Below are 71509 nucleotides of genomic sequence, written 5' to 3'. Positions count from 1 at the left end.
GTAATTGAAAGACATTAAAGGAATAAAGAGAAATTAAATAAGAGCTGCCAGCTCCAAGGGCCATCCCAGGGTTGCTCAAACCCCTTATCAGTGATTTGCTTTAATTAACCAACTCAGAGTAATTAACACCACATTGATATAGCATGATTCTTTTTAAATTGAGTTATAGATAACTACTGCAGAATGTAAAAACCTTTTTAAGCCCGGAAACTCTTTTAAGACATATACAGGCCACAGCTGCAGACAATGTCTAGGGATTCAGGGGGAAAAAGCCAAAGTTTTCAATCTTTAGCATCTTCCACTATGTCATCGTTGCCAATAAACATGGCTTCAGCCTCAGGAAGACACGGAGAGTCAGAGATTTTGCAGATCCTGGTCCCACCTCAGCCTTTCAGCAGGTACAGTCTGCAAGGAGAGAAAAGAAAATGGGTCAGAATGAACCGCCTACTTGCACAAAATCATCATCATTCATAAAGCATTAGGTAGAGCTGGAAGAACTTCCCCAAAGGCCCGTTTCCCTGTGGACTGAGGGCGCCAAGTTCAAGCACAGGCTGGACCTGCCATGGGCAGACTATGGAAACCCCAGAATAAAAGCTACTTCGCCAAATCCATAAAGCATTCCAAAATCAGGCTCCTGGGATGTGACCATCTCCTCTCTCACCTTGAAACATCCAGAATGAGGTCTGTTGCTGTTGAGCAGCATTCAAAAACTTGTTAGAGCAGAAACTGCCTCACAAATTACACTCAAGTAATGTAAGCTCCTCTGGCTTGCAGGTAAGTCAATAACAAAATGTTTTAGTTACCTGACCAAAAAAGGATCTGAGACCATCACTATGGACTGAATTGGAGCACTACATCAAAACAGAAAAGCTTCTCACCTCCATCTTCACTGGCCTAAGAGATACAGTGCCTACCAGTGAGGCAGAATGGGCAAATTCATTCCAAGTTTTTGGAGAAGACTTTAAAACTCACAGTAGTAAAGCTAAGTAGTGTTGGGTAACAAAACAAAAACAAAACAAAACAAAAAAACCAAACAACCCAGAAACCTTTTTGAGATTATTCTTGCTTAATACAACTGCTTGCTTTTATTGAAAAACACTAGGTGGAACACTCGATCGGTAGGAGAAACACTGACAATTAGTTGGATGCACAGAAAAGCAAACTCACCCAAAATAGCTGCATTCACATCAAAAAACCTGCTGAAATAATTGCTCAAATATATACCAAGCCTTGCTTAAAGGAGTGTGGCCATCAGCCTGGTTTGGTTTGCCTCCCTTTGAAGTTGTCAAACAACTGATCTTCAACACCTCATGCAAAAGCATTTATCTAATGCTGCAAAAAAGCCTTTTCTTAGATCATATTTTAGCCCAAAAAGACCCCACCAAACTAACAAGTCACCACATACAGTTCTTGAGTCATTCCTGTCTTTGAACACAAATCAAGCTAAAGCTATGGAGACAAGAAAAAGCAACTTAATGCTGCTCCTTTGCAAATTACAGAATCACAGGGAGGTTTCTCATTAGCTTAGGAAAATGCACGCCCAGTTCAGTAGATACTGAATAGCAGGGAAGTCAGGAGATAAACGCTTTGCTTTCAGAGACAAAAATTTCAATAAATACTTCCATTAAACCAGAAGTCTACAGATCTACTCCTCAGAAGTCTTTATTAAGAACAAAACCCCTGGGGTACCCTCTCAAGGGACACAAGGGGATCTCCTTGGCTGGGACACAGCCTTGGTCAGCGCTGCTCCCGTGCAGCACAGACCACCCATGGCTTTCGGCTCTTTCATGACCTCTGCAACATTCCCACAGATGCCAGAGGATTACGGGGCCAAGTTTCACATTCGCCGTTCTCCTGCCGTTCAACACGTATTTCCTCTCAGACCTGCCCATGCAGACCAACCACAAATGACTCAATAGTCGTCAGTCTTGTCTCCAGAGCTTGGAGTATTGTATCTACCTGCAAAATAACCAGGGAAACTACTGTACTTGGTTACACACAGAATTTGACAAAACCAAGAGCACGTGTGGTCGTCGGAAGGGGCTCAAATACAATCTCACGTCACCAATGCTTTTCATTTGATCCTTTCCTTGCTACATTCATACCTTGAAAGCTCAGCTGACTCTAACATTCACTGTCCACACAGGAACTCTTTCCAGCCTTGCTAAGTGTCACAGCCGCACACTCAGCTTTTGCTGGACAATCTGCAGCTTCTACAGTCAACTTCCTTACACTGTTTGGTCCCAACTCTTCCTACCTGCAAGGTAGTCACAAGATTTTAGTAGACCAAAAAATCAACTTGATTTATCATGATTAGTTTATGATTAATATTTCAATACAAAGTTACAGGAAAAGCATTAAGTCTATTTGCAAAACAGGCAGAAGAAACGTGACTCAAAGTTAAGTCAAGATCTGGTGAAGTGAATCAGAACTAACTAGGAATAACATATCAAATTACTGACACGTAAATAGGAACCTAATGCTGTGCTTGATAAACACAAAATGCTAATTACCAAGCAAATTGAAGGAAAAGTTGCTGAAGATCTTGCATAACACAAGAGACCGATTACATGAAGCGGACCAGTGCATGTTACAATGCACTGAATTGCTCTAGCTGAAATCAGCTGTTCTGCAAAACTGTTGAAGCCTATTAAAGTTTCACAGAGCTGATTTTAACAAAGAATAATATGAGGTTAAATCTCACCCTTTGCAGCACCTCTTGCAAGACAGCTCGACTTTCAAGAGTTAGTGGTTCCTCATGAATAAGAGCTTGCTTTTCTAGGGTTCCTAGAATAGAGCCGAGATGCCACTGTTCAGATCCTGCACGTCCCACTCTGAAGCCAAAAATCCAAATACAGCACTCCTTCAGAACCCTGAGAGACAGCCATGGATTCTGGGGCAAAGAGATACACTGAAAAACTGCACCAAGACACCAAGAACAGTGCAGCGCTGGCTGGGAGAAGCAGCATTACTCTCTCCCAGAAAATGCCACTCTGCAGCCAGCTTAGTGCTTTAGAGAATTTTACTGCCATGGGGAAAAAAAAAAAAAATTATAGCTGTGGAATGAAGAAAAAAATCCCCAAACCTCTGTCCAGAGTACGAGGGTGAACATCCACAGCAATATAGCAAAATAAATGGGAACTTCAGAAAAAAACAGAGATAATAAAACCAGTCCAGATGAACAACCACCGTCTATAAGAACAATGCTTGCACAAAACAACTCTGGCGTGGAGCCCTTCTTCCGGATACAGTTATTGAAGAATACTTTGGACCACTTTTAAGTGCTGTACACCAAACTAAACCTAAGCTTGCTTCCATTTTTTAGACAGATTCTCAGACAGCTGAGTGAGAGTCTCAAGCACACACTCAGTTGTCAGATTTGCCTTTGCCCACCTTAGCAAGGAAAAAGCACATGTGGCCACTACAGGTCAGACCCAGCCCAAGCCCTGCCTGAGCCCCTCTGGCCACCCTTCCCGCTGCTAATGCTGACCCCTAACAGGCTCCAGCCAGGCCCGTTTGGTGCTTGGTTTGTGCACTCTTCCCATCAAATGGGAAGGAACCCTCCTGTGCCCTGGGCCCGGTGATATTTTCTTGGCTGGAATGCAATTTCTCACACAAAAGGCAGACTCGGTTGTTTTGTTTGGGGTTTTTTCCTAGGATTTGGCTTACACAGGTGATGTTCCTCACAATTGAGCACTACGATGCCAACAGCAGCAATACAGAAAACCCCTCTGGGATGGAGCAGCAGAAAAAGACACCTCCAGCCTTGCCAGAGGTATCACTGTTCTTTGTCTTTCAGAAAACAAAACAGGATATCAGCAGACAATGTGAAGTGGGCAAAAGGAGCAGTAATTGGTGCACAAGCAGTTGCGATTGCTGAAGCCTCGTTTGCTGTTGCAACACCAAGCGTCGCTTATGGTGTGTTTTATGTGGTCAACTGTAGTCACGACAAGCACAGACTAAAAAACTCCACCATACTACAAGCTACCAGCAAACAAGCCACACTAACTCTTTTCACTAATAGTTCTTATCACATCATGAAAATGGATCAAAAATAAAAAACAACTATATAAAATCCCACTCAACAAATCACAAAAACTAGTAAAAAAGATAAATCAAACCAACTTACTAAACTCAAAATTGTATAACTGTCCCTAAACCTGACTAAAAGGAATAACCTACACTATCTCATAAATAATAGCCAAAACTCTATAAATTTAACTAAAAAACCAAACTAATTAATATGAAAAAATCTTAACTACTAAAAAATAAAAGAATATCACTACCCCAAATAACTACCTGAAAAATGCACTGTATCAATACCCACGTTCCCAAAAATGCAACTTTTATATAAAACACTAGAACAACAAACAAACTGCAAAAATAATAATATCACAAATAAACTTAAATTAACAACACCAGAAAATTATTCCTAAATCAATAAACCCATAATAACTCAAACCATCAAAACAAAAATACCACCTATATATACTCAAAAACCCAAAAGATCAGTTTAACCATAAACAATAGCTCCCAAATTGTCCAGAACTATAAAACATACACTGAAATCAAACAAGGCAAATAAATAAACCCCTATACTACAATAAAAAATAATCCAATTTTAAATATTAAAATATCCTAACAGATTAATTACATCACACTACCTCAAACTCACCAAAACAAACATTACAGAGCATAATAAAAACCACCACTAAATAATTAAAAGCCTACCCTATACCTCGCATTACGGCCCATTACACTATTGTAAACTTTAGAAAACATAGGCTTTAAAAATATAATAGCCCACCAAAACAAAAATTCAACTAAACTCAGTTCAGAACCAACCTGATCAACACTTGTACTAAGAAAAATAACATTTAATAAATAGACCATATCCCTTATCATACACCATCTACAAACAAACAAAAAAAAACCCCCTACACAGTAAGTTATTAAGAACCACTTTAAAACCACTTAACAGAAAAAAAATTTCAAAAATTAAAAAACTGCATCTAACAAAACACCCAAACCTCCACCAGCCAAGCTAGCCCTATGTCTTGGTTTGGGAAGACAGGTATTTGCTAGGTAAAATTACAATCAGAGGCTCTTTGGCAAAGATTTGGGAAATAGGAATAGCAGTTCTTTACTAGTATGTAATACAAAGCAAACAAACACAAAAAAAAAAAAACCAAACCTCCCCCCCCCCTACCAAACAACTACAGCATTAATGACAAACGACAACAGTACTAAGAACTTTGAGGGCTTTGTTTCACAAGACCCAGGGCAGTTTGGTTTCGGTGTCTCTGCAGGATCTTTAGAGCACCAAGCTGAAACAGTGGAAAAGTTCCGGGCTGGTAGCTGGGATGGCAGAGTGTCCCGGCAGGCAGGGGCAGGATGTCCCGGCAGCGCAGGGAGTGCAGGGTCACGCTGTAGCAAGACGAGCAGCGCCGAAGAAAACCGAAGGAGAGGCAGGGCCTGGACCAGCTCCCCGCGGGTGGCCGGGAAAACTCAGGATTCAGGCCGAACTGGTGATAGTAGATTTCCCAGGACTGGATTTTTTTGGCCACAGTCAAACTCCTCCAGCCAGCAACAGCCGTGCTCCGCTCGGCATGCCTTGCGGCCGCTGAGATCTTCTAGGAGCGGCAGACACACGTCTCCCCGAAGGCCGGAAAAAGAAAAGCCCACAGTTGCCTCAAGCTTTGTCTTTTACTTGCGTTATCTCCCCCTTCTACCTTTGTCCACCTCTTTGTTTCGGTTAAGTACTCTCAAGTATCTAACACTTGGTCTCCTTGGTAACTTGTGGGGAAAAAATTCTTTAGAGAAAGAAGGAACAAACCTAACCCCCAACATTATCCACCCCGAATTTTTTTCCTATATCAACATATTACATTGAGTTTTAACTGTTAAAAATACATATATATATGCAAATATGGATACAGCCACATTGTCATGGGTAGTTCACCTTAAAACAAGGTCTCCTTGAGGTATGCATCGGGTCTCTCCATTCTTTTGCATTACCTAGCAGGTGCAGCCTGGTCTCTGAGCGAAGACAACCCCACGGATGGGATTGTCTTTGCTGGAGGCAGGATTAATCCAAACAGTTTTTTTTAGCATACTTCTCATGTGTACTACTGGAACTTTATCTCCGTCTGTTTTTTGCAAGGGCTCACATTGGGCAGGACTTGCTCGGTTGGTGGAACCTCGAGTGTTCACCAACCAGGTGGCTTTTGCTAAATTAATATCTTAATTTTTGAAGGTTCCCCCACCCAGTGCCTTCAAGGTAGTTTTAAGCAGGCCATTGCACCGTTCAACTTTCCCGGCTGCTGGTGCATGATAAGGAATATGGTACACCTATTCAATGCCATGTTCTTTAGCCCAGGTGCTTATAAGACTATTCTCGAAATGAGTCTCATTGTCCGACTCGATTTTCTCAGGGGTGCCATGTCTCCACAGGACTTGTTTTTCTAGGCCTAGGATGGTGTTCCGGGCAGTAGCATGAGGCACAGGGTAGGTCTCTAGCTATCCAGTGGTGGCTTCCACTATGGTTAGCACATAACGCTTGCCCTGGCGGGTTTGGGGAAGGGTGATGTAGTCAATTTGCCGGGCTTCTCCATATTTATATTTGGACTACTGCTCACTATACCATAAGGGCTTCACTCGCTTGGCTTGCTTGATTGCAGCACATGTCTCACAGTCATGGATAACTTGAGAAATACTGTCTATGGTTAAATCCACTCCTCGGTCTCGGGCCTACTTCTAGGTGGCATTTCTGCCCTGATGACCCGAGGCATCATGGGCCCATTGGGCTAGGAACAACTTTTTCGTGTGTTGCCAATCTAAATCTATTTTTGACACTTCTATCTTGGCAGCCTGATCTACCTGCTTGTTGTTTTGGTGTTCTTCATTAGCCCGATTCTTGGGAACATGGGCATTTACATGGCGGACTTTCACAGGCAGCTTCTCTACACGAGTGGCAACGTCTTTTCATTCATCAGCAGCCCAGATCGGTTTTTCTTTACGCTGCCAGTTGGCTTTTTTCCACCTTTCCAGCCAGCCCCACAGAGCATTGGCTACCATCCACGAATCAGTGTAGAGGTAGAGTTTTGGCCACTTCTTTCTTTTAGCAATGTCAAGGGCTAATTGAACAGCTTTGAGTTCAGCAAGCTGACTTGATCCCCCTTCTCTTTCAGTGGCTTCTGCAACCTGTCGTGTGGGGCTCCATACGGCTGCTTTCTACTTACGGTTCATTCTCACGATGCGACAGGAACCGTCAGTGAAAAGAGCGTAGTGTGTTTCTTCTGCTGGCAGTTGGTTGTACGGAGGAGCTTCTTTAGCTCGTGTCACTTGTTCTTGCTCTTCTTTGTTCGTGAGATCGAAGTTTTCTTTTTCTGGCTAGTTTGTAATTATTTCCAAAATCTCAGGGTGATTTGGGTTTCCAATACGGGCACGCTGTGTGATGAGGGCAGTCCATTTGCTCTATGTGGCATCGGTGGCATGGTGCGTGGAGGGAGCCTTTCCTTTAAACATCCACCCCAGCACTGGTAGTTGGGGTGCCAAGAGGAGTTGTGCTTCTGTGCCAATCACTTCTGAGGCGACTTGAACTCTTTTATAGGCGGCCAAGATCTCCTTCTCTGTGGGAGTGTAGTTGGCTTCAGATCCTTTGTAACTTTGACTCCAGAATCCCAGTGGTCGGCCTCGGGTCTCCCCTGGCATTTTCTGCCAAAGGCTTCAGGACAAACTATTGTCCCCGGCTGCAGAATAAAGCACATTCTTCACATTTGGTCCCGTCCTGACTGGGCTAAGGGCTACTGCATGAGCAATTTCTTGCTTGATCTGGGCAAAGGCTTGTTGCTGTTCTGGGCCTCAGTGGAAATCGTTCTTCTTGCGGGTAACTAGGTAGAGAGGGCTCATGATTTGACTGTACTCAGGAATGTGCATTCTCCAAAAACTTATGGCTCCTAGGAAAGCTTGTGTTTCCTTTTTGCTGGTCGGTGGAGACATTGCTGTGATCTTATCAATGACCTCAGTGGGGATCTGCTGCCGTCTATCTCGCTACTTTACTCTCAGGAACTGGATCTCTCTGGCAGGTCTCTTGACTTTGCTCTTCTTGATGGCAAACTCGGCTTTCAGCAAAATTTGGATGATCTTTTCTCTTTTCTCGAACACTTCAGCTGCAGTCTTTCTTTACACAATGATGTCATCGATGTACTGTAGATGTTTTGGAGCCTCACCCTTCTCCAGTGCAGCCTGGATCAGCCTATGGCAGATGGTGGGGCTGTGTTTTCACCCCTGGGGCAGCCGGTTCCAGGTGTACTGCACGCCCCTCCAGGTGAAAGCAAACTGAGGCCTGCATTCTGCAGCCAGAGGAATGGAGAAAAATGCATTTGCAATGTCAATAGTGGCATATCACCTCGCTGCCTTGGACTCCAGCTCGTACTGAAGTTCTAGCATGTCCGGCACAGCAGCGCTCAGCGGTGGAGTTACTTCATTCAATGCACGATAGTCCACAGTCAGTCTCTATTTTTCATCAGACTTGCGCACAGGCCAGATGGGGCTGTTGAAGGGTGAGTGGGTTTTGCTGACCACCCCTTGGCTCTCTAGCTCACGGATCATCTTGTGGATGGGGATTACGGCGTCTTGATTTGTCTGATACTGCCGACGGTGCACTGTCGAGGTGGCAACAGGTACTTGTTGTTCTTCTACCTTCAGGAGTCTTACTTCAGATGGGTTCTCTGATAGTTTCGGCAAGGTGTTCAACTGCTAATGTTGTCTGTCTCTACAGCAGCTATTCCAAAAGCTCATCTGAGTCCTTTAGGGTCTTTATAATATTTATTCTTGAGGAAGTCTATGCCTAGAATACATGGAGCCTCTGGGCCGGTCACAATCGGAAGTTTTTGCTACTCCTTCTCGGTCAGGCTCACTTCGGCTTCAACTAGAGTCAATTCCTGTGATTCCTTTGTCACCCCGGCAATGGAAATTGGTTCTGCCTCCACATGTCCCGATGGCATTAGAGTACACTGCGACCCAGTATCTATCAAAGCTTCATATTTTTGTGGCTCTGATGTGCCAGGCCATCAAATCTACACAGTCCAAAAAACTTGATTTTTCCGTGCCTTTTCCTGGCTAGAGGCAGGGCCCCTCTAGCACTGGTTATTATTCTTTTCTTGGACATACATGGTAGAGGTTTTTTCGAGGGAATCTGACACAGCATTCCCACCTTCGTAATACCTGGCAGCTTGCTCATAGGAGGCTGAGGCTACCTTCATTCTAGTGGAACTCTTTCTGTTAGTGTTTCTCTCCTTGAGCTCACGTACTCATGCTGCCAGGACAGAAGTAGGTTTCCCATGCCACGCTCTCATGTCTTCCTCATGGTTCCGCAGATAAAACCACAGGTCAGCTCGAGGGGTGTACTCTCTCTCTCTCGCTGGGGGATGTTGGACTCTGATTCTGGGGCCTGTGACTCGCACCGGTGCTACATGGGAACTGTTCCTTCTTATCTCCTCTCTCATTTCTCTCATCTCCTCTTTGAGTTCTTTCACCACCGCAGAGACATGAGCTTGCATTGGGCCACTGATCATACTTTCATAATTTCTGAGCTTGTTGGCAACAGAACCCACTGTCTCTTGGTTATCTTCGGCATTAATTGTTGCGATGAATGTGGCGTATTGAGATGGTCTATGAGTTGCCAGATTCCATAACATGTGCCCTGTGCATTTAACTTTGTCGGGGTCATTATCATGCTGTCTGGTCCTTCCAAAAAGTACTTCCAATACTGCCACTTCTCTCAACTGTTGGATTCTTTCCTCAAGGGTCTTCCATCGCATTCTATTGTTGTGCTCTTGCATTCTGTCTCTGTGGACAAATTTCTTTCTCACACTTATTAGAAGTCGTTCCCAAAGGGGAAGGGGCCTTTGCTCTCTTACAAATACTTGATTTATACTTGAGTCCTGGGTCAAGGGTCTCAAATTTTTTGCTTCAGCACTATCCAGTTGCACACTTGTACCCATAAGGTCGTAGACCCGAAGTAGCCAGGCTGTATAAGCCTCATGTCCTCGTCGTGCAATATCTTTTTGCAGATTACGTAGACTTTCATATGTTAGGGACTCAGTGATGATCTCAGCCTGTGGCTCTTCTGTGGACTGTGAGGACCCTCCTTTTTTATCTTTAATACCAGGATTTGACGATTTCACTTTACACTTCCTTGTTTCTACAGGGGCGACTGCTGCTGGCTGTGGCTGCTCTTGTGGTTCAGCTGGAACTTGGACAGTTGTGACGTCTGTGGGTTCCACTGCTGCACCATCAGTCTCTGCCTTCTCGGGGCAGGGGGAGGGTTTTTCATGAGCTGGGGAAATGTACTCCTTCAGTATCTGGCCCATCTCATGCATTTCTTTTACCAGAACCTCAACCCAATCCGGGTGGGTCCTTTCTGAGGCAGGCTGTGGGGCAGAGTCAGGCTCTGGGGTATTATCCCTATTCTGTGGGGTAGGTATCAGGGTGGTTATCTAGGTCAATCTTCCCTTATCTCTGAATGCTAAATAGAATATGCATATTAGCAGCACCAGCCATTGTATGATATCATTAGCATTCAGAGAGGATTTAAACCTTTCAAAAACTGGTGGGGCAGACCTAAAGAGATGGGTAAAGGGTTGGGAAAAAAAAACCTCCCCCGGTGTCATTTCTTTACAGTGGGTACTATTGTTAAAGTAACTCCAAAAACACACAGTTAGTGTACAATAGCCCTGAATCCATGTGCCTGCCTTCCAGAGGAAATTAAAAATCCATGAGTTTTTCACCTTATTAAGCCATAAAATAAACTGGATGACAGTCACAGTAGCCTTAGTTATAGGGCTCATGTTTAGATAAGGGCCTCTAAATGGAAGGAATACAGCCACAACCACATGCCACCCAAACCAGGCTAAGTTAGACCACATGATGCAGCCTAATGAGGTTTTTATATTTAACGCACACAAAAGAAAGAACTAGGTTAGTTAAGAACTGTTATTTCTCTTCCCTTTTCTTTTCTCAGTGCCCTCAAGCCGCACGTTGGGCGCCAAAATCTGTCTTGGTTTGGGAAGACAAGTATCTGCTAGGTAAAATTACAATCAGAGGCTCTTTGGCAAAGATTTGGGAAATAGGAATAGCAGTTCTTTACTAGTATGTAATACAAAGCAAACAAACACAAAAAAAAAAAAACACTTCCCCCCCCCCCACCAAACAACTACAGCATTAATGACAAACGACAACAGTACTAAGAACTTTGAGGGCTTTGTTTCACAAGACCCAGGGCAGTTTGGTTTCGGTGTCTCTGCAGGATCTTTAGAGCACCAAGCTGAAACAGTGGAAAAGTCCCGGGCTGGTAGCTGGGATGGCAGAGTGTCCCGGCAGGCAGGGGCAGGATGTCCCGGCAGCGCAGGGGGTGCAGGGTCACGCCGTAGCAAGACAAGCAGCGCCGAAGAAAACCGAAGGAGAGGCAGGGCCTGGACCAGCTCCCCGCGGGTGGCCGGCAAAACTCAGGATTCAGGCCGAACTGGTGATAGTAGATTTTCCAGGACTGGATTTTTTTTGGCCACAGTTAAACTCCTCCAGCCAGAAACAGCCGTTCTCCGCTCGGCGTGCCTTGTGGCCGCTGAGATCCTCAAGGAGCGGCAGACACGCGTCTCCCCGAACGCCGGAAAAAGAAAAGCCCGCAGTTGCCTCAAGCTTTGTCTTTTACCTGCGTTGTCTCCCCCTTCCACCTTTGTCCACCTCTTTGTTTCGGTTAAGTACTCTCAAGTATCCAACACTTGGTCTCCTTGGTAACTTGTGGGGAAAAAATTCTTTAGAGAAAGAAGGAACCAACCTAATCCCCAACACCCTACCCAATCTCAACCCCTACATACAATATACAAAACCCCAATAACACATAACAGAAGTCTGTTAAAAAGCTACTTAAATTAATTCTACCTCAAATATAAACAGACCCATCTACAAAGTTATCTTCACTCAAAAACCAAATTACACATAAAAATTAATACCAAAAAAGCTCCCAACAAAACACTATATATCACCAAAGAATGCAATATTGAATAAAAACCACATATAAATACCACTATTTAATAAAATCCCAAGTGGAGGGGGATTCATCCCAATTTAAACCTCTTTTTTCCTCACAACCCCCATGTTTTTTTCTAGGGGCACCAGGGAGGGGGCTGGCAAGATAAAATTGAAAAGGGAAAGGAGACACCCCCCCCCCAACCTACACTGGCTCACCTACTGCTGTTGCCTGGCACAAATATTTGTCCCTTGCACCTCCTTTAAGCAATGCCCCACATCCAAGTGCATCCAGAGCCAATAATCCCACCATCATTCCATGAGACACCCCCAGTAGCCAACCCTAAGCCCCTCTCCTCCAGCAGCTCCATGCCAAAGTAAACTGAGGGAGACCCCCTCGCAAGAAGCCCTCGGCAGGAGCTGCCCCCTCATCACCCTCACAGCTCGCACCTGGGGTTTCTGCCACTCAGAGTGTGAGGGCAGGGGCAGAAGCGGTTTGCCAGTCATCCCCTGGACACTTCAATGTCTGCACCTCACACACTGGGGCACTGGGCTTTCCTTGCTATAGATAAGGACCCCCCACTTTTCCTGCAGGTGCCCAAGGCTGAGACTGGGATTCCAGTTCCAAAATTCCATATGTGTGAGGTTCATAATTCCTAAGGAAATTCCCCAGCAATCATTACCCTTTATTTACAATTTTTGGAGGGGTGGTAGGTGGGACAGGATGGGAGGGTTCAGTTGTTTGGCTGACACTTTGTCTGTTCACACTGCAGAAGTGACATGATCCCTTCTGCTTTCCCCTGCTCCCACCCCCGGACCGGATAAGGGGGTCCTGAGGAGGAGGCCGGGGCGAACCCCGATCGGAGGAGAGGGCCCAGGGGAAGGGGCTGGGACTGAAGGGGATAAAAAGTCATCCCTCTGTCCCACCCCCCTCCCCCCAAGGGGGCTCACCCAGGGACCCCCTCCTCCGGAGGGAGCCCTTCCTAACCCCCTAGCCCAGGACCCCCTCCTAAGGAGGGGCCCTCCCTAACACTCAGCCCCCCCACCGCGGGACCCCCCTTCTCTAAGGAAGGGGCCCCCCTAACCCCTGCCCCAACTCCCCCAGGGGCACCCCAGTGTGATGTGGGGAAAGTCAGATCCCCGGGTGTGTCAGGCCGTGTTTTTAACTGCATGGGGGGACAGCCGCAGAGCAGGCCGGCCCCGTGTGGGGGCTCCAGCGAGGGCGGGGGGTGCCAGGCTCCAGCCCTCTGGGCTTTAGTCTCCCGTGCCCCGAGACCCACGGATGCGGGAGGAAGCAAGAAAGGGGATGACGGGAAGAGAGGAGGGCTAGCAGGGATGAGAAGGGTTGAGCGGGGGTGTTGTCAGGGTGTGTTGGGAAGCAGGAGGGGAAGGGAAAAGAAGGGTGGGGGGGAAGAAGGCGGGTGGATGGGGGAGAGGGGGAATAGAAGTGGGTAGCGGGGTAGGGACAGGAGAGGAAGAAGTGGGGGGGTCAGGTTTGGGGGGGAGAGGAGGGGAGTGCTTTGGGGACAAAGAACAGGAATACAGGGAGAAGAAAGGAAGGTTAGAAGGGGGGACAGGAGGGCAGGCCAGAATGGGAGGGAAAGGCTTTGGGGAGGAGAGGGAAAGGGGGAAAAGGGAGAGAAAGGAGGGGAATACGGGGAAGAGGAATGAGGGGTAGAGGGGGGGGACAGGAGGGGAAGCCGAATCCCGTCCTGTCCCAGGCTGTGAGCCCGGACAGTGGGCTCCTGTCTCCAACGAGCTCAGAGTGAGCAAAGGGCTGGCAAAGCGATTTCCATAGATTAAATCACTTCGTCCCGGCCCCGTGCACCTGATCCGAGCCCGAGACCCGCCCCTGAAGCTGCGTCCCTGGTACCCCCCTGCCCTGCCCCCGGCCGCCTCCAGGGTGTGCCTCACAGAGCCCCGGCCCTGTCCCAAGCCCGGCCCGGACCCCGCCCTGTCCGGGATGCTGCATTCTGCGGAGCTTGGCTCGGTTCGGCTGCACTCGGTGCCGCTCTATGTGTTCGGCGTGGCTCGGCTCGGTCGGCTGAACTCGGTGCCGCTTGCTGCATTCGGCCAATCTCGGCTCGGCTGCCTGGGGGTGGCGTGGGCCGGGCCGAGGCGCCGCACGGGGAAGCGGAGCTGCCTCACGTTAAACACGCAGAGCTCGGTGTTTTCCGGCTGCCGAGTCCCGCAAGCCGGCGCACGGACACGAACAGGGGCACAGGGTCCAGCAGCACCTCACCATGCAGTGACTGCACTCGCGCTAATTAATGGGCATGAGAGCAGGCAGCTGGGCTCGGCTGAGCTCGGTGCCGCTCAGCTCAGTTCGGCTGCACGCTGCCCAGTTCACTTAAACTTGGCTCGGTTCGGCTGAACTTGGCTAGATTTGGTTAAACTTAGCTAAGCTCAGCTAGATTCGGCTCACAGATTTCCTCATGTCAGCTGCTAGTAATTCTACATGACACAAACTGTAGCTTTTAAAGGGCTTGGGGGTTTTTAAAGAAATGAAAATTTAAACTCAAGTCTTGGTACAGAGCCAATGGCTCCTTTAGGACAAGAATATTTAAATGTAGAAGCAATTCCCTTATTTGCATCTCATTTTTATTTACCCCTTCCCTGGAAATTCAATGCATATCACAAGGAACTTGCAGTTCTGGTTTTCCCCTGTACAGTATTTGTGCAAAGGACCCGGGACAGGACGCAGTCATGAGTCAATTGAATAAATCCTGGTTTACCTTTCACAGGTGCTTGTTCTGGCACTGCATATTTGCAGATGTGGGGTGGCATGTTCAACTACCCTCATGGCCACATTCGAGAACAGCTTATCAGATTTTGCACGTATACTCAATAAGCAGAAAATCCTTTGGGGTTTAGTTCCATCTCTCACCTGTTCCAAGTGGAGGGAAGATGGGCTTTTGTTGCACATCACAGCAGCAGTGATGGATGAGGGCTTTTTTTAATTAAAAAAAAAGGGTAATAAAAAAACCCAGGTCTGATATCAATGTCTTTCCAAGCCAATAAAGTTTTTTTAAACCCAAGAAGACCATCATGATTCCCGAGTTCAGTCTTTTATTCATACTGGTTTTGGTATCATGAAATCAGCCAGATTCTTCGAAATAGTAAATTGTCATGACTAAACCTCTGGCTCCTTGTCATTTGCACTTACAGCCCATTGTGGGAAGCTCTGCAGCCTTTTTTTCCCCATCTTATATTGGAGAGAAGATGGATATTAATAACACACACGTCCACAAACAGTCTCTCTGGTTCTACAAAAAGTTAAAAATGTCAGTAATAAAAATGATATAAGTAATATTCTGTCTCAGACTGTTCAAGAAAAGAGAAATTGAAGCTTTAATGTTCCACTGAGAGATACTGAATAAAATCTTTCCCCTAAGTTTGCACACAGTAATAAAATACTGAGGTTTTTTTACCAAACAAGTCAGGTCTGTATGAGAGCAGCTCAGGAGGCTTCCATGGCACACAGTGATGATGGCAGAGCAGAGAACGTTAAAGATGAAGTGTTAGTTCCCTGAATTAATGCCCTGATGTAGCCAAATTTTTTTTGCAGAGAGACATAATAGCTTCTTTTCCTTGTTTCTGAGTTTCCGAGTCATCCTGTAATTCATAACCTGCACGAGTGCAGACCCATCTGACATGAGTAAGTAACATATCCGGCTCCTGGGCTCCAAGCCACGTGTCTCCGTTGTAAACGGAAGTCAGGAATACAAAAACAGCTGTGGAAGAAAGATGAGAGAAAAATCAGAACAGATATTCTTCTCTTTCCACACAGTAATAAAAAACGGCCAAGCTGTTTACCTCCAGGACTACATTTTAAAATAGTTCCCTAACTAGTTTTCCTAGATGGAAAATCTGGAGTGGCTTTGCCCATGCCAAGCCAATGATCGTGCTCACAAGTGGGAACAAACCAGTTTCCTGTTAAATAAAATAGTTTGAAATCTGACCCGTCAGCTGCTATCATTGACCAGCAACAGGAATCAGCATCCATGCCCACACGGACCTGTTTTTTGCAGACTGTTTTCCCTCTTGGAATTACATTTCTTTTATACCTTTTGTTCCAGTTTAGTCCTTGAAAGGGAAGTTTCTTAGAAGGAGTGTGAGTGTTGTAGTGTCAGAAAACCTCATAGAGTAACCATGCTCCGTGCTACCCACCCCTGCCCCCATCCCAAGAAAGACACTGCTTCTGCTGTGGGAAGCCATGAGCCTGGGTGGATATGGGTAAACTGGTTTAAAACTGGATTTAAAAAGCCATGGAATTTCCTAGTTCCTCCCACCACTGCCTCGTAACGAGTGATAAGAACAAGACAAGGCACCTGTCTGGTCCGCATCCTCTTCCGTCGCTGGTGACAGGCACAGGGATTTCACAGGCTTGTGGAAGGTGCTGGACAGGGCCTGCTCCTCCAGTAGCTGCAACATGATGGAACTGAGCACTCCGAGCTCCCTGGAGAGCCCAGCTGAGGCGCTGCTGGCCTGGCTGAGCCGGGTGTAAAGCCTGAAGAGGTCGTTCCTCAGTGTCTCATCCCTGAGCATCACGTGCGCAGCCGGCAGGCATGGTGGGACGTGGTTCCGCAGCCACCTCAGGGCTGGGGACACGTCCTGCTCCCTGAGGAGGCTCTGCCTGGCCAGGGACCTCAGCAGCCCCTCGGTGACCACGTGAGTGGACGCACAGGTGACGGCCACTGCCTCGCCCCCAGGTTCACCAGCTCTGAGGGTCTCCCCTCCCTGTGTGGAGGGTGGTGCTGGGAAAACAGGGGCCCAATGGGCTGCATTTCTTCAGCTCAGACACTTCCACGTCTGCAGCAGTGTCACCTTCTTCCTCGTTTTTTTTCTGAGAGTGATGATTTTTCTGATGAGATGAGGCTTGAGATTTGTTCTTGTCTTTAGTATTTTCTGTAAGAAGAAAACCCCACCAAAACAAACATCAGATACTCCAAAGGATTTTCCTGATACAAACTTGTGCAAGTAAGGTGCTCTCCTGTGTTGATTCAGTTTTTACCATGGTAGGCACCAGCCTCGTTAAGCAGCCAGATGGAGTCTGCGCTGTTCCAATGGGCTCCGGGAGCTCCCAGGGACTCCAGTGTGGAGAGTGTGATTGATAACTGGCTAGCTGCAAAAGGTCACGCAGACATGAGAGAGCTTTGCTGAGCACACAGGCACTCTCATGAAAACCAGCAAGGCAGTAAGCTTCGTATGTCCTTGAGCACAGCTGCTATACGATAACAAGACCTTGTAGCTGAAAGATATGAGGGAGAAGCACGGTAAAACTAAAACTTACTCAAACTATGTAACCACAAAGAAATGTAGAAAGAGGCGTAGCTGACTTTTAGTCTGAGCACCAATCCTGAGCTTAACTTTTGCAATATGTATGAGCTGATTATAGAAGATATAAATGTGTGTATGCTACCTGAAATAAACGAGATTTGCTGACCATGATAGCATGAGGCTCTTCTCCTGCGGCTCCGGTTAACCCAACATCTGGCGCCCGAACAGGCTTCTCCCCTACCCTCTCTAGAGCTGCATTGGGGTCGGGTCCCTTTGGACGGCGGATTTACGCCCGGGGTGGTCACATCGATGCGCCCTGCCGCTACGCGCTGCCGACGCCTGGGGGTTTGCAACGGTACCGGTGAGTATGGAAAGGCAAGCAGCGTATGATCTCTTTACTGCTTTTCTTAGAAAGCGGGGATTTAAGGGGCTTGACTTAGATAAGGAGCTCCCCCCTCTTTTGAGCCATGCTACCTCTTATGGCTCTTTTGCTAACCCCCATACTGTTCATGAATTAGCCGAATGGCGCAGGTATGGGGATAAGCTTTGGGAATTAGTGCTAGATGATGATAAGCCAGCAAAAAAGATGAGCAAGTTGTGGAGAACTGTGCATAATGAATTGCTTATGTGTCAGGCGGAGAAGAAAGCTGTCGATAATGCTCGTGAAATGCACACTAGGAATAGGGCTTATGGGGATGACCCTTCCGCTCCAAACCCTCCGGTCTTTGCAACCGTTGACCTCCCGTCATCTGACTCTGTAGAGCCGGCCAGTACACCCACCGTTCAGCCCTCGCCACAGCCCTCTGCTCCACTAATGCCTTCACCCCCTACCCCCATGAATGCAGAGGCTAGGAATGCCCCTCCCTGTCCTGTTGCCACGGAGCCGTTCCCCGGAGCCTTATCGGACCTCGCGGAGGCTATGGCACGAGAAAGACGGGAGGTATGGGCGGCACTGGCAAATCAGGGCTGGCGGGAGGGAGATACGGATCTGGCCGCGGCAGCTCAGGAGCAGATGTCGTCCCCCCTCGCCCTCCCAGTTATCTTTCACAACAACCCACAGGGAGGGCAACGGGCGGAGGTTACTAATTTAGACTGGAAACTTTTGTCACAACTACGATCTACCGTAGCGAGCTATGGGGTCACAAGCGAACCCGCTAAACAAATGTTAGAATTCCTTTTTAATATGAATCTCCTGTTGCCCGCAGATGTTAGAGGTCTTTCTCGTTTAATTTATACCCCACATCAAAGGTTACTGTTTGAAGCCCGATGGAGGGAAGAGGCGGCTGCAAGTGCCGCACTCCCTCGACCCCAAGGAGACCCCTTACTCGGCATTACCGTTGACGAGCTTATGGGTCAAGGACCGCTTCATAGAGTAGAGGCTCAAGCTACCCTAGGTCCTGATAAATTGAGAGAGGCCATGGCAGTAGCTAAAAGAGCTATGGAGAAAATTAGAGCTCCAGGAGGTGTTCCTCTTTATATGGGGATAAAACAGGGGAGGGAGGAGCCTCTTGGCCCCTTTGTGGACAAGATCATTGATGCTTTAAGTAAAGCAGGCATTGCTGAGCACATGCAAGATGCCCTAGTTAAACAATGTATCTTGCAGAATGGGAATGCTAACACTCGTTCCCTCATAGCTTCAGCCCCTGGGAATTGGAATGTTCAAGATTTGTTAGATAAAGCGGCAGCCATGCCTTCCGGCACTCAGGTATTTGTGGTAGAAGCGCTGCAAAAGATAGGTGAGGGGTTACAACAGCAGGCTCAGGCTTTTAGAGAACAAGCAGTATCAGCTCAGACTCAGGTTTTAGCTGCCCTCGCACCCCTCCAAGCGGCGACAGTGCGTCAAAGCCCCAATACCGGTGGGAGGATGAAGTGTTTCCGCTGCGGAAAGCCGGGACACATCCGCCGCGAATGTGGCGCCACGGGCGTATGGTGCGGCAAGTGCCGATCCAATACCCACAACAGCACCGCTTGCCGATCTGGATCGGGAAACTCCAAGACCAGCGCGAAACTGGGCCGCGCCGGGACACAAATAGTTCCAGCCACACCATCGATGGGCAACTCTTGCCAGCAACCTCCGGCAGCCTCGGATTGGACCTAGCAGCAGCAGTAAAAGTTACCCTATATAACAGCAGTCCACATGTGATTTCTACCGGAATTTTTGGACCTATTCTCATTAATGGACAACCCACAGGAGGACTCATTTTAGGTCGATCGTCTGGGTCTGTTTTGGGCCTAATGGTAGAACCTGGAGTTATCGACGCTGATGCTGAAGGAGAGATTTTTGTTATAGCTCATACACTTTTCCCGCCGGTGAACATTCCAAAAGGCCAACGGATCACCCAGTTCATACCTCTACCGCAATTAACTATGAGCATACCACCACGATCTGATGAGCCGCGCGGAAAAAAATGCCTTGGCTCCTCAGGAGGTATCACTCTTCCTGTCATAGACTTATCTACAAGACCCAAAAGGATTTGCTGTTTATGTTACCAAGGACAAACGATCATTTTGCATAAGGCATTGTTGGACACAGGGGCGGATACATGTATTATTGATACGGCCAAATACCCAAAGACGTGGCCGCTTTTACCAGCTAATACCACAGTTTCTGGCATTGGTAGCATTAAGCTTGCACAACGATCCCCCATTCTTGCTGTAGAGATCGACGGCAAACAAGCTAAAGCAGTGTTTTCGCTGACACCCCTGCCATCGGAGGTCGATTGCATCCTGGGAAGGGATGTTCTGACACAATTGGGATACGTACTTACCGATCGCCCTTTATTGTGATGGCCATTGCTTGGACATTCCCTCTACCATTGACCTGGACCTCTGATGACCCCGTGGTAGTTAAGCAGTGGCCGTTAAAAAGGGAAAATCTTGAGCAGGCACACCGCTTAGTTGCGGAACAACTACAGCTTAAACACCTTCGCCCATCAACTAGCCCATGGAATACGCCTATTTTTGTTATAAAGAAAAAATCAGGAAGTTATCGTCTGCTACAGGACTTGCGAGCAGTCAATCAGCAGATGGAGCCAATGGGAGCTCTACAACCAGGGCTCCCTAATCCAGCTATGCTACCACAGGATTGGCCTATTCTTGTTATAGATTTGAAGGATTGCTTTTTTACGATACCCCTACATCCAAAGGATACTAAGAGGTTTGCATTTACCTTGCCTTCCCTTAATAGGGGTGAACCTGATAAGCGCTTTGAATGGACAGTTTTGCCACAAGAAATGCGCAACTCGCCTACCTTGTGTCAGCTATATGTTGACACAGCTCTGCAACCTGTTAGACAAGCGATGCCTAAAACAATTATTTACCATTACATGGATGATATTTTGTTTGCCCAAAGCTCGCCTTTTACAGTCATACAGGTACAATCCATCATTGCCATGTTGAGAAATTATGGCCTTATGGTTTCTGATGAAAAAATTCAAACCCATGCACCATGGAAGTATTTGGGATGGACAATTACACAGAGACAAATACGCCCGCAAAAACTTACCATCCAGGCTCCACCGTCCACTTTGCATGAAGCACAAAAACTATTGGGAGACCTCCAATGGCTTAAGCCTGTAGTTGGCATTCCTAACACCCTTCTAGAAGCGTTGCGCCCCCTCTTAAAAGGCACGGACCCCTGTGCTCCGGTTATACTTTCTGCAGACCAAATCAGTGCCCTTCAAAGTATTTTGTGGTGTGTTGCCAATGGCTTTGTCACCAGGTACGATCCATCCCTTTCTGTTTCACTGACTATTTGGAATAACAAAGATCACCTTCTAGGAGCTATTACGCAGAAAAAGAAAACGGGGGAGAGGCCAGGAAATATGGAGGACTTGGGGGTCCTGGAATGGATTAGCCCTCCCTTACAGCAAAGAAAAACAATTACACAAAAAATTGAAAAACTTGCCTTGTTAATTATGAAAGGCCGATTACGCACAATAGAGCTAAGTGGCAAGGAACCTAGTGTGATACATCTACCTATGGAAAAAGTGTCTCTGGACTGGTTTCTGCTCAACTCCGCAGAATTGGCAGAGGCATTACTACAAGCACCGAGTTTTGTTACAACAGGCCCTCTTAAACCGAAATTATTGCACTGGCTAGGAGAATGGCAATTAATTACTAAACCTTTGAGAGAAGACCAACCTATTCCACACGCAATTACAGCTTTTACTGATGCAGGAAAGCGCTCCCGCCGAGCAGCAGCTACTTGGAACAAGGCAGGCCAGTGGCATCATCATGTGATTCCAGCAAGCCCACAGGACAATCTCCAGACGTTAGAACTATTGGCAGTTATATGGGCTTTTCAAACCTTCCGAGAACCTGTTAATGTAGTTTCTGACTCACTTTATGTAGTGGGAGTTGTCTCCAGAATTATAACGCAAGTCTCAAAGAAGTTAACAACCCCCGACTGAGTGAACTTTTCATGCAACTTCAGCGCACATTACAGGCTGGTTAAAACATTTGATACAAGTAGTGCTTGTGATTTTGCTTGTAATTGTTGTTTTGCTTTTAGTTTTGCCTTGTGTGTTGCAATGTTTGCAGCGTATGGTATTGTCAATGTTTGATAATTTTAAGATAACAATGATAGCAGTAAAAGAAAACGGGGGAAGTGTGGAGAGTGTGATTGATAACTGGCTAGCTGCAAAAGGTCACGCAGACATGAGAGAGCTTTGCTGAGCACACAGGCACTCTCATGAAAACCAGCAAGGCAGTAAGCTTCGTATGTCCTTGAGCACAGCTGCTATACGATAACAAGACCTTGTAGCTGAAAGATATGAGGGAGAAGCACGGTAAAACTAAAACTTACTCAAACTATGTAACCACAAAGAAATGTAGAAAGAGGCGTAGCTGACTTTTAGTCTGAGCACCAATCCTGAGCTTAACTTTTGCAATATGTATGAGCTGATTATAGAAGATATAAATGTGTGTATGCTACCTGAAATAAACGAGATTTGCTGACCATGATAGCATGAGGCTCTTCTCCTGCGGCTCCGGTTAACCCAACACTCCAGGCTGGAACTCTATTCCAAACTGGATCCCCCGGCCTGGAGGTGAGAGAAGCTCCCGAAGGCTTACTTTATTCCCCATGGATTCAAATAGCTAAATCCTCCTTTCAAAGAAATAACACCCAAATTCACTACTCAAGACACAAATTGAGGGTGAAAAAAGCCATTCATCTACCAGAGATAAAGAAATCCTCCTGGCCTTAATAGAATTCAAACTAAACAGAGGATGAAATGCAAACCGACTAAAACAAAGTACTTATCAAATACGTTTGATTAATGTGGCCAAAACATACAGAAATTCATTTACAAGCTGAATAGGAAGAAATTTCCTCTTCACCTGGGATTGATTCTTGTTTTCTCTCATCTAAATTTGTTAGCCCCAGAGTATGGAGTAAGGAAATCATTTTATTTATCACTTTGTTTTCCAGAAACCTGAAAAAAACCCCAAAACTAACCAAACAACAACAAAACAAAAGAGAAAACCACGTTTGGAAGGCAGATGCTCACCAGCAGCTGGTCCATCACCTACAGGCGACCATATCCTAGTGCACTTGCCTGAAACTGTCAGGGCGCTCTGTGCAGAAGAGATTTTTGGTGGATGTAAATGTATGTGAGGGAGAGGCAAGGGGAGGAGGAATGTTCTAGACAGCTCAAAGCCATTACTGTGCCACTTCCTGTGCAGCAGGTCCTGTGACAGGATGTGAATTGAGGGTGTTCGTATTAGTGTCTTTACCTTTTAAATTCCAAAGTGCCATTTTGCTTTCTCAGTTTTTCAAGGAAGTGGTTTTCAATTCATGAAGCCCCTCCACCATCATCCCTCCTACCACAACCTGAAAGCATCTTGATTCTGTTTTCAAAACCACAAGGGACACTTCAGAGTTCAGCAAGTTGTGCCAGTCCAGCCCTTGGTGCGTCTGGCTCCCTGCCTGTCACTTTTCATACTCAGTCATGCAATTACTCTACCGTGGACAGCCAAATTGTTCCCACTTCTCCTGTATTTCTCTGCTTACCTTTTCTCTAAGCTGTGCAGGACCCATGTGAGGTGGCTGTGATCCTGGATCAGCTCATAGGCAGCTCTGCTGGCATGGGCAGCACTTTGGAATATCTCCAGCATACAACTCTGAAACAGAAAATATAACTTGTTCTTTTACCATCAAGATCTAATTATCTAACTTGGAATTAGCAACTGGATCAACTTCAAGGTGAAATGAACACCACCTGCTCTCAGCAACTCCAGGGAAGGAAAGACATTCTCTGTTCAAAGCTACTCTTACAAGAAGTCTCCAGGTAGCGAGAGGATTTTGTCCTTTTGTCCAAGATTTTGATACCTGAAATACTCAGGGTGGATGCTCCCAAACCTGAGAGCTACTGGCACATGAGTTTCCCTCCTGCTGAAGCGCAGTTCAGGTAACAAATGTGCTGCCTGGGGAATGGAGAGCCCCAAAAAAGAAAAGGCCCTGACTGTAGGCACAAAGGCACGGTGCCCACGTGAGGCTCTGTGATGGCAGCAACCTGTTCCAGTTGATAAGGGTTTTACTGGTTTAGACATAAGCAATATGTCTTAGATATATTGCATAGTTTAGACATAAGCAATTTTTTTCCCCCTCCACACATCCAGAAAATCAACAAGGAACAGGTTTTCAAGAAGACGGAGGCAGAGTCAGCTGCTCCTTTTTACTTTGTGCTTGAGATCTCAAAGCCATGCAAACTTCTGTGCTTTGGGGTGTTTCGGTGCTTTCCTTTTAAATTCTTACCTGGGAGCCCTCATCACACAAAGGACTGTTGAAAAAGCAGAGAATGACCTGGAAAATCCTCTGGCAGTCATGAAGCTCACCGCAATGTTTGTCACGCAGCCCTTCCCCAAGACATCCAAGGATCTGCTCACGCTGTGCTTTGTACTGGAAGCCGCAAAGAAAAATACCACCATCAGACATTTAGGCATTTCCAAAAAATAACTGCCCCTAAGAGCATAAAACCTGGTTCCCTGCCAGTGCCAGCTCAGGGCTTACCACAGCTTGTTCTGAACTTCTACAATTCCATTTCCACTGCATGTTTGGGCTGCAGACTGATTGTTCCTGATGGATGTTAGGGATTAAATTTGGAAGGAGTGGAAATTGGGAAGTTGCTATTCCTAAAACACTTCAGTGGAACTCAACATTACTAATCTAAACTCAGAGATGAATGGAAGCTAGCTGGGGCAGAATATGCTGTTTATTGCGCTCACAGAGCATACACAGCACAACTCACTGTGTGTTAGTATGAAGAAAACAACAAAGCCACCACAGGAATAGCAGTTTAAATTCCAATATGAAACAAAAGAAAGATGCTTCTAAATAACCACCGAGGGGAGAATAAGATTTCAATGTATTTTTATGGCCTTTTTCCATAAATTTCTGAAGAATTACTGGATACCTAAAACGGTACACTTACCTCAGAATCAAAACTGTAGAAAAGCTGGAAAAAACTGGTACTTTCCTCAGGTCCGAGTACTGATGTGACAGAAGAAATCTGTTTACCTTTATGTACATGTGCTCCTCTGTGAAGAGAAGAAGGTGGCATCATTTCTGCCACTCCAACAAACGGACTTGACTCACTGCCTCAGGTCAATGATAAGCTATTCAAACATTGTTTCAAGAATCCCAGGCTTGGAATTCTCAGCAACTGCTCAGCCTGGCTACTTCAAGGTATTTCCCACCCAGGGAACCCAGCGCACCCAGCCTGAAACACCACATTTGCTACAAAGCCGATCAAAAACTTGCACACACAGAGGACACGAGGCTCTAGCGAGCCCTCTTCGGGCAGCGGCAGCTCCCGGGGGGATGTGAACAGCAGACCCCGCTCCCAGCTGGCTCAGCCCGGACTCCCTGCAGCCCTCAGCCAGAGCTGCGGGAAGCTGAAACTGTCCCCGGGAAGCCCTGCCCGGACAACCGGAGCGTCCCCCCCACAACCCCTCTGCTTACCTCGGCCTCGCTCAGCTTTGCAGCAGAGAGCAGCTGCCTCCTGCTGCTGGCTACAGGACGGGGACGGCTCGGGGCAGCTCCGCCGACGGTTCTGCCAGAATGATTTTGTGTTTTCCTCCATTTCTCCGGGGCTGGAGGGCTGCAGGAAGGGGCGTGTGGGGACGGCGGGGAGCGGCGGGAACGTGGGGAACGGGACGGGCGCCCGGCACAAGGGCCACGCCCAGGCCACAGGCAGTGGCAGGACCTCGGCAGAGAGAGGCGTCCCCGCCGCTGCCTGTCAGCGCCGGCCCGGCTCCCGCCCACCCGTGGCGCCGGTGAGCCCACAGCCCGTGGCCGCGCACCTGGAAATGACGCCGAAAATCGCGACCGGGCGGCGCCGTGGTCGGGGCAGGGCACAAGCAAGTCAGGTAGACGCCCCCGGGGTCCTTGCCTTTTTCCCGCCGTCTTTGGAAGGTCAAGCGCGTCGTGCCGAGCCGCCATCTTGGAAGTGACATCACATGATCTCTGCCCTTCTTTGCTGCTGTCTTGGTTGTGGGTGAAGCCATTTACGGTCGTCCCACCATCTTTTTTATGGCATACCTAAGGCCCCCCGGCGCCTTAAAGAGGCACCTGACTAATTCGACTGCCTGAACACAGCCACAGCACTGCCGAGCCCACATCCTGTGTCCGCACACCTGGAAATGCTGTGTAAAGTTGTGCCCAGGCGGCGCCGTGGTCGGGGTCGCGCACAGGCAGTTGCCTGCCATGCACCCGGGGTTTCTGCATTTTTCCCGCCTATTTTCCCGCAAACTTTGGACGGTCGGGCGGCAGCACTGTCCCCAAGCTCACAGCCCGGGGCTGCCACGGACCTCGGGGACGGGCGACAGCTGCAGTGCCCCTCCCTATCCACAGGACGGCAGCACTGCCGCACAGCTCGGCCCGGGGATGCCGGGGGGGATCGCTGCAGTACCACTCTCTGTCCACACGGTGACAGCCCTGCCGCACAGTTCGGCCGGGGACACGCATAGGGGACAGGCAGAGAACAGAGGCAAAAAAGCACGTGGCCAAAAATCCTCTCAAATAAATGCCCCAAAAGACCCTCAACCACAACTTCAAACATCCTGCCTCTAACAAAATTCAACCCAAAAAAGCCTTTAGTTTAAGCTTTGTTCCACAAAAAATAAAATTTTTGTATTTATTTTTTTTATATTTTATCATTACCATTTAACTTTTATATTCATATCTACACCTACTATATATATTATAATATATCTCACATGCAATATTGTAATTAGTTATATAATGGATATTTTTTGTATTTTCTATTTCTATTTTTGTTCCTTATATTTTTCTATTTTTGTATTTATTTTTTAAATTTGTGTTTATTTGTTTATATTTTAAATGATATGAATTCATTTACCTAACACATCAGAACCACCATTATTTATAATAAATGAGCCTGGTTTTCTAAAGGGGTAAAGATTTGATTTTTATTTAAATAATATTGGCATACTTTCTCTTTCTGTGCTCTTTCTTGGGGGGGGTGGTTGTAGGGGCTTTTGTTTCAGATTTTTTTTTCTCTTTGTTTTGTTCTGGATTTCTTTATTAGTAAACAAGGAGGTGCAGAGAGTTACAAAAGATAATGTCAACTTTGTTTTATTGCTACCTCTGAAATACACCTTGACACCAAGTTACGGCTCGTAATACTGTGCATGGGTAGAATTAGCCGTGTTAGGGGGTTGAAAGGAAAAAAATGGCACCATGGTGGTGAATAGTGTGAAATAGCTTCTGATTTACCAACATGCATCTGGTAGATTTCCTTGGAAATGTGCTCTAAGACGTTCAAAAATTCTAATCAGGATGGAAATTTGGAAAAAATAAATATTCCCTTACTAGAAGCAGAGAGAAAAAACATCAAATAAAAGGAAGGAATAATCTCTAAATCCCAGCTTGCCTGGAAAACAAGCTCAGGAATTTCTAACACTGAAAACTTTTGGAACAGTCATCAAGTTGGTGGAAGTTCATGGAACAATGGTTTAAAATCTGCCTCCTCTGCTCTGAGTTTAAAGGGAAGGGGGAATTGAACAGGTCTAGTTACTCCTATCCAAAAATTATCTGTGTTTTGTGGGAGTAACAACCCAAAGAAACTCCAGTCTTACTTGTATTTGATATCTGAAACTCTGAGCAGAGTTGGGAAGTTTCAGTGGAACAAAAGAGCCACAATTCCTGCAATAAAAAAATTTGACTCAACAAAAGCCAGAAATTTTATTTACAAATCCATGGAAGAGGAGGAGGATGATACCATGAACACACTCCAGCTGAAAGCAAGGATTTATTGGAAAAGGCAGGAAATCAAACTGAGAGTCTCTGGTTATGGTCAGGCAATTATCCAGGAGTCAGAGAGACCAGTGGGAACCTTGGACTGGGATAAGGCCTTCCAATGGCTTCACTTCCTACTGGCTCTCTCCTTCTTGCCAACAACCTGGAAAAGGAAAAACAGCAGGAATAAAGTTACAAACATAGGCAGGCCATCCTTGGTTCAGGCAAACTGAAGTGCAGCTCCCAGGGAGCAAGTCCATGCTGTGCCTCGGGGAGCTCCGGGAATCTGGGATTGCCTGTGGGATTAAAGGGCTGGAAAAGCACACCCACCTGCCAGGTTTAGTGCTGAGACAGAGCAAGGCCTGGGCTCAGGGGCAGCAGTTAGAGCTGGGACTGCAGGAGAACACCCCAAACCCGGGTTAAATATCTGGCATGACACACAGCACGCTCCAGGAGAAACTCAGGTGGGAGAAGCCCCTGGATCATCCATGTTCTTCGCCCTTGGCAGCTTTGCCAGGGCCTCCCTCAGAATTCTGACCTCACCGTGCAGCTCCTACAAAATAGGAGAACTTACGGAAATCATCCAGCAATCCATCGACTTACACTTATTAAGAACCAAAGCTGCAGCAAAATGTGCTCAAACTCTACTGCAAACCAGCAGGTCTGAAGAGACGCAGAAATTTCTTCCAGAGGGGGCATGTTGGTGTTACTGCTTTAATCTCCTGACACTAGAGCATATTTGTACAAAAAATTCATTGAAGCAACTAAATTTAAATGAGATTCTTTTACAGTAAAGCTGGCCAAAAAGGAGTCTCAAAATTAACATATAAGCCACCGAGTTATTTTTTAAAAAAAGGGTGTCTTTGGTGTGTATAATTTTCCAGCGCCTCATGTGTTCAGTCCTTGCCATTTATGTTTACAAAGTTGATGCTTAAGACCTTGTAGAAAGCTCAAAAAAATATCCAGGACAATCCAGGTGTTTTCACAAGTACCCTCACTATGGAGCAGTGCCAGCCCCAAGTGTTTGCTCCCTCAGCCCAGCCCGGAGCAGGGTCGAGCTGCTGCCCAGGACGGTTGCCAAGGGACCCACTTGTTTGAAACTGTAAATGCAAGGGGCCTGCACTGGAGTGCCAATAAATTTGACATAAGCGACTCTCATCTTTAACGGTGACTGATATTCTCAGGGAATCCACATCACCTTAGATGGGGCATTCCGCCATGGATTTCATCCCTCTGCATCTGAAACAAAGCTAGGACAAAAGTCAAAGGGCTGCAGGATAACTGGACAGCTCCAGACACCTGGTGGCAATCTAGGAATACCCTCTACAGCCCTACTACACCCCACATCACAAATTTCAAGTCCCCAGGACTTGTACTATTACCCATACACCCAGACTGAGCAGCAAGGCAGAGCAGCTCCGGGCCAAACACACACCAACACCCGTGAGACAGGACAGGACAAACAAGGGGACACAACAGGGACACAAATCCTCTGGCAAGAAGAATGACCCTGAAGGAGCAGTGAACTAAGAACGAGATGACCGAGGTAAGACTGAAGGCGAGCTGACCAGGCTCAGAGAACCCTGCAGGAAGAAGATGCCAACGGGATGACTTATCCCAGAAGACACAGAGACAGATGCCCAAGAATCCTACGGTCAGAATCCTCTACCTATCTTGGCATTCTTACAAGACCTAATCCACCGGACCGGATAAGGGCGGTGCACAGCTGGTGATACAGCTCAGAACAAGACTTGAAGAGGCATCAGCCTGCATGCTTGCGAAGAGAGACGGATTCCAACGCGTGTGTCCGAGAACACGAAACAAAGACGCCTGGCCGAGGAAGGCAGAGACCAGATATGCTAAGACGGATGCCAGGATTTTTAATAGGCCCCTCGAAGGGCTAAGGGACAAGACATGAAGCACAAGACACCCAAAAGACACAGAGTGCACAACAGACAAGTGACACAACACACACCAGGACTGCTCTGCCCTGCACACCTCAGCACTTTGATCCAAAATGAGACTTTCTCTTCATGTAGCCTAAGGGGTCACATCTGGGACATCCCTGTCTCTAAACCTGACTCAAAAAATCCCTCCCACTGACCCCTGCCCTGGCACCCCGCTTTCATCCCCTCTGTGGGGCTCCAAGCCCTCCACTTCTCTCTCAGATGTCCAGGGAGGCAAATCCACGCCAGGTGCCAAAGAAGGCTGCCTCTCCCTCAGGGAAATTCCTGCTGTTGCCGGGCGGTTGTCTCCTAAGTCAGCTACAATCAAGAAAACCAAATATCAAAGCATAATCTTAGCAGCACGTCAGCCAAAAACCAGCAATTCTGCTACTCACCATCTCCTAAGAAGGCCCGGGTCCTCGGGCAGCACGCCTCAGCTGCGTCCAGAGGCTGACACTCACAGTGCCAAAGCCTTAGAGGCATTACTGGCACTGAGCCCACCCACCACAGCCTCCATTAGGGGTGTGAGCATCCCCGGTTGGGGCAGGACAGGAACGCACGGTGGACATCCCCAGTGAACCTCAACCCTGTGGACTCTGCCCCACCATGGGAACTTCCTGTCTGGCCCTAGCTTAGGGGTACTGCCTGCACCTCTCAGGACTTCTGGCATTGCCTTGCCATTAGGATTGCTGCCTGCACCTCTCTCAGGGAAACAGTGTTGGCAGCAGTGCTGTGAGGGCTGGTATACCTGTACTCTGACTTGTATCCTAGGCTGTACCCCTGATTTTCACTGTGTGTTCTCTAGTTCTTGACTCCTTTACCTCTCAAGCCCTGCCTCAGCCTCTGTATGTGTCACTATAAGCTCCCCCCTTCTGAACCCTACTTCTTTAGAGCCCTACACCTTCAAGGCGGGGACGCTCTACACCGTTAGTGTCCCAAGAGCTGTCCTGCAAGCAGGGCAGGTACATCCACAGTTGTTCCCTGCCTACCCTAAAAAACGTGGCCCTGAGACAGGGCAGAGGCTGACAGAGCCAAACTCTTTGCACAGGCAAAGGCACGAAGCCTTACCAACCGCCGCCCCGAGAGGGAAATCAGGAGCACTTCCACCGGCTGCAGAGAGACGGGGAATCCCAGGGTGGGTGGGGCGGGAAAACCCCCGTTATCCCCAGCCCTGCTGGATCCTGCTCCCCACTATCGCTTCCTGCCTGGCCGTGTCTGCACATGTCAGAGCGTCTGGTACGTTCCCGCACTAGGGCTGCTGCCTGCACCTGCTCTCAGGGAAAGCGTGCTGGTAGCAGCGCTGTGAGGGCCAGTATACCTGTACTCTGACTTGTATCCTAGCCTGTACCCCTGATTTTCACTGTGTGCTCTCTAGCCCTCGAGTCCTTTACCTCTCAAGCCCTCCTTCAGCCTCTGTGTGTCACTGTAAACCCCCCCCTGCTGAACCCTACTACCGTACACCTCGCAATCAGCATTGCCCTATAACAGGATGCTCCTGGGAAAGGGATCCCAGGGTGTGCTGGGCCAGGAATCCCCCGCTGCACCCTAACCCTTTGGACTCTAAAAGGAGACCAACAATGTCAAACTCCCTAGAACATGGAGATGGGTCAGAACTGCCCTGCCAAGGCTCTGGTGCTGCTGAGGAGAAACCCTCACCCTTTAATCCTGAGGGGACCATCCCACTAGGGCCCTCTCCTGTAAGGTAACTTTAAATCACCACCCAAGACTGAAAAGGTTTTCTCCCTTCTCCCGACCGCCAGCCCCAACACTTAGCTTTTGGAACACCAGCAGGCGAAATGCATCCTCGACAGAAACGAACATCTCAGCACCGTGGACGTCCAGAGGTTCTCTGCGTCCACCTCAGGGCCGCTGTACCCAAACTTTGGCTCCACACCTCCTCACACTACCTAGGATCACAAAACAGAAAATGCGACTATCCCCCTCCAGAAGAGTAATCCCCGGGGCTCCTCAGCACCGCTGTCGTGGCTCCCCCTCAGATCTTCATCCCGCTCCAGAGGCTGCCGGGAGCGTACCCAGCAAAAGGAAAAGGTACGTGCTGAGCACGGCGCACACCTGTGGGTCACTCTGCCTAAAGGCCGACTCACCAGCTCCCTCTGTTCCTTGGCACGCCTAGGACAGCAGCAGCACCCGCAAAGCAAAAAATCACGCCGAGTTGCTGTGAAACAGCACCTCCCAGCTCTGACTGAAGCACGCCACAAATATACCTTAATGCTGCACCCATCTGGCCTCTGGCATCCGGGGCCAGTACATCTGGTAGGGGGACACCCGAAAATCAAAAAAAAAAAAAAGAACAGTGAATGCTTAGAGTTGCACCAGCAAATAAGACTTGAGCAATAGTAACTACTACTGCCTACCCATCACTGCTCACCTTGCCCGCTGATATCCGGCCGTACCTCCTAAAAAAAACGACAAAGAACAGCGCTGTAACATAGCCACCATTTACACCTCCACTGCAAACACAAACAGTGACTGACCTTCTCGGGGGAGCCCCCTCACCCAGGATGGGGCATTCCGCCATGGATTTCATCCCTCTGCATCTGAAACAAAGCTGGGACAGAAGTCAAAGGGCTGCAGGATAACTGGACAGCTCCAGACACCTGGTGGCAATCTAGGAATACCCTCTACAGCCCTACTACACCCTACATCACAAATTTCAAGTCCCCAGGACTTGTACTATTACCCATACACCCAGACTGAGCAGCAAGGCAGAGCAGCTCCGGGCCAAACACACACCAACACCCGTGAGACAGGACAGGACAAACAAGGGGACACAACAGGGACACAAATCCTCTGGCAAGAAGAATGACCCTGAAGGAGCAGCGAACTAAGAACGAGATGACCGAGGTAAGACTGAAGGCGAGCTGACCAGGCTCAGAGAACCCTGCAGGAAGAAGATGCCAACGGGATGACTTATCCCAGAAGACACAGAGACAGATGCCCAAGAATCCTACGGTCAGAATCCTCTACCTATCTTGGCATTCTTACAAGACCTAATCCACCGGAACGGATAAGGGCGGTGCACAGCTGGTGATACAGCTCAGAACAAGACTTGAAGAGGCATCAGCCTGCATGCTTGCGAAGAGAGACGGATTCTACTATGTGTCGAAGCATAAGGTTTAATGGCATCAGCACCTCACCAAGGAATAGGATCTGTTAAGAACAATGCCTAGCATTTCCAAGAGGTTGTTCAAAGGCCTAAGTCAAAAGACACACCATACGAGACACCCAAAAGACACAGAGTGCACAACAGACAAGTGACACAATACACACCAAGACTGCTCTGCCCTGCACACCTCAGCACTTTGATCCAAAATGAGACTTTCTCTTCACGTAGCCTAAGGGGTCACATCTGGGACATCCCTGTCTCTAAACCTGTCTCAAAACCCCTCCCAGTGACTCCTGCCCTGGCACCCTGCTTTCATTCCCTCTGTGTCTCTGAGCTTTCCAATTATCTCTGGGATGTTCAGAGATGAGAATCCATACCGTGTGCTAAAGAAGGCTGCCTCTGCCTCTGGGAATTCTTTGCTGTCACCCAGCTGCTGTCTATCTAGTCAGGTACCATACAGAAAACCAAACATCAATGCATGATCTCAGCAGATCTATGTGCCGGTCAGTGGGAGGGTCTCAGTATACTACCTGTGGACCACCTAATTCACACAAACAGTAATGGATGCTTAGATTTACACCAGAAACACCACTACCCTGACCACACAAATACAGGAGTTTTAGAAAAGAAAAAACAAACAAAAATCCACCAAACAAAAGCCAACTATTATTTCTCCTAATCCAGCTACCAAATACAATAAAAATAACTCCTATGTCTAGTCTCCTGAAAAAACCTCCAAAGTAAATACCCAGGACCCCCCCACCCTAAAACTAAAAGATCCATTCAACTATAAACAGTATCTCCCAAATTATCCATAACTATAGAACACATACTATAGCCAAACAAGCTAAATACACAAATCCCTATAACACAAAAAAACAATAATCTGATTTTAAATATTATTGTACTCCAAGAAATGAACTACTGCCCCTTACCTCAAACCCACCAAAAAAACACTACACACCATGATAAAAGCCACCCCTAAATAAATAAAACCGCCCCCATACCTCACACTACAACCAATTACACCACTGTAAACCTCAGGAAACAAATCCTTGGAAATCATAATACCCCACCAAAATAAAAACCTCCAACAACACAACTCAGTTCAAAAACAACCTAACCCACATGTAAACTAAGAAGCCTAATGTAAAGTAAATAGATCACATTCCTCATCATACACTATTGCCAAGCAAAATAAAGCTACACAATAAGTTATTAAAGGCCGCTTTAAAACCATTAAACAGAAAAAAATTTGGAAAAAAAAAAAAAAGCTGCCTCTAACAATACACCTAAACTTCAACCAGCCAGGGTGGCCCTACCCAATCTGAATCCCTGCACACAATGATCAAAACCCCAATAGCACATATCAGAAGCTTATCAAAAAAGCTACTTAATTGTATGTTGTTGGGGGTTAGGTTTGTTCCTTCTTTCTCTAAAGAATTTTTTCCCCACAAGTTACCAAGGAGATCAAGTGTTGGATACTTGAGAGTACTTAACTGAAACAAAGAGGTGGACAAAAGGTGGAAGGGGGAGATAACGCAGGTAAAAGACAAAGCTTGAGGCAGCGGCGTGCTTTTCTGCTTCCGGCATTCGGGGAGACGCGTGTCTGCCGCTCCTGGAGGAGCTCAGCTGCCGAAAAGCACGCGGAGGGGAGAACGGCTGTTGCTGGCTGGAGGAGTTTCACTGTGGCCAAAGGGATCCAGTCCTGGGAAATCTACTATCACCGGTTCGGCCTGAATCCGGAGTTTTCCCAGCCACCCGCGGGGAGCTGGTCCAGGCCCTGCCTCTCCTTCGGCTTTCTTCGGCGCTGCTCCTCTTGCTGCAGTGTGACCCTGCACCCCCTGCCCTGCCGGGACATCCTGCCCCTGCCTGCCGGGACACCCTGCCATCCCAGCTACCTGCCGGGACTTTTCCACAGTTCCATCTTGGTGCTCTGAGGATCCTGCAGGGACACCGAAACCAAACTGCCCTGGGTCTTGTGAAACAAAGCCCTCAAGGTTCTTGGTACTGTTGTCGTTTGTCATTAATGCTGTAGTTGTTTGGTGGGGGGGGGAGTTTTTTTTTGTGTTTGTTTGCTTTGTATTACATACTAGTAAAGAACTGCTATTCCTATTTCCCAAATCTTTGCCAAAGAGCCTCTGATTGTAATTTTACCTAGCAGATACCTGTCTTCCTAAACCAAGACATATGTCAAATACAAACCCACCCATAAAGTTATCTTCACTCAAAAACCAAATTACATGTAATAAATAATGCCAAAAAAATCAAACAAAAGACTATATATCATCAAAGAAAGCAACAGTGAAAAAAAACACGTATAAGTACCCCTATTTATAAAATCCCAGGTGGAGAGAAATCCCTCTTACTTTAAACACAAACAAAAACAGAAGAGGAGTTTCATTATTCATTTTGAACTCTTTTTGCCTTCGTAAGCCCTTTTTCTTCTGGGAGCACTTAAAAGAGATTAGCAAAACAAAGCTGAAAAAGAGAAAAATCCCCCCTACAACTCCACACTGGCTTACCTGCTGCTGCTGTCTGCCACAAAGAAACACTCCACATCCATGTGGAGGCACTATAAGAGGCTTTCCCACCACTGCAGCAACCCCACATAGACACTCAACATGAGTTCCTCAACCTCTACAGCTCAATGGAAAAGTGAACCGAGGCTCCTCTGTTAAACCGCCCCTGGCAGGAACCGCCCCATCATCATTGTAACATCTCACACCTGCAGCTGGTCTGCTCCCTCATTATCCTGACAGGTCACACCTGTGGCTGCTCTGTTCTCCCCTCACCGTTTACAGCTCATACCTGGGGCTAGTCTGTCCCCTCAATCATTCTGTGACAGCTCTCACCTTGCGGCTGCTGCCACTCCGAGTGTGAGGGCAGGGGCAGAGCGGACTTGCTGCTTATTCCCCAGAGAGTTCAATGTCTGCACCTGACACGCTGGGGCAGCAGGCTTTCCTTGCTATGGGTAAGGGTCCCTCTTCTGCAGGTGCCCAAGGCTGAAACTGGGATTCCACCTCCAAAAGTCCATATGCCTGAGATCCACAATTCCTTAGGAAATCCCCCAGAAGTCATTACCCTCCATTTAGAATTTTGCCTTGGAATCATTGTTAACTTGTCTTTCTGTGGAAGTGTTTCAAACATTCATTGAGAGTTCAGAAGCCTGGTTGGCTTTTTTATGACTTAGCTGACAATCCCAGGCTAAATCCAAACACCCAGAATTACGAGGAACTACGGAGACCATTTATAAATACTCCCCTTCCTTGCAACTTTATCCCTTATCGCAGATCCCTGGGGCAGATTTACTTTCTTCCCAACAGCACCATTCTGGCAGAGATCCTACTTCTCAGACACAAACCGAACGCAAACCTGCCACGGGGGGGATGGGGCGGGCCGGGGCTGGGCTGGTGTCAGAGCCGGGGCGGAGCCTGGGCTTGCAGCGGGGGAGCGGGGCTGGGGCCGGGGGTGAACGGGGCCGGGGGGGATCAGGGCCGGGGGATCTGGCAGAACCCCGGGCCCTCAGAGCAGGGCCGGGGCCGGGGCCGGGGTGGGGGGGCCAGGGAGGATCGAGGGAGAGGGCGGAGCCACGGGCCCTCAGAGCGGGGCCGGGGCAGAGTCTGGGGCAGAGCACAGGGCGGGGCCAAGGCGGGGCCGGTGCAGGGACGAGGGAGTAGGACCGGGGGCGATTGAGGCCGGGGCCGGTACGGGGGTAGAGCCCAGGCCGGTGCCAAGGGTTATCGGGGGATCGGGGCCGGGGGGCTGGTGCCGGTTCTGAGGGCGGGGCGGAGCCCCCGGGCCCTCAGCGCAGGCTGGGCAGGGCCGGGGCCGGGTGGGTTCCCAGGGCCCGCTGTCCAATCAGCGCTTCCGATGCCTCAGAGAGCCCACGAATCGCGAGCCGGGTGGGGGTCAAAAGGGCCCCGGAAGGGGCTGTGGGGATCTGTGGTTCGGTGTGGAATGCTGAGGTCTGTCTGTGTGGGTATGGAGTTTCTCCAGGCTGTTTTAGTGCGGTGAGAATTTGTTCATTTGTTTCTGTATAAGCTGTGCTGTGTGGGATTGTGTTTATTATGTAGTGGGTGATGGTAGGTAGGGCTGAGGGGCTGTTGTTCTGTGTGTTTGTCAGAGTTTCTCTCTGAATTCCAAGATATTCTGTTATGTGTGGTTAGGAGGCAGACGTTGTTTTAATTTAGCTTGTTTTTGGCCTTTTTTGGTGCTAAATCAGGGATTTTTTTGTGCATTCTGTCTCAGTGTTTTCTCTTGCTTGAGCTTTCCTATGGTTGAGGTAGAGGGAATGTGGGGAGTTTTGTGCTGTGCTATAGAATTTTCTTGGTAAGTTCTCCTATAAATCAAAGCTATGCTAAGCCTTGATGTGTTTGCAGGTGTTGGGGGGGGGGAGGACGTGTACTCTTGGGGTGTGTTGTTTAGGGAAGGTACCAAAGTTTTCCTGTCTTTTTTTTCCCCCTTTAATCTCCCGTGACATGTGGGCCTGGCTGGTGTCTGGTAGTGAAGGTTTTAATTAGCCTTTCACTAGGAAGAACATGGTAGGAAGAAACAACCTTGTGAGGTTTGCTTTCTTGGCTGGTTTATGGAGTGACTTCAATTATAGAATTTCTGTGGAAAGTGCTATCATGTTTCAAAGGGCTACTTATTGGAAGCAGAGACAGCTTTTGAGTAGTGTGAGTTATTTCTGCTAGTTTAAGTTTTTTGTTCCATAATATTTAGGTTGCCTCAGCCCTGGGCAGGGCAGTGGTGCCTGAGGGGCAGGGAAGCAGGGGCAGAAGAGTTGGAAAAGGTGTGTGAGACCTCCCTTAGGTGTCCCCAGTCTGGGAAGGGGCTGAATGATAAATGGCACTCAGGGCAGCTGGGGTTTGTTTGGGTTGCTTTGTTTGCTTTTGGTTTGGGGGTATGTTTTGGGGACTTTTATCGTGGGGGTAGAGAGTGTTTAACTTGTTTTGTCTGGAGGAGCTTTTTTCCTTGTCTTAGCTTTGTCATGAAGCATGAAGGTTTTGTACTGGAAACTTTGTGTACTAGGTCCAGTGTTCGGGGCTTTTGTCTGGCTTGGGAATACTTCCTGTTGTAAATGGCTATTTGAGTTCTCAGGAGATATGCTTAAAGGCATGCAAGAGTTTCCTTGTCTATGGAATTTTCTTATGGTTATTCTTTCTGTTTGGTTTTATTTACAGAGCAAGATTCATTTTTGTGTTTATGCTCTGTAGCTCAGCATGTACAGAAGGTGTATTGACCCTTCAAACCAAGCACTGCAAGTGCACGGTGGTTAATTGGATTAATTGTTGTCTGAGGAATAATGGATGAAGTCTATTCCAGTTTCTTTTGCCACCCTGTGGGAATGTGGTGTTCCTGTGTGCATGGGGTTTTAGGCGCGCTTGGGGAGAGGTAGAATCAGCACTTGGATTACTCCGGTTACTTGATGGGAAATGTGTGTTTGGAGCAGCCCCGTGAATAAACTGGTCTGGATACATGATGGGAAATGTTTTGTCCTTCAGTATACCCAGGAGCTCAGTGGATCCTCCCACACCGAGCAGTGCCAGTGCCCGGCAGTGAACTGGAGCAGTTGTTGCCTGAATGGGTTGAACCTGTTGGTGCTCTTGGTACACCGTGAGGATTTGATGTTCCTGTGCACCTGGGGGGGACCTTGGCCGTGCTTGGGGAGATGTAAAATAAGCGCTGGGGCTGCTCTGGACCCGTGATGGGAAATGTGTGTTTGGGGCAGCCCCCCGTGGATAAAGTGCTGTTGTGTTGCAGATCTGCAGCAGTGCTGGGTTTGGCAGCGGGACTGAAGGGTTTGTGAGAGCAGAGCGGGGAATGGACCCATCAGCTCCAGCAGGGGGAGGAGTGTCTGCTTCTGCTTTTAACCTGTGCGAAGCTGAAAGCCTGTGGCTGTAAAATTAGCAGCAATACTGGTGCCTTCTTTTATCGCCCAAGGTCACTGGCCAGCATGGAACAAGAAGCAACCCAGGACTTGTTGGTGCCCTGGCAGAGAGAGAAGCAGCAAATGGTGCTGAGAGAATTTCTGGGAGTGCATGTGGGGTCCTGGTTTTCTTGATAGCTTGAGAAAGGATCTGAATGGAAAAATATCTATCTTCTTATGGGAGAATCTGATGTGGAACATTGGACCAGGATGACTTGCTGTGACTTCTTGAAAGCTGGAAAGAAGGCGATGTTAATCTTTTTGGCTAGAGGCAAAGTGTCTGCAAAGCCTTGGAAGAAGCCTATGCCAGGTAAGTGAGGACACCAACAGGAAAACACCTGGAGGCTGTGCTGTGATTTCACGGAGGGTTATGGATTCCTGTCTCAAATGTCCATGTGTCAGTAGGGCTGGATCCAAGTGCCCCGGTGGAGAGGCAGGGTTGTCCTGCGTTCCAGCTTTTTAGTGGCTGGAGTTTTGCCCAAGGAAGAGCAGCATCCTGATTTTGCTGCCATGTTGAGCCAGCACAGAGCTGTTGGGTGCCTCCGTCCAGGAGCAGCAGGAGCCTGGATTTCTGTCCCTGGGATTGCCTTGCTGTCCAAGACGGGGGCTGAAGGTGAGGGGCAAGGCAGGCCTGGGAGCTCTGGGAGTCAGGAGTGCCAGGCCTTTCATCTCCTGGTGCTGCTCAGGTGTTCACCAGAGGGTTTTTTGACGGCCTTTGGCTTTCTGGATGGAAGCAAAAGGGTCCTTTCCCCTCCCTGCCTTCTGTCATTCCCAGGTCAGCCCCTGCTCTTTGCTGGCAGGCTAAATAGCCTCAGGAGTGGGCCGAGGAAGTGCTGCCTGATCTGTGAGGTTCCACAGGAGATGGGAGCAGGCTTTGCGCAGAGGTTCAAGCAGCTTGGGACTTCCTGAAGGCCTGAGGCCTGAAGCAGAGTCTTGAGGCAAAGCTGACCTCTGGGTGAGCCTTCAACTCAGATGTTGTGTTTGTATCCTGTCGGTAGTGCGGTAGCCAGGATCGTTAGTGTTCTGGGCTAGGTCCGTGCTCATTAGTGAAACATGGCTTGACCTTTCTGTGTTCAGAGGCCGGACAGGGCCCTGAGATGAGTCCTGTGGCCTTGTTGGGAGGAGCGGGGCCAAAGGCAGCTCCTGCATTGCTCCTGAAGCCCTGGCCCGGCTTTGGTGCGACGCCGGAGGAGGCTGAGCCCAGCTGTTCCCACCGTGGGAGTTGTGTGCGCCTGTTTATTGCAGCATTTGCCCGACCTGGGCCCTGTCCCGGCACAGCCGGAGCCTCTTGGCCTGCGGGCGGACGCACCCGCGGGAATTGCCAGTTCTGGGGGGGCTCTCCAGGGCTGGGTTGTGACAGGGGATTCCCAGCTGCTGGGGGTAAGGCTCAGGGTCCCTGGTGCTGGATCTCAGTCCCTGTAGGTCACCTTGGGTAGCAGTGCTGGGGAGCATTGCTGAGCTTCTCCTTGGGAGGTTCTTGGCTGCTCTGAGCTGTCTCCAAAGACCCTGAGCTCCTGAGGTTGGTGTCTGTGTCTTTGGTGCTGACCCTGCCCCCTGGCCAAGCTACTTTGGAGGGTTTGAAGGGTCTAGGGCTGAGTGCCCTTTGGGCAGTTTGCTGCCAGCCTGGTGTGCTCCTGGAAGTGCCGCTGACCTGCCAGGACTGAGGAGCTGCTGGCTGGGTGCTGGTTCTGTTCTGCAGTGGGAGCAGGTAGCCCCTTGGAGGGCTTATAGAGAAACCTGGAGATGGGCTGGGGGAGCCTGAACTGGGTTCTTCTCCCTTGCTGACCCTTGATAATAGGGCATTAGGGAGTTGCACGATTCTAACTCATGCTTGCTTGGGCAAATGAACAGAGCTCGGGAAGGTCCTTGAATGTGTGGGGTTTTTGTTGTAGTCCTGGTTTAGAAGCACCTTCTGTTGTAAAGGAAACAAATGGTGCTTGCTGCCACTGGGAGACCTTAGTTCCTTTCCTTCAAAATGTTTGTAGTGCTCTGTAGCTGATGTGCTGCTATAAACGTGTGTAAGGTTCTTGTCTTTGTAATGTATTTCATCATATTCCACGTTGGATTGAATCTCCACATTCTAAGAGAGACTCCAATCTTCCCTGGCAAATACCTGTCTATCAAAACCAAGACAGTCTCCTAGCCCGGAAGCAAGAAACTGCTTTAGGTGGATCTCAGTGCTCTCGGAGGTTCTTTCTGTAGCTTTGCTTGGACCAGGAGCCCCGCGCGGTTTTTGGGCTCTCCACAAGCAGGGAAGCTACCGCAGCATGGCAACTGCATCTCCTCGTCCAGGAAGCAAGAATTCGCTTTTTCGGCAGATCCTGTGCTCTCTGAGGCTGTTTCTTGTAGCTTTGCTTGGAACAGCAGCCCCGTGTGCTTTCTGGGCTCTGCGCAACCAGAGAAGCTACTGCAGCATTGCAAGAGGGTCTCCTAGCCTGGGAAGTGAGAAATTGCTTTAGGGGAAAAAAATCGAATATCTCAGGTAGAATTGGTTAATCAGTGTTTATTATCTTGGTGCCAAAAAATTCATAATCAAAAGAGCAATTCTTATTTTATGAGCAATATGTTTCTAATACTAATAAGACTTGGCACATTAGATTTTTTTTGAAAGATATAACGATATTTTGTATTGAAAAATTGCAGACTGTTTATAGGCCTGTTATTTAGCTCCTCAAAGTCATGCTAGTGAATATGGTTTTTTTAAGAACTATTAATCTCTCCCAAACTATTTCAGAATTTATTTCAGGGAAGTAGTTGATGATTTTTTTTTTTTGCTTCATCTTTGTTACAAGTATTTTGAGTTTAGGTTTTTGATAAAATCACGGTATGGATTATACAGATACAAGAGTGAGCAAGAAATTGAAAATACAAAGTAGTGTGGTTTGTTTTTTAATTTCTTGTCCTGTTCTACTTCCTCATGTATTTCACAGCACAAAGAGGAATAGAGCAGAGTGAGAACTTTGCCAGAAGGTATGCTTTTTTTCCAGGGAGATTGGAATGGTTCATCTTCTATTTAGTGACAGATAAAAAATTACTTTAGCTACTTTGCAGATTGTTCTTCTTCTCAAAGTAAATGCTATACCATTTCAGACTATAATTAAAAAGGATGTAAAATAATTTCATAAAACCCCATTTTTAATTGTAAAACTTTTTAAATTTTGGCTGTCTGGAAGTATTTTTTTAGAACATGCAACAATTTTAGTCTTATTTTAAAGAGATATGTAAGACACCTTGTATTTATATACTGATATACATATAAGAATATTACATAGTTGAATTCTAGATATTTTTACTCCTGATAATTGCATATACTACTCCAGCTGGAAACATGCAGTAGGTATTGTATCATTGGGTTTTATTGGTCCAACTGTATTTTAGAGCTTTTTCACTTTAGAGTAGGAAACAGGACTAGAAAAAGATTACTTGTCATTGAAGGAGAACATCATCTATTCTAAATCCTGAATGTACAGAAGCTGCAACTCTAAATGGCACGTGTTTTTAGTGCAACAATAAAACAAAGAATTGTATGTGAAGCATGAGTCTGATGTTCTTGTGAATCCCTTGAGATGAGAATACCTATGCACAGACAGATAAATTTAGATGGAATACACACCGAATTCCATGAATTCTGTTAATTGTGATAGAATTTATTCTATTTGAAACCACTTACTGGAATCAAACTGCAAATCTGATTTATTACACTAAGATTCAAGACGTGAGAATTCCTTGCATAATTGAGTGAAAAATGTGACGGGTGGGGTGGAAAACTAAATCCAGCTCTTGCAACTTCTGTTGGACTAAATCTGCAGAGGAATAGTTGTAAACTTCCATTCATTATTCCTTTCTTGCTTGTCCACTTCATTGCAGAAACTCTCAGCTTGTAACAAAGGATTTATGTAACCATTGAAGCTGAAATGTGCTGATATTTGTTTGGTTCCAATTAGATAAATGGTGTCCTTAAAATTAAGTGCCTGGGTAAGGTGTGGCTGTTGAAGTTGTATCACTGTGCAAAGAGCTAAATAACCGTGCTTCTCCATGAGGGAAAATGGTAAAGCAGCATACTTTCTGCCCTCTGTACAGAAAATAAAGAACGAAAATCTATCTGGTTGTTCTTCGGCTTGAGATCTCAATTTTGGCGTGGTGTTCTTCCAAGCTGTGCTGGGTCAAAGCTCACATTCAGGTCTGAAGTGCTGAGTAATAGATCTGCCCATGTGAAAAACTTTGGTATGTGTCCCATCTATCCTAACTTGGTTTTTATCTAAGTTATTAATTTTACCTTAATAGGTTTTTTTCCCCTAGAGTTTCTTCTTTTCAGTAGAAAACATTGACTAGTGTGTGCAAATACAGGTCAAATCTGTAGAAGTGTATCTAATTCTTCTTTTTTGTAGTCAATACAATGGCCGACTTAGCATGTTAACAGTGTGTCATCTGGCCTGAAGATGGTTATTGAGCAAAAGATAAACATTTAAAGTTGTTTGTGCTAAATTTTACTTGCTGTATTCCTAGCAGACAACTGAACCCTGATATAGGAGAGTAAGTTCCATCCTAATGACTTTGAGTAAATTTGTGATGATTAATTGATGCATTTCTTTGTCAGTGTTTTCCAGTCCCAAGTGAGGATATGCTTGAAGTAGTGTTAAATTGTATTGCTATAGCGGCTGAGGAAAGCAATTTGCAAAGAACAATAAATGCCAAAGATAGAAAAGAAGTGCTCTGGCTATCAGCAAAACAAACCAATAACCTAACAAAGTGTTCATTTAACACCTTTCCAGACGGCAAGAATTTTCCACAAAAGCACATTGTTTGCCATCACTATTGCAAACATAGGCATTTTCTCCTCTAGTGAAGGCAGGCATCAAATTATTCCTATACTGATATGAAGATCTAAACCTTGTTCCTACATACTCCTAGCAAGAATATTTCTCCGTGCATGTAGGTAGATTGAAATCAAAACGTGATAGAAAAGGAATTGTATATCATGATTTGTCACAAAATTGAAAATGAATTGTTGAAAGGAACTTGATCCTCTAGTGCATTGTGCAATCACTCTGCAAAGTAGTTGATTTAATATGCTAATTTTCTACTTTTCCATCTTCGTATTGGATCCTCTGCATGAAAGTGAACCCCAAATTTTTGTACAACAGGGATTCTGTTTCCATGCTTCTAAAATGAAATAAAAAAGTTTTTGAAGCGACTGCAACATTTGATGAAGCATGATGTAACTCGATTATAGTAGCAAGTGAATTTGAACAACTTTTTATGTGGAACGGCACAGGTATATCTAAATATTTAGGTACTGGATTTCAGCGGTATTTGAGGAGGTTTTAAATTTTATTTCAATCTATTTCTTAAAAAAGATAAAAATCTAAAAGCTAGAAGAAAATACCCAAGGAAAGTCATTATTCAGTGACAATTCTATAATTTTGTCTTTGTAGCTACCGAATTCTTTCCTTTTTAATGTGTCTTTTAAAGAACAAAATATTCCTTGAAGTTTGAAATTCAGTACGAACTGTACTGAATTTTTCGGTCAAGTCTTTGCTTTGACAGTTGTCCCACACAAGTTGTGATCATCATTCCATGATGTGATGCTGTGTTGTGCATTTGATGTTGTCTGTTGGGTAATAATTGACTTTTTTTTCCCCCCTATCATAGTAGTAACCTTTTTTGGTATTCAATGGCAAAAATGGCCCCTGGAAGCTTTCTGGTGCACATGCAAGAGCAAAGTCTCAGGGAAAGCATTGCTCAGAGCATTGCATTCTGTGATTTGCAGTCTCAGAACGTGCACTGACTTGAACATACCTCTGCATCACATGGGGAAGTGCCATAACTCTGGAGGGAAGAAATGGAAGCTTAATGTCAAATGAAAAAAATGTGTTAAAGCTTTTAAGAGCAAAGTTAAAGACAAAGATGAAGGAAGGAATGTGTTCAGAATAAATGAATTCATTTTTAATTATAGCACTTTGCTTTATATCAGCTGAGATTATAAGGTGAAGTAATGATAGAAAGAAAGAGTGCCTTCATAGCCTTCAATGGATGCCTGTAATGCAAAGAATTCTGCTCTTACATCCATTCCACTTTTAGACATTTTGCCCCTTATGCTGATTTCTTTCATTCTGATCAGCCAAATACAGACATCTGTCCCTCAGTACCTCTAGCCAGGGAGCTGATCTTAACTGCACTCTCTGTTTCCATTGAGTTCAGCATGTTCTGATTTTTCTCCCGTTTTCCTGCTGTCATTCTCCCTCTTTCTGTTTTGATAATAAAGCCAGTTTAAGGCAGCCTCTGTCAGCGGTATCCAATTGTGATACCCAGGAAAATTCAGTTCTTTTCTAGTCTAGGCAGTGAAAATGCAGTTCTGCTCTCTGCATCCTTGTTAAATTAACCTTTGCTGTGAGGATTCTGACTAATCAATAACAGTGAAGTTACGGGCAGTGCAAAAGAATCAGAAAACTATTTTCTGAATTTTGGTAGGAGAGAAATTTCCACCCCCCCTTGGAATCTAACCATTCAAAACATCCCCCAGATTTTAGGACAGAAGGAATTTTCTTCTAATGAGGGGGAAAAAATTGAAGATTTGGGGAGGAAAAGCCATGAATATAATGAGAAGGAAAAAAAAAGTGGAGAGATTTTAGGTCCCAACAAACCATGAACATGTTGCAGTCACTGTGGCAGTGCAGGAGTTCTGCTAATTTCTAATAGTGAAGAAGTTAGCCAACAGAGATTGCATCTGGTTAGAGATTTCAAGACTAAACAAGTGCCAGGTGTCATGGGCCCTTACTGTCAAATCCATTTTAGCCTTCAAACTCAAGAGCTTAGTCATGGTGTGTATTTTCTTTGATCCAGATACTGTCAAAAAATGAGAAAATACAATTTTGTTGCTAGTGTTTAGTGTTTTTCAGCAAATGTTTTCTATGTAAATGTGCACGTTTATTACCTGAATGTATTTTAATTTGATTCATTATTTATAAATTAGCTCACGTATCATTGGCCTGCAGAAATTGTTGTAGATCTGTATCAAGACGTTAGTAGAGGTGAGCTAGTGGCAAAGTGTTCTGGGTGACACATCCATACCTTTGAATGGAGGAAAAACCAAAGGAGGCATTTTATTCTCCCATCCAGTATTTTGTGCTTTCAGTTGTAACTTGTGCAAGACAAGGCTCTGCAGTCCAGCAGCTGCACTAATCAGATTCAGCTGAAAATTAATTAGTGTCCTAGGAATACTGTCTCTTTTATTCTAGAAATTGGAAAAGAGAGTGAAGTTCTTGAGAGAAGGTGTTTCTGGAAATGACAGTGGAAGTCTGTATAAATACATCTAATATTCTAGGTTTTGTACTTGCACCTCTTTCTATATGTTTCTAACAGTTAATCAGGACAGACATAATCTGGAAGATAAATAGGAAAGTGAATTCCTGTCTTTTTGCACCTATCCTGGTGTAAGACAGTTGTGTGACAATGGGGTTATTTCTTACAGGAGGCCTAGGCCTACAGCCTACCTATTGTGTCTAGCAATGTTAGCAATGCTCTGTTATGTTTATATTATGTCTAGGAATTAGTTAACTTTCTAAAAGGCAATGCTACTGAACTTTGAACTGGACTTGAGGGCTTTTCTGTCAACCAATAGAGTCTCTTCTTTGCTTAAGGCACTTAAGGCATATTTTGACTTTGTCTACAGCTAAAGCCAATCAAGAGCCTGAGTTTAAGAGCAGGGAAGGGCTGTGCACTTTCCTTAGGATTTAGCTGCTTTCTCTTGTCTCTTTCTCAATTTGTCCTAAGCTGGGGCAGCCAAAACTTTTGGCAAGGGGAAGATGCAGTAAAAGGCTTTAGGCTGTGCCTTTATGTTGTATCTGTGTACAGGAAGATGGAAAAGGTAATGGTTAGAGTGAATTAGCTGCTGTTTTGAGCTACTGTAGCTGGGCTTTCAGAAGCCTGCTTCTGGTTAAATGTTTGCAAGGCTAGTCCTGGAGATTCTTTCTGGATGAAGGCTGCTGTGGACTCTTCATTTGGGAGTAAGTCAAATCTTTGAAACCAAAACTAAAAACTCCTATAAAACAGGTATTTCTATTGACAGGCAAGTTTTTAATCCTTGTTTCTTTTTGTTGTTATTGCTGTTTGTTTGGTTTTCTTTAGTCGGTTCTTCAAATCTTGGAATTCTCAGGTGCATAAACTCAGGATTATTGTTTTAAGATCTGTCCCCATTTAGAAGCAGTGCCTTTTTTAGGTGTGGTCAACTTGTGCATCTTGCTTGGTCTAGTTTTCAACGGGTAATAATTTACTCTTTCTCCATTTTTCTTTCCTACTTACCCAGGCACTGCATGATGCTTCAAATGAGTTTGGTATTTCTACTGGTGGCTTCTTTAGAATTGACTGTGAGTTTTTTGTCTGAGGTTTTTAGAATGACCCTAGGAGCTCTAACAGCAGCTTCCTTCCTTGCAAAGAAGACTCATTTCACAGCAGTAATCTCTGAATATCTTGTTGGGGAGACCTTACTTTCCTTGGTACTAGGTAAGGGGTAGGAAAAACTCTTCTCCTCTGCAGCAATCCACAGTTTTTGATGACTTCCAACTGACTCAATTAGCTCAGAACTGGAATTTCTTCCAAAAGTGAATTGAACAACAGGGCTGTTAATTTATGGTACTGCCGCTCTGCCTAATAGTGACTTGCCTAAAAAAGTCTCCCATAGTAGTTTAATCCTGTTTAGTGAAAAACAGACAGTTTTTTGCCGTGTTCTTATTACCTTCTTTGGGTGGTTTGGAGTCTTAGAAGCTTATCGAGCATCTCCCTTAAATTTTCCCTCTTAAATCTAATAAAAAAACCCAAAACCCAAACAATTGCTCTCCAGCTGTTGACTTGACACTGCAGGAATGTTTTGGGATTGGATCACAGTGGAGACTTCAGGACATACATTATGAAATCAAACACTGCATTTTTCTGTGTAGGTTCTTTTCTCCTTTATATCGCAACCAGAGAAGCTCCTGCAGCAGCGCAAGTGCATCTCCTAGCCCGGGAAGCGAGAAATCTCTTTTTCGTCAGATCTAGTGCTCTTGCCGGCTCTTTCTTGTGGCTTGGCGCGGCAGCCGCGTGTACTGTCTGTGCTCTGCAGAAGCAGAGAAGCTATCACAGCAGCACAAGTGTGTCTCCTAGCCCGGGAAATGAGAAATCACTTTGGAAGAAAGCAATCCTCTGCTTCCGTGTTTCTGGGTGCTGACTGGTGGGGCGAGCCGTGTGATGTCGCATGAGGGCGTGCGGTGTTCGCTGGCGGGAAGGGCGTCATGGAGAGGGGCGCTCCTCTACTCCTCTAGTGCGGTGCTTCCCTCATGAAGGAGAAAGGGCCGTGGGTGTCCTCACAGGCGACTCGAACTGAACGTGCCCGTCAGGTTCTGGGCGTGCAGGTTGCGTTTGTTGCAGAAACCCCCACAGTCTGAGCTTTTGAACTCTAGGAAAAATGGGTGGGTTTAATAGGCTTATGAGTATTAACTTCTTTGTCCAGGGGTTGCCTAAAGCTGGTTCCTGTGCTGTTGAAGTCTCAGTTAAATGGTCAAATCACTGTGCAAAGATTTTGAAAACAATATGAAGAGTATCAGGAAGAGTGAGGTAATGGTCCAAAAATGGAGAAAGTATGTCTGAGAGCATATCTGTGACAGTGACCAGGTTGAAGTTTGGGTTTGTTCTTATTTTTAGTTTTGGCTTAAAAAATTAAGGGGAACTGAATGCATTGTGTACTTGCTTTTACTATGTATTGATAGAAGATGGAAATACAGGTTAAAAATGGAACTGTACTTTAGGAAGGCTGAAAACTTTGACCTAAATTGGACTCTAAATTTGAGATAAATTTGTAATGAAGTTGAATAACGTAATATTTATAGTAGAGATGCAGTAAATGGTTTCCAGGTAAATGTGGATATTATTTAGGGAAATGGTAAAATATTTATATGCAAGTTGTTTGGATTGAAATTGGAAATAAATGGTTTATGAAGTAGATCAGATCTTTGGAGGAAATGTAGATGATTCTCTTAGCTAAATCAGAGAGGGTTGGCAGCAGAATGAAATGGATGGGATTTTGGTTGAATTTTTATCACTGGTAGCAATGGTAGCCTGTGTCGTGGTACTGCTAATAGGGGTAATCATATTCCTGGGTTCTGCATCTGTTTCCCAGGAGACAGCAGTGGTGGGAATGTTTGGGTGCCAGGCTGTTGCTGTGGTCATAATGGGCTGCTGTCCATGGAGTGTTGGGGGCGCCAGGCGGTTGCTGTGGCCCCAGTGGGCTCCTGGTGTGTTTGGGGTCAGTGTGCAGTGCTGGGCACGGCCCTGGACAGAGCAGCCTCGTGCCTGAGGGCAGGGGGAGGCCTCAGGAGGCTCTGGAGGATCAGCTGCGCCAGGGAAGCCCTTCTGCCACCAGGAAAGCCCTTCTGTCACCAGGCCTGTGATGGTGGGTGAGTTACTCGTACCCTGTGACCCAACCAGAATGCAAAACTTTTAACTTGCAGTCAGGCCTTAAAACAAGGTTTTTTTTCTTTCTAGATGTTGCTGAAACATTGTACAAATGCAGTAAGCCATGTCTGTGTTAGAATATCCTCCTTTCCTCATTGTTTGACCCACGTTATTTTTAGTGCAATAGCATTGTATCTGTCAAAAAGAGTGTTCTAGAAATAAGTTGCTGTCATGGTGCAATGCAGTTTCTAAATGACATAGCAGGTATTTGAGACATGTTCTGGTACTAATGACAGCTTTTTTCCTGAAATGATTTCTTTAGGGTTCTTGTAGGTAGAAATAAGTATTCTTTCAGCTTTAATGAAATGTTCTCGGAAGATGGTGTTGGGCCTAGACAGGCTTGACTTGTGTCATGAGGTCATTCAGGGCTCGGATGCACTGCAAGTGATTGCATTTGTCATTTTCCTCTTAATTTCTGAGCCACAGAACAGACTCATTTAAAGAGTTTTAAGCAACAATTGTTTAAGAGACTTACAGATTTATTTTGCATTATGGCTGTGATTGTGTGCAATGATCTGGTTCTGTTCCTTAACCCCCAGGGGAAATGTGAATCATTCTGGGCTGAATCCATAATTTGTAATTAACTTTCAGTTGTGAGAAAGATAACATTTACGCTAGAGATGCAGTAAATGGTTTTCCAGGTAGTTGTGGACCTTACAATGAAAGTGCAAGTTACTTATCTGCAAGATATTTGGATTCCAGATAGGAGCAAGTCTTAGTAACGTGCAGTAGAAAGGTCATGGTAATGGATATTTATTTTCTAGCCCAAAGCTCGCATCATCTCTTGTGAGCCTGGCAGCCAGACTGTGTTGTGTAGGTTATCAGGCTTCTGAAGTGATATCCCATTTGATAACTGCAGGGAGGAACTCTGATTTATTATCAGTGTAGTTTCTCAGTGTCTTCATTACAAGAATCTGTGTCTCTGGTTCTGTTTTTGCAGTTGTTCTGATCATAGCAAGAAACTAGTCATAAGTTGTGCCTCCTTTAGCTCTGAGCTGTCACAAATCTTAATTCTAGCCATGTGGAATTGTTGTGGCAATTGTCTCTAGTTACTATTGTTCAGCTAAAGTTACTGGCATTTGGCTTTTTTGCTGCCTTAACCTGCTTTTCTTCTAGCAATGCTTTGCAATTAAATAATGATTCTTTTCTCCCCTTCCCTGTACACTCCGCCCTCTGCATAAATACTGAGTTGGAAAAAATGTGTCATATTTTACTGTGACTTTGCATGGTACAGGTGACTCTCTTAAAAGACTTGCTTCTCTGTAGTGCAGCAGGTAATGTTTTGTACTGCATATGTAAGGTGAAAGGGTTCAAAATTTTCTTTTGGCCAACTTTGTGGATGATTTCTGCCAGTAAATCGTGCGGAGAAGGATTTTGTTGTGTATGCAAGTTCCAAGCTTTATTGTCCTGAAAAAAATGGTGATTCTACCTGTATTAGAGTTCAGGCTGGCTTAGTCCATGATTTCTTAAAATATTCACATCAGTCCTGTATTTTTACTGTATTAGAAATGAGTGTCTGTGTAGTGGGCTGAAAACATTTGTTTAACTTTACTTTAGAATCCCTCAGATCTTTGGTGTGGTTCCTTGAAGTTTGATCATGTTTTTTGTAACAGCAATTTTGTAACCTGGTGTAATTACCAACAGAAAAGCTGGCAGAGTTAAGCTTGGTTTTAGTCTACTTGTTGGTAGAGGGGACTCGATTTCCTCCATCTTCCAGTATGCTTTGTATCTACCATAAAAAACAGGGCGCTGTAGGTCAGGGTGAACAGGACTCCTGAAATAGCAGCAAACAAACACCTTTTCTGTAGGCGGGAGGGAAGCTGCATGCTAGTGCAAGATGACCCTGCAGTTACTGGGTACTTTGTGCTGTCAATAAACGAATTCTAGTGACAGGAGATTGTGTAAATCCAGTTTTCATAGGCATATGGCTGCACTTGAAGTGTCTCTTGAAGTACTGTGTGGAGTCTTCATGTAGGGAAATTTCCTTTCTCCTAATGTATTTTTTATTTCTTTTAACACTAAAAGAAGGTTTTCACATGTGTTTTAAAGCATTTGTCAGAATGGATTTATTTGAGAGTGTGAATTAGAGAAGCCAGTTCCCCAGTAACCTCCTTCATAAGGAAGCTGCAATCTGTCTCTCTATTCACTTAGAGAGAATTCATAAGAAATTCATTTTTCAGCAATAAGCTTTTTAACTGACTTTTCTTTCTTCTCGGTATTATATTAGAACAATAAAACAAGATCACTTAACATTCGGTCCTATTCAGATAGTAGTAAAGTGCAATGGGCGTATCAGTGGTGGCATCAAATTTATTCCAAAGGAGAGGCTGTTTTAGATAGTTTTATGTAATATGAGATTGAGGAAATAATACTTCTATTAAAATTTTCTCTGAAGATGCTCCAAAAGTATGAAGAGCCATCCCTCTGTCCCTTAACATAGGAAAAGAAAGGAAAGTTGGTAGAGGAGCTTCCAGAGAGTAATGGAGAGATTGAGAGCAAGTTGGCAGTGAGTGAAATGGATAGGTTTTGGCTGACTCTTCACTTTTGCTGCCAGGGATTTTCTTTAATTTCAGGATGAACCGTGGACAATTCACACTGACAGCTCAAAAGACTGTTGCTGCAGGAGAATGACTGAGCATTCTTGGAAAAATTCTGATCTTAAAAACCAGAATTTGCAATAATATCTAAACTTAAAACATTTTATCTTCCTTTTTGATTCAGTTTGTATTAATTGTTGTCATAAATCCTAGTGTACTCACCAGAGACTATTTGAATGTGTTATCTGGAAAATCCCTCATACCTTCCTGAACAGGCCAACTGTAGAGCCAATGTCTCCTGCTTTTGGTGGCATTTAGGGAATCTAAAAGAAGTTCTGACCAAGGCCAGGGGGAAATGGTGATTTCTCGAAAATATAAACCAAAGGGGTTTTCATGCCAAGCCTTGTATGCTTCTCTTGGAGCAGAATGACAGTCAGCCTCCTCCTTTAAACCAACAGAAAGCAATATTCATGTTAAGCAGTGTATTTTTATTTTTCATGAGTTGCAGTTAATGACAGTAATGTGTTATTATCAGAGTGATAATAATACAAATTACCTTTAAAAGAAATCTTGTCATTAGTGTTATGCTGCAGAGTTGAGCAGGTTATGCTAAATATTTGTTTGCTTAGATGCAGGATAGAGTGATGCTGGACTCTTATAAAAATACTTGTAGATATTTATAACAAACACTTTCAGTTGCTCAGTTCCATCAAATGTCTAATTTTCTACTGCAGCTGGAAATTTCTTCTGTAATTCCAGCATGTTCAGTGCAGCTATTCACATGAAATTTCATGTATGGAGTACTGTTGTGAAGAGCATGTCATTAAAAAAGCTGTGGTCTGATACCTCTTGATGAAAGCAGTGCAGAGCTGGTGGGGGGCTTCTCTGTGGGGTTGTTTGGGAATTTTCTTTGGTTCCTGGCTGTCTTTCTGCTGCATGATTGTACAGTCAGGAATTCTGTTCAGAATGACAGGGAAACTCAGAGGTGTGTGTTGTTCATCACTAAGTAGCATCATCATCTCCTGTGGACTCTTGGCCAACATCAAACGTTGTCATCCTCTCTCTGAAACCACTGTGGTCATCATGAGCTGTAGAATTCAACTTCATGAACCTTAGGAATCTGAAATTTGGCATCCTCCTTTGTTTACTTAGATTTCATTCTGGTCATGGAATATCCTGCAAAGCCCATATAATTTAGGGAGAGTTGTTTCAAAAGATATTTTTTTTCTTCTCTGTCATGTATTTTATCTAAGGAAAGAATGCCTCTCTCAGCTGGGTCATTTAGAAGTCACATTAAATATTCTTATGTAAGAGGGAGAAATTAAGTATTTTCAGTCTGTTCTGTCAGCATGTTATTCCATTCCATTACTGAAAGGAAAATGCTTCATAGTTCACTAACCTGTCTGGATGCCGCTGTGGGAAATTAACCTTGTAAATCAGCGAGCATTCTCTGGAGCCACCTGATTCCTGGATTCTCTCAGTTTCTTGTTACAAATTGCACGGCATGAGATCACCTGTAGGAAAAATTGTGTAGGGAAGGTGGTCCTGCAACAGCAGCAGTGTTTGTTTGTTGTGCACCTTGGGCAGGAGCTGTATGTGTGCCCAGCTCTGCCCTCCACACCCTGCTCGAGCGGGTCACACACCCACTGTGTGAATCCAACAAATAAATGCCACTGTATCTTCCTCATATAGGACAGTGAAGCCTGTGGAGATCATGCTGGTTTCTTAGAGGGGTTATAATCAGCTTTTGATGAAAAGAGAAAAAACAGTGCCTATTTTGAGCCATTGCTTTTAGTTTTGTTTGTGTTGTCTTGCGTGCTGGGCATTAAACTGTCTGCTTCAGAGAGTCGTTTTTTCATTTGTTGTTGCTGTGCTTGTTCTGCTTATGTGAATTCTTGATGGATGTTATTTAAATTCGGGTTTGAAAAATGAAAAATACTGAGGAATCTTTTGAAAGATTTATATTAACTTACAGCGATGTGCAAGTGAAAGATTGCATTTCTCAGCAGAAATACTTTGTGCCTAGGCATGAATGTTTGCATGCCTGCTTTGCAAGGTTTGGTATGCATGAAATAATTTGAAATGGATGTAGTTATTTTATTCCCATATGACTCTTAGGAAAAATTTTTGCTCTTTTCTGTTATCCATTTGCAATATAAAGCTTGGTTTCTTAGGTTTTCTTAGTAAGGATAAATGAAGAATTAACAAGGGCTCATTATCTTAGGAAATATGTGATTGTTCTTGCTGTGTTTGAGTCTTGCTAATAAACATGAGATGGAGGTACTCGTAAGCCACAGAGTGAAAATTCCAGAATAATTGTGGACTTGCAGGTCCCCCTTGCTCAGTCAGTTAGGTGAGGTGTGTATGCTCCTGGCTGTAAGCATAGTACTGTTGCTTAAATTAGTAAGCTCATTCAAATGTTAAATGCCTTGATCAGTTTGAACTGAAGCATTTGTTAGGAGGAACATCAGCTCAGAGGAAAAACTCCCATAATTTTTCCTGTTTGGGGGGTGGGAAGTTGCTTAATCCATTTCATAATACAGTGTGCACTGCAAAATAAGGCAACAGCTGTACTGTGCTTACCTCTGCATAATCTAAAATTTATAAGGAAATAGTTTTATTTCTATATTAACTTGCAGGCATACTGAGTAACGTAACAAAATCTGTTGCATTTATCAGTCTAACCAGAAAGTATTAAGACTGTCATACTGATGTATAGTGCCTAATCAAAGGAAGAACACCCAGTTTCAGATTAAGATCATTAACACTTCGATGTTTTGTGCGACAATAAATCTTCAATGCATCCGAAGTTCTTTGATATTCCAGTGCAACAATAATCCCCTAGTGGTTTTACTAGGATAATTTTATTATTCCTTTCTTCTCAAAGATGATTTGAAAAGCAAATTATAATTATTATATAATTCGGCATTACAATTAAAACAAAACTTCTGAAATATAACAACATTTTGATGTTGTAGATTGTTTCACATTAAGATCAAAATAAGAAGAAAGTCAAAACAGTATCTAAGGGCTTGGGCCTTCTTATTTTAATGAATAATTTCCAAGCCCTAGGTTGCAGATACACTTCATATTTTTTCATATAAGCATGCATGAACTTTTCTGTTGTTACATCTTTGTACTCAAAACCTTTAACTTGGCACAAAGTGTACTAGCTTTTGATGTTTCTCTTTAAGGACACACTGCATCCTTGGTGTTTAGGATTTGCCGTTCTAATTTCAACCCTAACATCAGAAATTCTGTGCAATGTAGGGTAATTTGGGCCCAGCAAAAATAGGACTATTGTGCAAAGATGTAAAAATGCCACTCTGCCCCTCCTTTAAAAACAAACGTTATCAAGAGGTTTCTCTGCTTGGCCATACTCCTTACCATATTCTGACTGAGTCAGAAATCCTGTGAGGACTATTCAGGGAAGTCACTGAGATGAGATGCTCCTGACAGCTTATGGTTTGCTGGATTGCAAAACACATCCCGAGGTGAAATATTCACTTCACAGCAACCATCTCTCATTACTTGCATTGGTGAAACGCTCAGTTCAAGTTTGCAGAGACTGTTTTCCTAGTTAAAATCATTTTGCTGTGAGTCAAGACCAAAAAAATTACTATAGTTCCTGATTTAGAGCAACTTAAGATATTCTTAAATAGTTTTTCAAGTTCTTTCTCCTTTTATTTCCCAAGGAAATTTGATTTCTAGAAGAATGTGATACGGTTTCCCTACAAAGCAAATTTCTAAGCCATGAATTTGAATTTAGAAAAAATCTGAAGCTATGAATTTTGTACTAGAAACAATGTTGTATATATATCCTGTACACATCTATAATCTTTGCACCATTTTCATAAGAGTATATGTAGCTTATTCAAGTAAAATACTGAGGAGTGAAAGAAAAATGCCTAAAGAGTTGGTGTATTTTGAGCTGAGTGGATGTGCAGTAGCATCTTTACAGAGGAAAGATCTTCCCAAGTTGCCTTACCTTCAACCTATCCTTGTTTCTTTGCAAGTTTTGTTTTAGGTCAGACAGATGTTTTATGAAATTACTCTTTGGCTGGTGAAGTCAGCACGACTCTGAAGCAGCTGAGGGGGGGAAGTGCTAATTTTGGCTTCTTGTGCAGAGCTGAAGGTTGTGCAGGGGGTGTTCTCAACGTGGTGCTGTTGTAGTCAGCTTCTGTGAATCTACAAGTCCCTTGGCACCACACATTCGAGTGTTTTTACTCATATATCAATGTACAGATGGTCAAGTCGTGGGGAGGTGTTACAGAGGGAATTAAAAGAAGGCTTTTTATTAGCCCACATGTAATTTTTTTTTCTTCACATTAAAGCTATTAATGTGCTGTATCATAATACCAGTGAAACCTTTATAGACTGTTTGGTACTTGCTCTTTTCTTCCCTGAAATCTCTTAAAGAATTTTTACTATAAAAGAATCAAAATTAGCAGTAAGTGTGTCCTTTGCTATGTCTCAGGCTACTCCAAGGTGCACAGATGTTGATGAAGCAGCTGGTAAAACAGGATGCAATCTTCAGAGGTCACATTCACTTTTGGAAGTTTTGGGTTGATCTTTCTTGTCTTGTGACTCTGTCTTGCTTGCCAAAATCAAACTGAAGGTGCAGTGCAGATTTAAATGGAAAGAGAACATGCCTTTAAAATGAGTTAATGGTAAAAGCTGACATTTAATGTCCCAACCCCCGTGTTAATGACACTTTCTAGTAAAGGCTAGAAAGCCTTGATGATGGACTGCTTAAACAGCTATGTGCAGAGCAAAATATTGTGTGCTGTGCACTTGAAGAGGGATCAAAAACCTGCATTTTTTAATGCAGTTCAGGTTGCCATTTTTCCTCTGAGAGAATGGACCCGTTCTCCTGAAGGATTAGCCCAGGTTTAAGGCTTTGAGCTCTGTGTTTCTGTGCTCAGGTAGCCATTCTCCCAGCACTGTGGTTCTCATTGCGAAGTTGATCTAGATGACATCAGGTTTTGATTTTTGGTGGGGGAAGAAATAGCAAGGGAAGAGCAAAAGGAACAACTTGATTTTGATGCTAAGACCAGAGAGACTGTAAAGATGGGAGTGAGGAAAGCAAACACGCTTTTCTTTCTTTGCTGTTGGTTACAGAAAAAAGCTGTCTTGATTTTGGGGGTTTTTTTGTTTGTTTGGTTGGGTTTTTTGGTTTTTGGTTTTGGTCTTTATTTTGTTTGGTTTTGTTTTTTTCTCCTGGCTTTCAGTTAATGACTTAGGTAAACCTCAGTCTCAATGTCGTGCCTAGCTAAAATACTTGGAATAACTGTGGGATAACCAGATCTAAAACATGTCTTAAGAGAGCAATGGAAGGCATTAGGAAATAAATAATCTAGAAGTGGGAATGAAAAATGTTAATTCTGGGATGCTGGGGTAATGACAGCAGGCAAGTTATAAAATGAACTGAAAAATCTTTTGTATTTTAGACTTGTTTCATTGAGTACTTGGAATTTGATCACTGGCTGAAGAATGCACTGGTTTCTCTTTTGGGTAGATGATTTGCAGTATAAGACCATGTGTGATGAATGATGGTCAGAGGTGGAGGGAGGACTAGGTCAAAGGATAATCAGTGACAGGAATGAAGAAAAGGACAAAACCAACAAGCATAACTATTGAAAGGATATGATGCTATAAGCTTGGATCTAAGGCATTACTTTGCTAAGTTCTATTAATATTTATTTTGTTAAGCACACAATAAACACCATTTGTAGGAACCATTCTCATTATGGTAAAGGATCTATTTTTCATTCCTTAATAAGATTAGTTCTGTTTCCTCTCCTTTTCTCTATTGCTGTGCCTTGATTCTGGCGTTTTTGCACTTGAAACGACTTCAGTTAAAGGGCAACGAAGGATTTTTTAACCTTTCTAAAGATCATGACAGTGTCCCACAATTAATTTTAGTAACTAATAATAATATTGCATGTATCCAGTGGAAATGAAAAGGTTGCATTGTGATTTTTGTGTAGCATGAGGTCATGTTGAAAACAGCAGTTGGAATACAGTTTGCAAAAGCAAAACTGTATCTTAGAACTGTCAAACAATATAGAATTCCTTAAATATCTTTATCCTGTATAAAGTTAAGGTGTGGTATTCAGTGAAGTTAGTGGAAATTGGAGGGATTTGCTACTGTACAATCTCGTGCCTATTGCAATTAGAAGAATAATGAGATTTTAGTAAATCAAAACGTAGTTTTCATTCAGTTTGGACTTGGATATGTAAATTACTCATGTTGAAAAAAAAATGGATTAGAGATTGTAAATGTTTAGAAGCTGAAGTATATTCCCTGCTTTGGCTATAAATAAGGAATATCATACACAAAATGAATTATTCTGAACGCCCGTTGGAGGCCTTCGGAGTTAACCTTACAGGGCTCATGGTATCAAAACTGGGAGGAACTATCCTGTATCTTTTCTCTTAATTATTGTTCATTAGAACTTTTATTATTATGGATTACTCAAATAATCCACAGGAATAATAGAATAGGCATGATGATAGGATGATATGGCAGTATTTTTTTTGATAATTATTCTATTATGCTCCATGACTTGAGAAAGGAAAATATTTAAATTATCAATCATATTCTTGAACTAAATCTTGATATCAGTACGGAAGGCTACACATGATTTCAAATGTATGACCTTTGACTGTATGTTTAAAATACGTTAATTATAAGTACATAAAAATATTCCAAAGACAATAACCATGGTAATTGTAGTTAATGAATTCAGTCTTTTGGAGTGGATAAATTAAGCAAGCAGAGAAAAACTAATGAGGAAGCATTCACAGAATGCAGAAATTGTGCCTAATGCGATGTAAACAATTATAGGCCCTATCCTTTATCTACTTTATAATGTTAAATAAGGCAAAAAGTTAAACCCAAGCATGTTAATAGAGCACAAAATTCATCTAATTAAATATTCTGAAGATAAATTATAAGGTGGGTTCAGTGGCACTCAAACTGGCACCAAGCAAACTAATAACAAGGCCAAAACCTCTGGGGAGAGTAGTGAAAGGTCCCAAGGTTTTTTGTGGAGAGTTACAATGAAAAGTGTGTTTACAAACTTAAGTCTCATGTTGGCAGCTGCTCTAATTCTCTAGACTCCATCCATTTCCCCAGTGCAGTGTTTTGGTGGACACATGGTTATCATCTAAATAATCTTGGACTTCCTCCTAATTGTTCTGACTTTTTTTTCTGTGTGAGAGAGACAATTCTGGGCCAGGCATTGTTCCCCTTGCTCTGGTTTTCATGGCTCTGCTCTAGTACTTTTATGTGGTGTCCACTATACTCAGAAGATCAGGGAAATGTCTTCTTTTTGGCAGTATTTCCTAAATTGAATGTCTATCATATATTGGTCAGGCAGACCTGGAATTTTTAAGACAGGATAACCCACTTGGTTTGCCTAGTAGCTTGGAAGATAATAAACGTGATGAACAAATCTCCAGTAACTCTAAATGGAGTTACCTGGATATACTAACTCTAAATGGAGTTACCTGGATATACTGAGATGAGAACAAGTCCGAGGAGTTCAAGAAGAGACTGTAAGAAAAGCTCTTGAATGTTGACCTCTTAGATGTTGATGTGAAATGAGGAGACAGGGGAAGGAGGCAGCTCTTAGGAACAGAATTATTCCTTTTTTCCTCTATATGCCTGTTTAAGTACTGCCTTCCCTTAGGGGGATAACTCAAGCAAACACCTGTTGGATGCCATTGTGTTTTCATGGATGATTTAAGGATCGCTGCCCATTTCTAGTGATCCTGTTTGGAAGTGATTTAAAATGTGCAGTAGTGTAGGCGGAAAGTCAAGCTAGAGCTGCTGTGACAGTGCTTCCATCATCTGTCAGCATCCTGAGTGTTGTGAGCTAAACCTGAAATTTGATTTGAACTGCCTGATATCTGCCAAGGGGCAGGATATCATTGCTAGAGAGAAATCCTCTCATCTTCCGTGACTACATCCCCAGTCAGATGTAAGAACAGTTTGGTATCCAGAGGTGAATGGCACTGGACCTTTACAAGGCACAGAAATCATCCATATCCCCATCCTTTTAAGGAAAAGGATTCTGAGCAGAGGGCCCTTTGACTCTGCAGCAGAAACTGTTTGGAAAAACTTGCTTTAATAATAAGATTCTGACTGAAGAGTTTTGCAGAGGATGGTTTGCTTATGGAAATGGTCAAGTGGTTGTTCTGGTATTTGGACAGCAGGTTACAAAAAGAGGAAAACTAATGAAAAGTTCAGAAGCCAAAGCTGGAGAGAGGTTCAGAGTAACCCAAAATTGCCATCCAAGATTCTGGGGAGGAGGGTTGTAATCTTTCTGAAATATTACTCTGCATGTACTCCTTAACTAATACATTGGGTGTGTTAGACCAAACCAGACAATTAATTTTTAACACAGAAGGACTTTGAGGACAACTCTGACACCCAGAGGAAAGAAAAGGCTTTATGGAAAGTTTCCATCTTCGAATCACTGCTAAAGTAGAAGTGCTGTTTTGTTAGTGGAAAATATCAGTGAAATTTAAAATAATGGTGTATTCCTGAGAGGTGTCACTACAGTAAATCCCCTTTGTGGAATAGTTAAGTCACAATTGAAATTTGGTGCTGTGCAGTAGTCCATTGTTCTGGTACTTAAACTCTTTAGGGAACAGTCCCCATGAGGGGTAATGATTTGCTGGTGGCCAAGAAATGTATTTTCTGTATGATCCAGGTGGAGAAGTAAAGGAAGAAATGCTGTGAAATAGACACATTTTTTGTACACCTGAAAAGAGACTTGTATGTGATATGCAGGCAGATATCAGCTTTAAATTCGATGTAGTCAATGTTAATGGTATTAACATACAGATCTTTATCAGCAGAGGTGTTTACAGGCTTCTTCTATTTTCCTGTCCATTTGCTTCAGTGTAGCAGTGTGAGATCAAAGCCCAAGGCTTTGCAGACTGGCTCCTCATTTGTGCCCCTGGGTGTGTGATCATTGTTTGATACAGGAAACAGGCAGACCTGAGAAATAGTGAGAATTCCAGCACAGGCGCTCCTGCTGCATGTGCTGATACATCCGTTGTATGGGATGGAGACTGCCCACTTGGTTTGAGGATTTGCTTCCAAGCACCTTATTTCTCTGAGATGGTGTTATTTTCTATGTATATGTGCCTCTATGGCTATAGCTGCAAAGAGTTTAGTCTGAATAGTATTCATAGGTTTGATTGTTTCCTGCTCTCTCTGACTTTGTGGTGCACAAGTCAACCTAAATGTCTCAATAATGAATTATTGCTGGGTAATTAATCAGCTTCCCCTGCTTTAGACAGTTGCCTCCTAGAACTTACCATAATTCACCTCCATCAGCCAAGACATACAGACATTAATTGCCTCATAATATTGTCAGGAAGATGTCAGGTAGTACTGACAGGGTGTGAGTGCATCTCATTGATCTAAGCAAAATTTGTTAGTGTTTTGCCCCTAATCTCATTCTACACATTTATCTTGCCAGTGCCATGAGCTGGACTGAGGACACATCATCAGGGTGCAGTCAGGAGCAGTCTGTCCAAATGAACAGTGATTTCAGATTTGCAATGGGAAGTGAGTAATTCCCCAGCAGGTAAGTCACAAAACCAGTTACTGACAGCTGGGATAGTGGAAATTCTCCTTGCAGTGGCCTTGTTTTAAGCACCAAGATGAAAATATAATGCATGCTTAGAAGGTGCAAACAATGTCTACTCTCATTTCATACAGTGAAATTTGCTCAGCTTCATCTTGGAGCACTGGAGATATTTTAGTATTTCAAAGTGTATCAAACTATTTGCCCAGTATTTGGAAAAGCTACTCAGATTTAATGGAAATGTTTCTATTTCAGACCCAAACCACTTTGATATTTGTTAATTTTATTAGTGTATTGAAGTTCATTGACACTGGAAAAAGTGATCCTGTTCCTTCAATTAATAATACCACAGTAATTGCCTTTTTATTAATCTTTATTTGGATGCCTCCCTGTCCCTATGGAACAATGGGTTTGAAGATGCAGTGAGGTAGAACACTGGAAGGAAAAAGCCAGGCTAAATATTCCTTGAAATAAATAGGCCTCTTTTCCTTGACTTCAAAGAAAAAAAAAACCTAATTAAATACATTTGAGGGGAAGAGGAAAAAAAATGAGAACCTTTGATTTGAACACACTTTGGAGCAGAGCATGGAGAGATAGGAGAATGATCTCTGTGAGATGAATAAGTTGCCTCTCCTGCTGCATTTGTTTTGGGGGTGGGTGACTCATTTCTTGAGGATTCTGTTTTTAAAAGTTGGATTTGACTTGGTTGATATTCCTTTCAGCATCTAGATTTTCTATTTGGGCATGTATTTTCCACGTTGACTTTAATGATCATAGTGTCAAAAAGTCAATATGCTGTTGTAGAAGTAAGAAGTTTTCCTGAGTACTTGATTCCAGGGAGGAGAAACAGAAGAAAATAAGTAAATACTGTTGCAGTTTGTCTATTTAAAAGCTCTATTTAATATATTTTTTACCGTGTTGATTGCTGAGTTTAATCAGAGTCCGAATAGATTTCAAACCTTCTCTCCAGTTTTAGGAAGCTTGGAGATGGCAATTTCAAGATTACCTTATCTTGTTGGCGTGGTTTCTTTCTAGGAAGGCTAAATGGTACATCAGAATCTACTTTGTTGTTCCAGAAGCATCAGTACTTCATGGTATTGTGGAAAAGTTCAAGTCATTACCGTGCCAACCCGTCACAGTTAATTTTTTGGCAAAATGAATCCATAACGACACATGGCTTCAATCGATTTCTTATGCAGATTCTGCAGTAGATGTGCAGATCTGTTGATTAGCTCAGCCTGTTGGAAGTGTGGGGTCTGCCCCATTTGTTGTCCTTGGGGACAATCATGGCTGGGTTATTTCTGTGGGCCTCTCAGCTCACAAGGAAATGCCCTTCAGCTCTTACCCTGACTCAGATCAGCATGAGGAACATCATGACATTATAGTTATTTTTTTTAAAATGTTTTTCATGTATTTGTCAACTTGTACTGGTGCTGCATAAATTCATTAGGAGTCTTTATGGAGTACTGAGCACGGTTGTGGTAAATGAGTTTTGCAGGTGTGGATTGGTGGAATTGCAGTTTGCCCTGCAGTGTGTTTTAGTCTCCTTTGTGAGTGTTTCCCCACCCCTCACCAGGCTGTAATATGTATAAGTGCCTAAGTGAGCAGTTATTTACCTGTGGCAAGTCTGTTGTACCTAAACTCAGGAAACTGTACACCTCCTGGTCCTATTTACCTTGATCTTATTCCATAAAATATTCCTGCTGATAATCTGTGCAGCTCAGAGGCACTGAAAGATGATCTGCAAAAAGAGGGAATACTTGCTCTGAACTCTATGGAGGCCCTCTGTAGTAGTTTGAAGGCAAAACAAATGAGAGGCTCCAAGTCAGAGATACAATTTAATAGGAAAAAAGAAAAAAGGAAAGAAAGTAAAATAAAATCGATGCAATAATACAAAAGACCATTGACAGAGTCAGAATACAACCTGAGCGTAGTGATGGAAGCAGTCCAGATGAGGTGGTCTTCCTGAAGCAGTGATCCTGTAGAAAGGTCTGGTAGCTCGGGTCCTCTGGGAATCCAGTGGGTAAGCGCCCCTCTGGTGTTCAGAGTCTCAGCTTATATCCAGGCTGGAATGCTTGGTTTCTCCCTCTGGGCGGAGCATCCCACAATGGGATGGTGAGTCATGTGATAAGGCCTGATGGGCCCATTAACAGGAGGTAGTCCAGGAGGGGGTTATCTGTGAGCTGTGTAGCAAAGGTGCTGATGGCCCATTAACAGAAGATAAGCCAGAGTGGAGGAGGCAGGGAGCACTGCCTCACCTGGTTTCAACAGTTCATGAAGATGGTGATAGAATATACTTCAACCCAGGACACCCTCAGGAGTCATTCTGATTGATGTCTAGGGATTTCACAAGGATTTGACATGCTTGATCTTGAGCTTGTAATTAATTGTCAGAGTTGCTATCAGCTTTAGAAATGGGTTTCTACTAACTGGCCAAAAAAAGCAATATTGGGCTTTGAAACTGTTGCCGTTTATGTGTGAAATCAATTGCACCAAGTGCATGTTGTTTTCATGAGTAACAAAAAGGATCCTGTTCTGTAATGTCATCGCATTTGTTAGAAAATGTTAGCACCTCTCATTTCACAAGGCTTTTTTTTTTTTTTTTTTTTGTATACGGCAAGGATGCATTAAATTTAGTCATGTGCAGAAAGAAATCTGCAACTGGATACTCCTTGTAAAGGCTCTAGATATGTGTGATTTCTCTGTATTTTAACATTTATTTGAATACAATAGATGAAGCTGGTCAGATGATGAAAGGGCTCTTTGGCTATTGAAAGTCCTCTTGCCACCGCATCTCTCCTACTGTCAGTGTATGCCTGCTAGTTAATAATAGCTTGAAACTGGTATAGTTTCAAGCTATTTTTTCGCCATTTCCCTCTTGGTTGCAATAAAAAGAACAGGTTCTATTAGGGGAGCCTTTCTTCCTGCAAGTAAATCGATGTTTAGTGAAGAGAAAATGCATGGCAGTGGTGGAAACTTAGCAGAGCTTCCTGCTCCTGCTGCACTGCTCATCATCCCATTTATCCATGGGGAAGTAGGGCAGTGTCTCTCTTTAGGATATCATGACCTGACTCGGGGAGATTTACCTGGTGGTCCCACCCCAGAATGGTCCATAGGAAGCCTGGCAGGCTGCCAATTTCTTGCTTAGACCGAGGAATCTAAGGGGCTAAAACCAGGAGAATATGTTCTGCCTGTGTTACGTGATAGACATGAGCAATGTGTTATCACAGAGATGTGACATGGACCTTGTTAGGCCCAGCAGATGTTTTAGTCCTGGCTCTCCTACTCTGAATGTGAGAGCTGGAAACATGCTGGTAGTGTAGTGCACATCCTCAGAGGATGGAAGGTAATTTGACAGCTCACTTTAACCCTCTTCAATAATGTTGACTCTTCTGGCATCGATTTGTTGAGAATGTGGCTTCTCATGTGGAAAACTGAGACTTTTTGTAGTAAAAATAAGGATTTCTTTTCCTGATTTGGTTTTCTTTTTTTTCCTGGCTTAGGTTAGAAGAGAGAAATATTTGAATGTAGCATTAACGTGTTTAATTTCTAAGCTTTATTTGGAGACTTTGAAATAGTGAAAATACGTAAGCATTATTGAAGGAATAAAGTGTTCTTGTTTGATGCATTCGACTGTTCTTTTCTTTCTGAAAATCTGTGTTTTTAGAGATACCAGGCAGTACTTTTTCCTTTAGCAGTACCAGAGTCCTGCTGTCTGTCTCAAGAGAAGCCAAAAAAGGTCAGATAAGAACTGTTTAGATAAGATAGGTGGCATTTCTGTCAGTTCTCAATAGCCGGTGAATCAGATGAGGAGCTGCACAAAACTGAAAACAAACAAGTAATGTTGCTCTGTCCCTGTCCCCCAAGTCCAAAAAATCCTCTCAATGCCCTCAAGCTGCTGTCTTAGTGAAGGGAATCTTTTCTCTTGAGTGCAAATTTAGAAAATGTTTTGTTGTACTGGTTATGTTAATTAAAGCGATGTTTGTTTTACAAGACAGCGATTCAGAGGGCTGTCCTGCTCTGCATAATTACCTGTCACAGCAAAGAGAATATATTAAGATGGGAAACTGAGATTGGTGTAAAATTCTGTCTTATCTGCAAGGTATATCAGCAGTGTATTTCATAGAGCTTGATTGTATCCAAGATTCCAGGGGGCTCCTGGTGTCAGGTGAGAATCTTTCTTTATGGAAAGCACTTGCTCTTTTCCTATTGTTATTGGTGAGCTAAAAATACTATTTTTTGTTGCTTCTTGTAGCAAACCAAGTGCGAAATGTGAGCTGTAACAGCACTGCCTAAGCCTCTCTGGCAGCCTCATGCAGTAGCCTGCTTTTAATATTGGTTGGTAAGATGACAGCACTTTGCTGCCAGTCTGTGAGGTATCCATGTAACGTGGGTTATCTTTGCTCAGGTGCCTGGAGACTTGTTCTTACAAGAGATACAAACAATGCATTTGAGAATTGGGCACATCTGGGACATTTTATCTTGCTCTTGGAGAAAAAGATCAAATGCTCCACAGCCTGTTTCTCTTAAATCGCAGAAAATCCCAGCATGGATTGAAGATTTGACCCCCATTAAAATACATCAGATCTAACATAGCTGTGTGGTTTTAGCTGTGTACATAAATACATAACTGCAGATGAATATTTAAGCACTCCTAGTGTAAATAGAAATACGCAGATGCACATGCTAGGCATACTCATGCATGCCTACAGCTGCAGAGAAAATGTACAGCAGGCAAAGGACTTTCGGATACAATGAAATGAATGGCTTTATTAAGATCTTAGTTCCTCATTAAAAAATACTGAGAAGTAGAACTTGTATGAAAGACTAAAGCTGGGATTTCAAATTAATGTGTATGATAGTCAATATGAACTCAATTCTGAAATGTAAGAGTGTCTATGGAGATCTGTTGAACTGTGTTCATATATATCACTGTTTCTTCTTGTCCCAAGTTTTTTTTTTTTTTAATTTGGGTTTGCCATTGTGCAGTTTTAGGAAGGTTAATATTTAGTGCAATTTAGAAGTCCTAAAGAAAGCAATTGTTTTAATACAAGACATTTCTCCCATTGTTTTAAGAGGAAAAAATGATCGTGTGTCAATGGTATGGACTCTTATTCTCCTGCTTCAGTATTCAATTATTTTGATTCTTCTAAATTTTCAGCATCATGTGCATATGAAATTGGCCTCTTAAGTGATAGATATTTTTTGAAGGTTTGCTCAATTGTGCTTTCAGATTTTTCATTCACCTTCTGTTGGCTTGGCTGGGTCTGCATACACAAGTGCATGAACTGAACTATCATTAGCAAGTGGTGGTTCAGTTTTTCCTCTTCTACTCTTTGTGGCCTCTAAGTTTTTCTTGTCTGCTGTCTTTGCAAACCAGTTTTTCTGCAGGGTCACTTTAAATCACTCGGTGTAACAAACCTGAGTATGACAAATGTGTGCATTAGGGAATGTGTCTTGCTTGTTGTGGCCATCAAAATAGGTTTCACATGGTAGAAATTTGATAGTATATCTACAGTTCTCAAATCTTGCTTTTGCCAGTGTCCTTGAGTTCAGTTTTTTAACAGTCACGATGAGCTACTGACTAGCTGGCATTGAAAAATTTGACTTTATCCTCAGGGGCCACTGTAGGCTTTGTTCTGATAAATACTTGTCCAAACATCCCCATTATTTTTTCTTCAAGACAGAAAAATGTGACACAGGGTGCTGTGCCTGTTATCTCCCACCTAGACTTGTTTGGTTGTGTTTTTTTGGTTGTTTGTTTTTGTTTTTTTTCTTTGAGAGAAACTTCAACCTTTTTATTCATTGGCCTGGTAAATACTTTATCAATGTATTAAGGTCCTTTAATTAGTGTGGATTTTTTTTAAAGCTTAAAATAAAAATCAGGGAAATATTCTAGTTGTATGATTTACATGGTTGGTTCTACTCCAGAAGAAAGCTTAATTGTTGAAATATTTCTGAGTTCCTGTGTTCTGATTTCTTGAGTAGTCTGTGCTAAGTCTTGAGCAGAAACTTGCAGAAGAGCTGCAGGATTGAAGGAGAGCAGAAGTGCCACAAAGTAAAGTTCTCCTGGGAAATCTTATGGAGGTTAAGCAAGTGCAGCAGGATTTGAGCAATGCTGCTTAGTCCATTTGTTCATGTGTGGATGCCAGGGTGGAGGAGACTGGAACTGGGAGCCAAGATCGCTTAGAGGTGTGTCTGTGAGAGAAGCCAACTGCAATCTGCTGGTTTCTGGTGACTTTAGAGGTACCTGTCCAGTGTTAGTCCTGTCTCGTACTGAAGCAAACTATTGATCACCTGGCCAAAAATGTTGCGGCTTTAAAGAACTTCCCCAAACTTTAGGGAATAGTGAGACTGTCATTAAGAAAGAGATATAATTCCAAGCACTTTCTCTTGGTTTTAAATGCTGACTTCATGGGGTTTTTCCCTAAGAGTAGGAGAGCTTCATGTAAGTCTTGAAACTGCTGGTGGTTGATAGGCTTTTATTTATTTAATCAGGGCAGTGCATGTTACAGAACTGACAGCAAAGGGATCAGGACTGGAAATATTTTTTCTAGACATCAACATGCTGCTGTGCTGTTGGGAGAAAGTGGAGATTGCTTTGCCAGCACCATCTGGGAGCCTCTGCTTGGCTGTATGGTAGGCAGACCTTTTGTGAATCAGAGGAGAATTGCCTTTGGAATAAAGCCTCTTGGTGGCAGGTTTTTTTAATCTGCTGCACTGACAGAATTGCTCCATCTTGTCCTCTTAATGCAAGCGAGTGTGCCAAATCTGACTGAAGGGATCTGTATCCAGGAGAGAAGGAAATGGTGATGCCTCTGAAAGGTGCTTGCCTTCTTTTGCGAGACAAAATAAACTTTTGGTGGCTTTGTGGGGCTGCAGCCGGCGCTCTTGGGTTATATATTCTTCTTATATAAATGTAGTACACACTTTAAATTTATTGTTGGAGGAAAGAATAGAAATGTTGGCTGTGACTTGCAGAGGCAAACAGCGTATGCTGTGTGTATAATTGTCAATTTCCTTAAAAATAATGTTTCAGAGTCTGTTGCTCCTCAAGATGGTGGCAGAGATACCGGGGTGCCCCTGGTGGGCTTCAGGGGTGGAGGGATGGATACAGTGTTTGCCTGTGGAAAAGGTGGGGTGGCGAATATATCGAGTTGTATGAAATAGCATTTACAGAACTTGCAAATAAGAGCTTCAACTGTTCAAGCTTCCTGCCCTGAAGTGTTTGTGATTTAGTCTCTCCTCTCTGAAGAGCACTTACGTAGGTTTTTTTTTTTTTCCTGTGTGGGGCAAGGTGGAGAAGAAAGAAGCGGGTATGAAGAGAGCAAATTGAACAGCCAATACTGCCAACAACCAGTAACATCTTCAAAGTTTACCTGCAGCTTGTAAATTAAAAATGCCAAGTCTTCCTTGTGCTGAAGTGAAGCACGCAGCCACCAAACATACACCTGGTGACTGCAAGGAGAGATGGCAGACATTTTAACTGGTACCTTTTTCCAGTGGTCTTGAATTAATATACTTCCTTGAATGATCCAGGAGTATTTGTACACAAGTCCTGATGGCCATCTGCAGTTGCTTAAAGTATTTCCAGTGTTTTTCTTTACTGCAGCTCCAAGTTGGTTGGAACCAGTATTCTATCTGCCTTTGGAAAAAATGTAGTAGATTCCAGCAGAAATTAAATTTCTCTATGGAAATACGAGTGAGGAAATTGAGGCTTGAAAACACTCCCATTCAATTGTGATTGAAGTTCAGTCACAATTTGAGCATTGAGCAACACCCTGGAACGTTCACATCTAAGTAGCATCTGATCTTGTAGGGCTTGGTAACGTGTTAGGGAAGATTTGAGTGGAATCTAGGTATTTTTGGGCAGTGACATTATTCTGAGGGAGTTTTGGATTCTCTTAGGCACCAGTAGTACCCTAGTACAGCTCCTGCAGGCAGTGGTCTTGTTTCAAATACATCAGAACTTCATTTGCTTTACTGAATATGGAGCAATGTGGTATGAGAAGTGGGTGCAGTTTGAAATAGAATTCCCGTATTTGTGGAATTTAGGTGTTACGCTGGGGAAGAGCCACCAAAAGAACTGTTAGACAAACAATGAAAATAGGCAATAAGGTGTGGATTTTTGGTGTAGCTTGTCTCCCTGTTGAGCTAAAGAAATATTTCCAGATAATGTAGAAAGGGGCGATGATCTTGCGGCTGAACTACTCTGCCTGCAACAGCCTTCAGGGCACAGTGCTGAGCCAGATCATCAGTGCCATTTTGTAGCCTTTGTCTGATAATCCAGGTTTCTTCTTTTCAAGGGATTGCTGAAGAAAGCGTGCCTGAATTCCTTTAAATATTTGTGGTGACCAGTAGTTAAACAGGAGAGTGCGCACTTACAGACGTGTCAGTTGGAAAACTCCATATTAAGGAAGCTGAAAATGACTTTAAATACAAATATGGAACTTGGATGTTGACAGAAGTGCTGTAAAAACCATTAAATGTTGGGAGCGTTTAGAAGACATGAAGGCATCAGGGGTAAGTAAGGAGCAGTGGGAAATGTCCCTGTGGCTCGTGAGAGTCTTGTGAATGGGCAGGAGTGTTTAGAGCATGACTGAACATCAAGAATGATGGGAAGACATTGTATCCTGGGTGCTTTGTTTTAATAGCCACAAGAACACTATCAGTACTAAGGAAGTATTCAAGTGAAAGAACTACTGGAATAGTTTCAGAAAGTAATAGAACAGAGGATCTTGTAACCTTTCAAATCCGATTTTGTTGTATGACACTTCTTTGGATGGGAATGTTTTAAAATTGCTCTTAAGTACACAAAGATAACAAAACCTATCCAAACAAGCAAATTCCATGTACGTTTACAAAAAAACCCCCAAAAACCTATGAATAGAAGCCTCCCATCAAAGGGGTGAAAATATTAGGACGAAGAATTCCCCCATGTAGAATAGCATTTCCAGGAACAAGAACTCATTGCTTAGAGCACCAAACAAATAATTTGTTTGTAGACAGAATCCAGAAATGCCGATCTTTATGTGCTATATCTTTGAAACTGAGTGATATTTTCTTCTGATCATTAAAAGCATATACACAAGCTATTTATACAGCTGGTACTAATGACTTAAACTTGTGATCAGTCACACTTTTCCTTGGCAGTGTATCTAGTTTAAGGATAAATGAGTACAGGTGGGTGCAGAGTTAGAGCTGAAGAAGCAGAGCATTAGTAAGTGTTCGGCTGATCTTGATTGAGCCACAGTCAAGAGTAAAAGAACCCTATGAGCAATTACAGACATATTGTTTCATAATTTATAATCACTCAATTGATTCTAATTTGATGGACAGCTACTCTGACAACTTGTGTTTTGCTTTTCTCATTTATTTTCTGGTTTATCTAACTCTGAATTAAAAAAAGAAGCACGATGCCAGGCAGAGGGAGTTGGGCACAAAGGAATGGCCCTTAGAAAAGGGAAACTGAACTCACCTGCCTAGGTGCCTTATGTCAGTTTGTAGGAGGTCTTTGGCCCTCAAAGGGAAGCCAGGCTTCCAGCTTGTGGAAGCTTGCATCTGAAAGGAATCCTGATTCATTCGGGGTTGTAGGTGGCCGAGGCCGAGTGCCCGGCAAAGGGAGTTGGGCACAAAGGATTGCCTGCTTCCAAGGGTAAGTAAAGTAACCTACCTAGGTGACTGATGTCAGTTTGGAGGAGGCCTTTGGCTCTCCAAGAGAAGCCAGCCTTCCAGCTTGTGGCAGCTTGCATCTGGAAGAAATCCTGTTCCGTTCGGGACTGTAGGTGGTCGAGTCCGGGTGCCCGGCAGAGGGTGTTGGGCACAAAGGATGGCCTGCTTCCAGGGGTAAGTAAAGTCAGCTGCCCAGGTGCCTGATGTCAGTTTGTAGGAGGCCTTTGGCCCTCCAAGGGATGCCGGGTTTCCAACTTGTGGCAGCTTGCATCTGGAAGAAATCCTGTTCCGTTCGGGATTGTCCGTGGCCGAGGCCGGGTGCCCGGCAGAGTGAGTTGGGCACAAAGGATGGCCTGTTTCCAGGGGTAAGTAAAGTCAGCTGCCCAGGTGCCTGATGTCAGTTTGTAGGAGGCCTTTGGTCTTCCAAGAGGAGCCAGGCTTCCAGCTTGCGGCAGCTTGCATCTGGAAGAAATCCTGTTCCGTTCGGGATTGTAGGTGGCCGAGGCCGGGTGCCCGGCAGAGTGAGTTGGGCACAAAGGATGGCCTGTTTCCAGGGGTAAGTAAAGTCAGCTGCCCAGGTGCCTGATGTCAGTATGTAGGAGGCCTTTGGCCCTCCAAGGGAAGC

General features: G+C 44.3%; 2 long non-coding RNA genes across 4 annotated transcripts; one reads left to right on the top strand and one right to left on the bottom strand.

Annotated features, from left to right (window-relative positions):
• Nucleotides 1–16814: 16814 nt before the first annotated feature.
• LOC136305204 (uncharacterized) lies at nt 16815–25420 on the bottom strand. The gene is made up of 5 exons (XR_010725139.1): nt 25277–25420; nt 24747–24852; nt 24071–24214; nt 23327–23436; nt 16815–16938 (listed from the first exon to the last, which is right to left on the bottom strand). It is a non-coding gene; the product is annotated as an uncharacterized lncRNA (long non-coding RNA).
• An 11025-nt stretch (nt 25421–36445) lies between these two features.
• On the top strand, nt 36446–68899 carry LOC136305205 (uncharacterized). Of its 3 annotated transcripts, none has more exons than XR_010725141.1 (3): nt 36446–36660; nt 61105–61212; nt 62183–63199. It is a non-coding gene; the product is annotated as an uncharacterized lncRNA (long non-coding RNA). The 3 variants fall into 3 exon arrangements; XR_010725142.1 differs by lacking the exon at nt 62183–63199 and adding an exon at nt 68510–68899 and having other exon boundaries at nt 36447–36660; XR_010725140.1 differs by having other exon boundaries at nt 36454–36660; nt 62248–63199.
• Nucleotides 68900–71509: the final 2610 nt, after the last annotated feature.

The sequence above is a fragment of the Chamaea fasciata genome, unplaced genomic scaffold (assembly GCF_029207755.1).
Source record: "Chamaea fasciata isolate MVZ Bird 193981 ecotype frontalis unplaced genomic scaffold, bChaFas1.0.hap1 SCAF_311, whole genome shotgun sequence".
Taxonomy (NCBI): domain Eukaryota; kingdom Metazoa; phylum Chordata; class Aves; order Passeriformes; family Sylviidae; genus Chamaea; species Chamaea fasciata.
This window is presented reverse-complemented; position numbering and strand designations above follow the sequence as displayed.